The sequence below is a fragment of the Salvelinus fontinalis genome, chromosome 9 (assembly GCF_029448725.1).
Source record: "Salvelinus fontinalis isolate EN_2023a chromosome 9, ASM2944872v1, whole genome shotgun sequence".
NCBI lineage: Eukaryota > Metazoa > Chordata > Actinopteri > Salmoniformes > Salmonidae > Salvelinus > Salvelinus fontinalis.
The window spans coordinates 2,631,892-2,692,667 of NC_074673.1; the positions used below are offsets into that span (position 1 = coordinate 2,631,892).

The 60,776-nt window shown below is 43.3% G+C and overlaps 1 protein-coding gene across 1 annotated transcript; it reads right to left on the reverse strand.

Annotated features, from left to right (window-relative positions):
- Positions 1-250: 250 nt before the first annotated feature.
- Positions 251-60,485, reverse strand: LOC129861896 (calcium and integrin-binding family member 2-like). The gene is made up of 6 exons (XM_055933076.1): positions 59,732-60,485; positions 44,000-44,034; positions 13,593-13,704; positions 6,455-6,602; positions 3,727-3,922; positions 251-2,248 (listed from the first exon to the last, which is right to left on the reverse strand). The coding sequence occupies exons 1-6, from the start codon at positions 59,780-59,782 to the stop codon at positions 2,227-2,229; spliced, it is 564 nt and encodes a 187-aa protein (XP_055789051.1). The 5' UTR covers positions 59,783-60,485; the 3' UTR covers positions 251-2,226.
- Between the last annotated feature and the right edge of the window lie 291 nt (positions 60,486-60,776).

A 60,776-nucleotide genomic window follows, 5' to 3' on the forward strand; every position in this document is an offset into this window, starting at 1 on the left:
TCTGAGGGTATGGTAGAGATAGTAGAGATATCTGAGTGTATGGTAGAGACAGTAGAGATGTCTGAGGGTATGGTAGAGATAGTAGAGATATCTGAGGGTATGGTAGAGATAGTAGAGATGTCTGAGGGTATGGTAGAGACAGTAGAGATGTCTGAGGGTATGGTAGAGATAGTAGAGATGTCTGAGGGTATGGTAGAGATAGTAGAGATGTCTGAGGGTATGGTAGAGATAGTAGAGATGTCTGAGGGTATGGCAGAGACAGTAGAGATGTCTGAGGGTATGGTAGAGACAGTAGAGATGTCTGAGGGTATGGTAGAGATAGTAGAGATGTCTGAGGGTATGGTAGAGACAGTAGAGATGTCTGAGGGTATGGTAGAGATAGTAGAGATGTCTGAGGGTATGGTAGAGATAGTAGAGATGTCTGAGGGTATGGTAGAGACAGTAGAGATGTCTGAGGGTATGGTAGAGACAGTAGAGATGTCTGAGGGTATGGTAGAGATAGTAGAGATGTCTGAGGGTATGGTAGAGATAGTAGAGATGTCTGAGGGTATGGTAGAGATAGTAGAGATGTCTGAGGGTATGGTAGAGATAGTAGAGATGTCTGAGGGTATGTTAGAGATAGTAGAGATGGGTACACGTCTTCATTAGACCTAGAGAACAGTCAGGTGTGATGTCATCATCATTAATTATTGCATTAACAGAACGTAGTAATGTCCAGAGCAATTCATCAAGAGCAGGTTGGGACGGTTTCCAAATGGCACCCTATTCACTAGATAGTTCACTACTGGCCCGGGTCAAAAGTAGTGCACTATCTAGGGACTAGGTTGCCATTTTGGAAAAGTCTTAGAAATGACCCAACAATTCATTAACAGCAGGAGAAACAGAATATTACGTTTTATACGTGTGATGAGTAAATAGTGCATTGCTGTCATAAAACTCTGTCCATCTGTCTGTGTGACCTTGGTGATGCAGCACTGTGCTCACTTTGTCCTCTCTGTCTGTCCTCTCTCTTTGTCCTCTCTCTTTGTCCTCTCTCTTTGTCCTCTCTCTTTGTCCTCTCTCTTTGTCCTCTCCCTTTGTCCTCTCTCTTTGTCCTCTCTCTTTGTCCTCTCTCTTTGTCTTCTCTCTTTGTCCTCTCACTTTGTCCTCTCTCTTTGTCTTCTCTCTTTGTCTTCTCTCTTTGTCCTCTCTCTTTGTCTTCTCGCTTTGTCTTCTCTCTTTGTCCTCTCTCTTTGTCTTCTCGCTTTGTCCTCTCTCTTTGTCCTCTCACTTTGTCCTCTCTCTTTGTCTTCTCTCTTTGTCTTCTCTCTTTGTCCTCTCTCTTTGTCTTCTCGCTTTGTCTTCTCTCTTTGTCCTCTCTCTTTGTCTTCTCGCTTTGTCCTCTCTCTTTGTCCTCTCACTTTGTCCTCTCTCTTTGTCTTCTCGCTTTGTCTTCTCTCTTTATCTTCTCTCTTTGTCCTCTCTCTTTGTCTTCTCTCTTTGTCCTCTGGTCTGGTCTTGTATAATGTACACCAGGCAGGTTTCAACCAGGCATGTTCCAGGTCCTGACCTGACCCCTCTCTGTCTGTCCTCTGGTCTGGTCTGGTATAATGTACACCAGGCATGTTCCAGGTCCTGACCTTACCCTTCTCAGGGCTGTAGATTGTCCCAATCAGTTCATTAAGGAGACCTGAGCGTCCTTCAGTGACAGGAGAGGTCCGTATGGAGGTCTGAGGCACAAGGGGACTGTTTCTGTGTATCTGCTAGTACTCCTGTATTCCTCCAAGGCTGGTCTGGGTTTGAGTGAGGAGCAACAGCTTAAAGGTTCCCATTTCACCTTCCTGTTTCTCTGTCGTTTTAAGAAAACATACAAAGCATCATTGTTCCATCAGTGGTTGTGATAATAATATTACTATGACATATAATAGTCAACAAAAAAACATCTTCAAACCAAACATATGAAAAACAAGTAAGGCTAATGAAGAGGAAACACAGGAGGCCAAAGAGAATGTGGGTGTGTGTAAGAGAGGACAACCAAACTGAAGAGATCCAGGATCATAGTGAGAACAAAGACATTCTGTTCCTGGATCAGCTGCCATCTCTACAGACAGACGTCCAGTGAGAGTTATGTCTGTAGCCGCAGAGAGGCACTGTGCTGTGCTCAGGGTGTGGGCAGGGTGTGGTCATTGATGTGTGGTCAGGATCTCTACCATGAAATCAGAATATAGACCTGTCCTTGGAGCCCTTTCAGATTCTTATGTGGAAGGTACTGCAAAACAGAGACAGAACCAACAGAAAACATGTTAAGGAATAACACACTGACCTACTATCATGACCTCAATAACACACTGACCTACTATCATGACCTCAATAACACACTGACCTACTATCATGACCTCAATAACACACTGACCTACTATCATGACCTCAATAACACACTGACCTACTATCATGACCTCAATAACACACTGACCTACTATCATGACCTCAATAACACACTGACCTACTATCATGACCTCAATAACACACTGACCTACTATCATGACCTCAATAACACACTGACCTACTATCATGACATCGGTAACACACATTAGATTATTCTGGATACAGACAGTACTGTAGGCTAGCATAACACACATTAGATTATTCTGGATACAGACAGACAGTACTGTAGGCCTTTTGGAAAACTCCAAGTGGGCTGCCATGTGCCTTTTACAGAGGAGTGGCTTATGTCTGGCCACTCTACCATAAAGGCCTGATTGGTGGAGTGCTACAGAGATGGTTGTCCTTCTGGAAGGTTCTCCCATCTCCAAAGATTAACTCTGGACCACCAAGGCATTTCTCCCCTGATTGCTCAGTTTGGCTGGGCTGCCAACTCTAAGAAGAGTCTTGGTGGTTCCAAACTTCTTCCATTTAAGAATGATGAAAGCCACTGTGTTCTTGGAGACCTTCAATGCTGCAGACATTTTTTGGTATCCTTCCCCAGATCTGTGCCTTGACACAATCCTGTCTTGGAGCTCTACGGACAATTCCATCGACCACATAGCTTGGTTTTTGCTCTGACATGCACTGTCAACTGTGGGACCTTATATAGACAGGTGTGTGCCTTTCCAAATCATGTCCAATCAATTGAATTTACCACAGGTGGACTCCAATCAAGTTGTAGAAACATCTCAAGGATGATCAATGGAAACAGGATGTTTTGTCATTATGGGGTACTGTGATGTCATTATAGGGTACTGTGATGTCATTATGGGGCACTGTGATGTCACTATGGGGTACTGTGATGTCATTATGGGGCACTGTGATGTCATTATGGGGTACTGTGATGTCATTATGGGGTACTGTGATGTCATTATGGGGCACTGTGATGTCATTATGGGGTACTGTGATGTCATTATGGGGCACTGTGATGTCATTATGGGGTACTGTGATGTCATTATGGGGTACTGTGATGTCATTATGGGGTACTGTGATGTCATTATGGGGTACTGTGATGTCATTATAGGGTACTGTGATGTCATTATGGGGCACTGTGATGTCATTATGGGGTACTGTGATGTCATTATGGGGTACTGTGATGTCATTATGGGGTACTGTGTGTAGATTGATGAGGATTTTCTATTTATTTAATCCATTTTAGAATAACGCTGTAATGTAACAAAATGTGGGAAAAGGGAAGGGGTCTGAATACTTTCCCAATGCACTTCATGTACAGTATTACACTGACTAAAATAATACTGTTACCTTAAAAAGTCAGGAGCCCTGGTGATCATGTTTTCAAAGTCAGCGAAGGACAGTTTGCTATCTCCGTCTAGGTCAGCCTCTACGATGGCCTTCTCACAGACCAGGGTGACCTCTTCAGGACTCAACTCCTCCCTCGTCAGCTTGTTCAACGTCTTCTCCAGATCCTCCTTACACAGGAAGTTATCCACATTGAAATCTACACACACACACGCACACACACACACACACACACACACGCACACGCACACACGCACACGCACACGCACACTCACACACACACACACACACACACACACACACATCAATTTCGGGACATACTGGTCACTTGAATGACGCAATTTATGTTCTACATTTAAATTATAGAACGAGCATGAAATTCAAATAAGAAAAATCCCCCTGTAGTTTTACAAGATGTGAACCTCAGTAACAGTTAAACATTTAATTTGGAGTTATTTCATATGTTACACAAGACTCAAAGTCAGACGCAAACAGATACAGGTGGCTCATAATTACGCACCTCAATTATTGTGTGTGAAATTGCACTAACTAAAAAAAGAATGCAGTGCATTATGGGACACCACTATCTGGTGTACGTGACAATAAAACAAATTCTATTATTTTTGTGCTGGCAACTGACTCGGTTGAAGTGACTATCAAAGTGTCTAATTAGCCCCTACACCCTCCATCATTTGTACTCCCTCAGCTTTGGGACACTTAATGTCATCAGATAGGGTTAACTTTATAACTATAGTTTTTTTCTTCAAAATGTAGAAATGTGCCATTTTCACATACAGTATGTATGCACTGGCATTGTGCTGGGAAATTGAAAATGAAGTTGACAAGTGGTAGATTTACCCTTTTAATAACAGAGATTAATGTAGGATTAAATGTGATTATCATATACAGGGCTTTCAGCAAGAATTCACACCCCTTGACTTTTTCCACATTTTGTTGTGTTACAAAGAGAAATTAAAATGGATTTAATTGTAATGTTTGGTCGACGATCTACACAACACTCCGTCATGTGAACATGGAAGAAAAATTAGAAAAATTTATTTGTATTTTTATGAAAAATAAAACACTAGTATATCTTGATTAGATTAGTATTCACCCCCCTGAGACAATACATATTGTCAAACACATTTGGCAGCAATTACAGCTGTGAGTCTTTTGGGTAAGTCTCTAAGAGTGATTACAGCTGTGAGTCTTTCTGGGTAAGTCTCTAAGAGTGATTACAGCTGTGAGTCTTTCTGGGTAAGTCTCTAAGAGTGATTACAGCTGTGAGTCTTTCTGGGTAAGTCTCTAAGAGTGATTACAGCTGTGAGTCTTTCTGGGTAAGTCTCTAAGAGTGATTACAGCTGTGAGTCTTTCTGGGTAAGTCTCTAAGAGTGATTACAGCTGTGAGTCTTTCTGGGTACGTCTCTAAGAGCTTTGCACACCTGGATTGTACAATATTTATTAATTTGTATTTATTTATTTAACCTTTATTTAACTAGGCAAGTTGCCCATTATTCTTTATAATTCTTTATAATCAAATTGGTTGTTAATCATTGCTAGAATGCCATTTTCAAGTCTTGCCATAGATTTTCATGCCAAGTTAAGTCAAAACTGTAACTAGGCCACTCAGGAACAATCAATATCATCTTGGTAAGCAACTCCAGTGTATATTTGGCCTTGTGTTTTAGGTTATTGAGGTGAATTTGTCTCCCAGTGTCTCTTGTAAAGAAGATTGAACTAAGTGTTCCTCTAGGTTTTGCCTGTGCTCAGCTCTTTCTTTATATCATAAATTCCCTAGTTCTTGCCAATGACAACCATACCCATAACATGATGCAGCCACCACTGTGCTTTAAAAAATATGAAGAGTGGGACTCAATGATGTGTTTCCCCAAGCATAATGCCTTGTATTTAGGACAAAAAGTTAATTTCTTTGCCACATTCTTTGGAGTATTACTTAAGTACCTTGTTCCAAGCAGAAGGCATGTTTTGAAATATTTGTATTCTGTACAGGCTTCCTTCTTTTCCCTCTGTCATTTAGGTTAGTATTGTGGAGTAACTACAATGTTGTTGATCCATCCTCAGTTTTCTCCTATCACAGCCATTAAACTCTGTAACTGTTTTAAAGTCACGATTGGCCTCATGATGAAATCCCTGCGCAGTTTCCTTCCTCTCCGGCAACTGAGTTAGGAAGGACACCTGTATCTTTGTAGTGACTGGGTGTATTGATGCACCATCTAAAGTGTATCTAATAACTTCACCATGCTCAAAGGGATATTCAGCATCGGTACCCTTCTTTGCAAGGCATTGGTTGAATCTGTGCTTGAAATTCACTACTCAATTGAGTTACCTTACATGTACTTGTATGTGTGGGGTACAGAGATGGGGTAGTCATTCAAAATTCATGTTAAACACTATTATTGAACACAGAATGAGTCCATATAACTTATTAAGTGATTTGTTATGCACATTTTTACTCTTAAATTTATGTAGGCTTGCCATAACAAAAGGGTTGAATATTTGTCGATTCAAGACATTTCAGCTTTTCATTTTTTATTAATTTAGAATATGTTCTACAAACAAAATTCCATTTTGAAATGATGTATTGTGTGTAGATCAGAGACACAACATCTCAATGTAATCCATTTTTAATTCAGGCTGGAACACAACAACATTTGGAAAAAGTTCAGGTGTGTGAATACTTTCTGAAGGCCCTGTATATTAGCATACTCACCGTATATTTTGAATGCGTATATGGCCTTGAGCTCCCTGGGGGCCGTCTCACTGAGGACAGAGAACATATCCACAAAGTCGTTGAAGCTCAGATTCCCTGCTCCGTCCTCAGAGAAGGACTCCACGATCCTGTTCCTGAACGGGTTCTCCTATAGGACACACAGTGAGAGGGGGAGACAAGGCAAGGCTGTCATTACTCATACATCACTGTCTATCAAGGCTATCATCAGTGTCACGCCCTTGCCTTAGTATTCTTTGTTTTCTTTATTATTTTAGTTAGGTCAGGGTGTGACATGGGGAATGTTTGTGTTTTGTCGTTTTGGGTGGTTATATGGTAAAGGGGGTGTTGGGTGTAGTGTATGAGTTTGTGTTAAGTGAATGTTTCTAGGTATGTCTATGGTTGAGTGAATGTTTCTAGGTATGTCTATGGTTGAGTGAATGTTTCTAGGTATGTCTATGGTTGCCTGAGTGGTTCTCAATCAGAGACAGATGTCTTTCATTTGTCTCTGATTGGGAGCCATATTTAAGGCAGCCATGGGCATCATGCATTTGTGGGTAATTGTCTATGTCAGTGTGTAGTGGTCAGTGTCAGCACCATTTTGTTTATATAGCTTCACGGTCGTCAGTTTGTTGTTTTGTTTCATTTGTTGCTCTTCTCTAATAAAAAGAGAATGTATTTCTCACACGCTGCGTTTTGGTCCTCTCTTCAAAGTCAAGACGATCGTGACAATCAGTATGTCACTGATACCGAGCAGAAAATACCCGAGCTTTGAAGCAAGCTTCCAGGAAAATGGAACGGAAATGGCGCCACACAAAACTGGAAGTCTTCCGACTAGCTTGGAAAGACAGTACCGTGCAGTACCGAAGAGCCCTCACTGCTGCTCAATCATCCTACTTTTCCAACTTAATCGAGGAAAATAAGAACAATCCAAAATTTCTTTTTGATACTGTTGCAAAGCTAACTAAAAAGCAGCATTCCCCAAGAGAGGATGGCTTTCACTTCAGCAGTAATAAATTCATGAACTTCTTTGAGGAAAAGATCATGACCATTAGAAAGCAAATTACGGACTCCTCTTTGAATCTGCGTATTCCTCCAGGGCTTAGCTGTCCTGGATCTGCACAGCTCTGCGAGGGCCTGGGATCGGGAGAGACACTTAAGTGTTTTAGTACTATATCTCTTGACACAATGATGAAAATAATCATGGCCTCTAAACCTTCAAGCTGCATACTGGATCCTATTCCTACTAAACTGCTGAAGGAGCTGCTTCCTGTGCTTGGCCCTCCTATGTTGAACATAATAAACAGCTCTCTATCCACCGGATGTGTACCAAACTCACTAAAAGTGGCAGTGATAAAGCCTCTCTTGAAAAAGCCAAACCTTGACCCGGAAAATATAAAAAACTATCGGCCTATATCGAATCTTCCATTCCTCTCAAAATTTTTTGAAAAAGCTGTTGCGCAGCAACTCACTGCCTTCCTGAAGACAAACAATGTATACGAAATGCTTCAGTCTGGTTTTAGACCCCATCATAGCACTGAGACTGCACTTGTGAAGGTGGTAAATGACCTTTTAATGGCGTCAGACCGAGGCTCTGCATCTGTCCTCGTGCTACCAGACCTTAGTGCTGCCTTTGACACCATCGATCACCACATTCTTTTGGAGAGACTGGAAACCCAAATTGGTCTACACGGACAAGTTCTGGCCTGGTTTAGATCTTACCTGTCGGAAAGATATCAGTTTGTCTCTGTGAATGGTCTGTCCTCTGACAAATCAACTGTACATTTCGGTGTTCCTCAAGGTTCCGTTTTAGGACCACTATTGTTTTCACTATATATTTTACCTCTTGGGGATGTTATTCGAAAACATAATGTTAACTTTCACTGCTATGCGGATGACACACAGCTGTACATTTCAATGAAACATGGTGAAGCCCCAAAATTGCCCTCGCTAGAAGCCTGTGTTTCAGACATAAGGAAGTGGATGGCTGAAAACTTTCTACTTTTAAACTCGGACAAAACAGAGATGCTTGTTCTAGGTCCCAAGAAACAAAGAGATCTTCTGTTAAATCTGACAATTCATCTTGATGGTTGTAAAGTCGTCTCAAATAAAACTGTGAAGGACCTCGGCGTTACTCTCGACCCTGATCTCTCTTTTGACGAACATATCAAGACTGTTTCAAGGACAGCTTTTTTCCATCTACGTAACATTGCAAAAATCAGAAATTTTCTGTCCAAAAATGATGCAGAAAAATTAATCCATGCATTTGTTACTTCTAGGTTAGACTACTGCAATGCTCTACTTTCCGGCTACCCGGATAAAGCGCTAAATAAACTTCAGTTAGTGCTAAATACGGCTGCTAGAATCCTGACTAGAACCAAGAAATTTGATCATATTACTCCAGTGCTAGCTTCCCTACACTGGCTTCCCGTTAAGGCAAGGGCTGATTTCAAGGTTTTACTGTTAACCTATAAAGCGTTACATGGGCTTGCTCCTACCTATCTTTCCGAGTTGGTCCTGCCGTACATACCTACACGTACGCTACGGTCACAAGACGCAGGCCTCCTAATTGTCCCTAAAATTTCTAAGCAAACAGCTGGAGGCAGGGCTTTCTCCTATAGATCTCCATTTTTATGGAACAGTCTGCCTACCCATGTGAGAGACGCAGACTCGGTCTCAACCTTTAAGTCTTTACTGAAGACTTATCTCTTCAGTAGGTCATATGATTGAGTGTAGTCTGGCCCAGGAGTGTGAAGGTGAACGGAAAGGCTCTGGAGCAACGAACCGCCCTTGCTGTCTCTCCAGGGCCGGTTCCCCTCTCTCCACTGGGATTCTCTGCCTCTAACCCTGTTACTGGGGCTGAGTCACTGGCTTGCTGGTGCTCTTTCATGCCGTCCCTAGGAGGGGTGCGTCACTTGAGTGGGTTGAGTTACTGATGTGAACTTCCTGTCTGGGTTGGCGCCCCCCTTGGTTGTGCTGTGGTGGAGACCTTTGTGGGCTATACTCGGCCTTGTCTCAGGATTGTAAGTTGGTGGTTGAGGATATCCCTCTAGTGGTGTGGGGGCTGTGCTTTGGCAGAGTGGGTGGGGTTATATCCTTCCTGTTTGGCCCTGTCCGGGGGTTTCTTCGGATGGGGCCACAGTGTCTCCTGACCGCTCCTGTCTCAGCCTCGAGTATTTATGCTGCAGTAGTTTATGTGTCGGGGGGCTAGGGTCAGTTGGTTATACCTGGAGTACTTCTCCTGTCTTATCCAGTGTCCTGTGTGAATTTAAGTATGCTCTCTCTAATTCTCTCGTTCTCTCTTTCTCTCTGAGAACCTGAGCCCTAGGACCATACGTCAGGACTACCGGGCATGCTGACACCTTGCTGTCCCCAGTCCGCCCGGCCTTGCTGCTATTCCAGTTTCAACTGTTTCTGCCTGCGGTTACGAAACCCCTACCTGTCCCAGACCTGCTGTTTTCAACTCTTAATGATCGGCTATGAAAAGCCAACTGAGATTTATTCCTGATTATTATTTGACCATGCTTGTCATTTATGAACATTTTGAAAATCTTGGCTCTCTCTAATTTTCTCCTTCTCTTTCTCTCGGAGGACCTGAGCCCTAGGACCATACGTCGGGACTACCGGCCGTGGTGACTCCTTGCTGCCCCCAGTCCGCCTGGCCTTGCTGCTATTCCAGTTTCAACTCTTCTGCCTGCGGTTATGGAACCCCTACCTGTCCCAGACCTGCTGTTTTCAACTCTTAATGATCGGCTATGAAAAGCCAACTGAGATTTATTCCTGATTATTATTTGACCATGCTTGTCATTTATGAACATTTTGAAAATCTTGGCTCTCTCTAATTTTCTCCTTCTCTCTTTCTTTCTCTCGGAGGACCTGGGCCCTAGGACCATGCGTCGGGACTGCCGCCCGTGGTGACTCCTTGCTGTCCCCAGTCCGCCTGGCCTTGCTGCTATTCCAGTTTCAGCTGTTCTGCCTGCGGTTAGGGAACCGCCACCTGTCCCAGACCTGTTGTTTTTCAACTCTTAATGATCAGCTATGAAAAGCCAACTGAAAATTATTCATGATTATTATTTGACCATGCTTGTCACTTATGAACATTTTTGAACATCTTGGCATAGTTCTGTTATAATCTCCACCCGGCACAGCCAGAAGAGGACTGGCCACCCCTCATAGCCTGGTTCCTCTCTAGGTTTCTTCCTAGGTTTTGGCCTTTCTAGGGAGTTTTTCCTAGCCACCGTGCTTCTACACCTGCATTCTAGCTGTTTGGGGTTTTAGGCTGGGTTTCTGTACAGCACTTCGAGATATTATCTGATGTACGAAGGGCTATATAAAATAAAATTGATTGATTGATTGATTGATTGATACAATAAGGGTTATATTCTACAACAAACAGAGAGAGAGACAAGGGGACAAGGCTAACATCACTGATAGAAGACAATGAGTCAGTGGTCAGACAATGACTTATTTACTATGTGTGAATGGAATTTAATGTGGAAAGCAAATAAGTGTCATTATCTGAACCTATTACTATTACTATTATGATTAAACAAAGCCTGTGTGTCTATGTATGCTGATTATTCAACAATATGCGTGTCAGCAACCACAGCTAATGAAGTCACTGAAGCCCTTAAAAGTTATTCGGGATCGGTGTCACTTCCACGGGACGGTTGAGCTAACGTAGGCTAATGTGATTAGCATGAGGTTGTAAGTAACAAGAACATTTCCCAGGACATAGACATATCTGATGTTGGCAGAAAGATTAAATTATTGTTAATCTAACTGCACTATCCAATTTACAGTAGCTATTACAGTGAAATCATGCCATGCCATTGTTTGAGGAGAGAGCACAATTTTGAACATGAAAAATTATTAAAAAACGAATTAGGCACATTTGGGCAGTCTTGATACAACATTTTGAACAGAAATGCAAAGGTTCATTGGATCAGTCTGAAACTTTGCACATACAGGGATGTCATCTAGTGGCCAAAATCTAAATTGCACCTGGGCTGGAATAATACATTATGGCCTTTCTCTTTTGCGTTTCAAAGATGATGGTACAAACAAATACAAAAGAACAGTTGGTTTTTCTTTGTATTGTCTTTTACCATATCTATTGTGTTATATTCTCCTACATTCCTTTCACATTTCCATAAACTTCAAAGTATTTCCTTTCAAATGGTACCAAGAATATGCATATCCTTGCTTCAGGTCCTGAGCTACAGGCAGTTAGATCTGGGTATGTCATTTTAGGCGAAACTTGAAAAAAGGGGCTAATCCTTAACAAGGAGTTCCAGTCAGTTTTGGAAAATGTGGCCAGCAATAAACTGGTCCTGAACATCTCTAAAACTAAGAACATTGTATTTGGTACAAATTGTTCCCTAAATTCTAGAGCTCAGCTGAATCTGGTAATGAATGGTGTGGCTCTTGAACAAGTTGAGGAGACTAAATTACTTGGCTTTACCTTAGATTGTAAACTGTCCTGGTCAAAACATATACTGTACGTAGAAACACAAGCTTTACTCAGAACAAGTGCCAGATCATTAGTAAAGATTGAAAAAAGTAAAAGGGGCCTAGACAGCTGCACTGGGGAATTCCTGATTCTACCTGGATTATGTTCCATTAAAGAACACCCTCTGTGTTCTGTTAGACAGGTAACTCTTTATCCACAAGATAGCAGGGCGTGTAAAGCCATAACATATACGTTTTTACAGCTGCAGACTATGATCGATAATGTCAAAAGATGCACTGACGTCTAACAGACAGCCCCCACAATCATTGTATCATAAATTTCTCTCAGCCAATCATCAGTCATTTGTGTAAGTACCGTACATGTTGAATGCCCTTCCCTATAAAAAAAAGTGCCATAAATCTGTTAATTTGTTTACAGTGAGAGATCTGGGCAAACACACCTGTTCCCCAAAATGTACTAAGGGTTGGGAACAGGCTGATTGGTCTGCTATTTGAGCCAATAAAGAGAGCTTTACTATTCTTAGGTAGCGGAATTACTTTAGCTTCCCTCCAGGCCTGAGGGCACACACTTTCTTGATTACAGTGTGATTACCAGTATGTGTTGATTACCAGTGTGTGTTGATTACCAATGTGTGTTGATTACCAGTGTGTGTAGATTACCAGTGTGATTACCAGTGTGTGTTGATTAGTAGTGTTTGTTGATTACCAGTGTGATTACCAGTGTGTGTTGATTACCAGTGTGATTAGTAGTGTTTGTTGATTACCAGTGGGTATTGATTACCAGTGTGTGTTGATTACAGGGTGATTACCAGTGTGATTACCAATGTGATTACCAGTGTGATTACCAATGTGATTACCAGTGTGTGTTGATTACCAGTGTGATTACCAGTGTGATTACCAGTGTGATTACCAGTGTGATTACCAGTGTGGTTACCAGTGTGTGTTGATTACCAGTGTGATTACCAGTGTGTGTTGATTACCAGTGTGATTACCAGTGTGATTACCAGTGTCTGTTGATTACCAGTGTGATTACCAGTGTGATTACCAGTGTGTATTGATTACCAGTGTGATTACTAGTGTGTGTTGATTACCAGTGTGATTACTAGTGTGTGTTGATTACCAGTGTGTATGGATTACCAGTGTGATTACCAGTGTGTGTTGATTACCAGTGTGTATTGATTACCAGTGTGATTACCAGTGTGTGTTGATTACCAGTGTGATTACCAGTGTGATTACCAGTGTGATTACCAGTGTGATTACCAGTGTGATTACCAGTGTGTGTTGATTACCAGTGTGATTACCAGTGTGTATTGATTACCAGTGTGATTACCAGTGTGTGTTGATTACCAGTGTGATTACCAGTGTGTGTTGATTACCAGTGTGTATTGATTACCAGTGTGATTACCAGTGTGTGTTGATTACCAGTGTGATTACCAGTGTGTGTTGATTACCAGTGTGTATTGATTACCAGTGTGATTACCAGTGTGTGTTGATTACCAGTGTGATTACCAGTGTGTATTGATTACCAGTGTGATTACCAGTGTGTGTTGATTACCAGTGTGATTACTAGTGTGTGTTGATTACCGGTGTGATTACCAGTGTGATTACCAGTGTGATTACCAGTGTGATTACCAGTGTGATTACCAGTGTGATTACCAGTGTTACCTACATTTAGTTCTGGCATGCTGACTATAAGCGCTAGGGGTATTGTAACGTCAGGCTCGTTGGTGTAGTCCATGGGTACTAGGTGTGGAGCCAGCTCATGGTATCGCCCATGTAACCTACAACACAAGACAATGACCACAATTAGTAGTGCTATCAACACATTGGCTTCCACATCTTCTTTCATTCCTACAATATATTGGATGTAAGAAAACAATGTTACTGAACAAAGAAAATGGAGGAGCTGAACACATGCTGTTACCATGGGGATGTGGAGGGGCTGAACACATGCTGTTAACATGGGGCTGAACACATGCTGTTAACATGGGGATGTGGAGGGGCTGAACACATGCTGTTACCATGGGGATGTGGAGGGGCTGAACACATGCTGTTAACATGGGGCTGAACACATGCTGTTAACATGGGGATGTGGAGGAGCTGAACACATGCTGTTAACATGGGGATGTGGAGGAGCTGAACACATGCTGTTAACATGGGGATGTGGAGGGGCTGAACACATGCTGTTACCATGGGGATGTGGAGGGGCTGAACACATGCTGTTAACATGGGGATATGGAGGGGCTGAACACATGCTGTTACCATGGGGATGTGGAGGGGCTGAACACATGCTGTTACCATGGGGATATGGAGGGGCTGAACACATGCTGTTAACATGGGGATGTGGAGGGGCTGAACACATGCTGTTACCATGGGGATGTGGAGGGGCTGAACACATGCTGTTACCATGGGGATATGGAGGAGCTGAACACATGCTGTTACCATGGGGATATGGAGGAGCTGAACACATGCTGTTAACATGGGGATATGGAGGAGCTGAACACATGCTGTTAACATGGGATGTGGAGGGGCTGAACACATGCTGTTAACATGGGGATATGGAGGGGCTGAACACATGCTGTTAACATGGGGATGTGGAGGGGCTGAACACATGCTGTTAACATGGGGATATGGAGGGGCTGAACACATGCTGTTACCATGGGGATGTGGAGGGGCTGAACACATGCTGTTAACATGGGGCTGAACACATGCTGTTACCATGGGGATATGGAGGGGCTGAACACATGCTGTTAACATGGGGCTGAACACATGCTGTTACCATGGGGATATGGAGGAGCTGAACACATGCTGTTAACATGGGGATGTGGAGGGGCTGAACACATGCTGTTAACATGGGGCTGAACACATGCTGTTAACATGGGGATGTGGAGGGGTTGAACACATGCTGTTACCATGGGGATATGGAGGGGCTGAACACATGCTGTTAACATGGGGATGTGGAGGGGCTGAACACATGCTGTTACCATGGGAATATGGAGGGGCTGAACACATGCTGTTAACATGGGGATATGGAGGAGCTGAACACATGCTGTTACCATGGGGATATGGAGGGCCTGAACACATGCTGTTAACATGGGGCTGAACACATGCTGTTACCATGGGGATATGGAGGAGCTGAACACATGCTGTTAACATGGGGATGTGGAGGGGCTGAACACATGCTGTTAACATGGGGATATGGAGGGGCTGAACACATGCTGTTAACATGGGGATGTGGAGGGGCTGAACACATGCTGTTAACATGGGGATATGGAGGGGCTGAACACATGCTGTTACCATGGGGATGTGGAGGAGCTGAACACATGCTGTTACCATGGGGATATGGAGGGGCTGAACACATGCTGTTAACATGGGGATGTGGAGGAGCTGAACACATGCTGTTAACATGGGATGTGGAGGAGCTGAACACATGCTGTTACCATGGGGATATGGAGGGGCTGAACACATGCTGTTACCATGGGGATGTGGAGGGGCTGAACACATGCTGTTAACATGGGGATGTGGAGGGGCTGAACACATGCTGTTAACATGGGGCTGAACACATGCTGTTAACATGGGGATATGGAGGAGCTGAACACATGCTGTTAACATGGGGATGTGGAGGGGCTGAACACATGCTGTTAACATGGGGATATGGAGGGGCTGAACACATGCTGTTAACATGGGGATGTGGAGGGGCTGAACACATGCTGTTAACATGGGGATATGGAGGGGCTGAACACATGCTGTTAACATGGGGATGTGGAGGGGCTGAACACATGCTGTTACCATGGGGATGTGGAGGGGCTGAACACATGCTGTTAACATGGGATGTGGAGGGGCTGAACACATGCTGTTAACATGGGGATGTGGAGGGGCTGAACACATGCTGTTAACATGGGGATATGGAGGGGCTGAACACATGCTGTTAACATGGGATGTGGAGGAGCTGAACACATGCTGTTACCATGGGGATATGGAGGGGCTGAACACATGCTGTTAACATGGGGATATGGAGGGGCTGAACACATGCTGTTACCATGGGGATGTGGAGGGGCTGAACACATGCTGTTAACATGGGGATGTGGAGGGGCTGAACACATGCTGTTAACATGGGGCTGAACACATGCTGTTAACATGGGGATGTGGAGGGGTTGAACACATGCTGTTAACATGGGGATGTGGAGGGGCTGAACACATGTTGTTAACATGGGGCTGAACACATGCTGTTAACATGGGGATGTGGAGGGGTTGAACACATGCTGTTACCATGGGGATATGGAGGGGCTGAACACATGCTGTTAACATGGGGATGTGGAGGGGCTGAACACATGCTGTTACCATGGGAATATGGAGGGGCTGAACACATGCTGTTAACATGGGGATATGGAGGAGCTGAACACATGCTGTTACCATGGGGATATGGAGGGCCTGAACACATGCTGTTAACATGGGGATGTGGAGGGGCTGAACACATGCTGTTACCATGGGGATGTGGAGGAGCTGAACACATGCTGTTAACATGGGGATGTGGAGGGGCTGAACACATGCTGTTACCATGGGGATGTGGAGGGGCTGAACACATGCTGTTAACATGGGATGTGGAGGGGCTGAACACATGCTGTTACCATGGGAATATGGAGGGGCTGAACACATGCTGTTACCATGGGGATGTGGAGGAGCTGAACACATGCTGTTACCATGGGGATATGGAGGGGCTGAACACATGCTGTTACCATGGGGATGTGGAGGAGCTGAACACATGCTGTTAACATGGGAATATGGAGGGGCTGAACACATGCTGTTACCATGGGGATGTGGAGGGGCTGAACACATGCTGTTACCATGGGAATATGGAGGGGCTGAACACATGCTGTTACCATGGGGATGTGGAGGGGCTGAACACATGCTGTTACCATGGGGATGTGGAGGAGCTGAACACATGCTGTTAACATGGGATGTGGAGGGGCTGAACACATGCTGTTACCATGGGAATATGGAGGGGCTGAACACATGCTGTTACCATGGGGATGTGGAGGAGCTGAACACATGCTGTTAACATGGGATGTGGAGGGGCTGAACACATGCTGTTACCATGGGAATATGGAGGGGCTGAACACATGCTGTTACCATGGGGATGTGGAGGAGCTGAACACATGCTGTTAACATGGGATGTGGAGGGGCTGAACACATGCTGTTAACATGGGGATGTGGAGGGGCTGAACACATGCTGTTACCATGGGGATATGGAGGGGCTGAACACATGCTGTTACCATGGGGATATGGAGGGGCTGAACACATGCTGTTAACATGGGGATATGGAGGAGCTGAACACATGCTGTTAACATGGGATGTGGAGGAGCTGAACACATGCTGTTAACATGGGATGTGGAGGAGCTGAACACATGCTGTTAACATGGGGATGTGGAGGGGCTGAACACATGCTGTTACCATGGGGATGTGGAGGGGCTGAACACATGCTGTTACCATGGGGATGTGGAGGGGCTGAACACATGCTGTTACCATGGGATATGGAGGGGCTGAACACATGCTGTTAACATGGGGATATGGAGGGGCTGAACACATGCTGTTAACATGGGGATATGGAGGGGCTGAACACATGCTGTTAACATGGGGATGTGGAGGGGCTGAACACATGCTGTTAACATGGGGATATGGAGGGGCTGAACACATGCTGTTACCATGGGAATATGGAGGGGCTGAACACATGCTGTTAACATGGGATGTGGAGGGGCTGAACACATGCTGTTAACATGGGGATATGGAGGGGCTGAACACATGCTGTTACCATGGGGATATGGAGGGGCTGAACACATGCTGTTAACATGGGATGTGGAGGGGCTGAACACATGCTGTTAACATGGGGATATGGAGGGGCTGAACACATGCTGTTACCATGGGAATATGGAGGGGCTGAACACATGCTGTTAACATGGGGATATGGAGGGGCTGAACACATGCTGTTACCATGGGGATATGGAGGGGCTGAACACATGCTGTTACCATGGGAATATGGAGGGGCTGAACACATGCTGTTAACATGGGGATATGGAGGGGCTGAACACATGCTGTTACCATGGGGATATGGAGGGGCTGAACACATGCTGTTAACATGGGATGTGGAGGGGCTGAACACATGCTGTTACCATGGGGATATGGAGGGGCTGAACACATGCTGTTAACATGGGGCTGAACACATGCTGTTACCATGGGGATGTGGAGGGGCTGAACACATGCTGTTACCATGGGGATATGGAGGGGCTGAACACATGCTGTTAACATGGGATGTGGAGGGGCTGAACACATGCTGTTAACATGGGGATATGGAGGGGCTGAACACATGCTGTTAACATGGGGCTGAACACATGCTGTTAACATGGGGATGTGGAGGGGCTGAACACATGCTGTTACCATGGGGATATGGAGGGGCTGAACACATGCTGTTAACATGGGGATATGGAGGGGCTGAACACATGCTGTTACCATGGGATATGGAGGGGCTGAACACATGCTGTTAACATGGGATGTGGAGGAGCTGAACACATGCTGTTACCATGGGGATGTGGAGGGGCTGAACACATGCTGTTACCATGGGGATGTGGAGGGGCTGAACACATGCTGTTACCATGGGAATATGGAGGGGCTGAACACGTGCTGTTACCATGGGGATGTGGAGGAGCTGAACACATGCTGTTAACATGGGGATGTGGAGGGGCTGAACACATGCTGTTACCATGGGAATATGGAGGGGCTGAACACATGCTGTTACCATGGGGATATGGAGGGGCTGAACACATGCTGTTACCATGGGGATGTGGAGGAGCTGAACACATGCTGTTACCATGGGATATGGAGGAGCTGAACACATGCTGTTAACATGGGATGTGGAGGAGCTGAACACATGCTGTTAACATGGGGATGTGGAGGGGCTGAACACATGCTGTTACCATGGGGATGTGGAGGGGCTGAACACATGCTGTTACCATGGGGATGTGGAGGGGCTGAACACATGCTGTTAACATGGGGATGTGGAGGGGCTGAACACATGCTGTTACCATGGGGATGTGGAGGGGCTGAACACATGCTGTTAACATGGGGATGTGGAGGGGCTGAACACATGCTGTTACCATGGGGATGTGGAGGGGCTGAACACATGCTGTTAACATGGGGATATGGACATGAACAGAGTCATGATGACACTGGCCATTAAAACCAATACCCTCCTGTAAAGAGGTATGTTTATTAGATATAACATAAACAGAGTCATGATGACACTGGCCATTAAAACCAATACCCTCCTGTAAAGAGGTATGTTTATTAGATATAACATAAACAGAGTCATGATGACACTGGCCATTTAAACCAATACCCTCCTGTAAAGAGGTATGTTTATTAGATATAACATAAACAGAGTCATGATGACACTGGCCATTTAAACCCATACCCTCCTGTAAAGAGGTATGTTTATTAGATATAACATAAACAGAGTCATGATGACACTGGCCATTAAAACCAATACCCTCCTGTAAAGAGGTATGTTTATTAGATATAACATAAACAGAGTCATGATGACACTGGCCATTTAAAACAATACCCTCCTGTAAAGAGGTATGTTTATTAGATATAACATGAACAGAGTCATGATGACACTGGCCATTTAAACCCATACCCTCCTGTAAAGAGGTATGTTTATTAGATATAACATAAACAGAGTCATGATGACACTGGCCATTTAAACCAATACCCTCCTGTAAAGAGGTATGTTTATTAGATATAACATAAACAGAGTCATGATGACACTGGACATTAAAACCAATACCCTCCTGTGAAGAGGTATGTTTATTAGATATAACATAAACAGAGTCATGATGACACTGGACATTAAAACCAATACCCTCCTGTAAAGAGGTATGTTTATTAGATATAACATAAACAGAGTCATGATGACACTGGCCATTAAAACCAATACCCTCCTGTGAAGAGGTATGTTTATTAGATATAACATAAACAGAGTCATGATGACACTGGCCATTAAAACCAATACCCTCCTGTAAAGAGGTATGTTTATTAGATATAACATAAACAGAGTCATGATGACACTGGACATTAAAACCAATACCCTCCTGTAAAGAGGTATGGTTATTAGATATCAAATAACATGTGCTCTCAGTGCCATGGTACAAACCCTATGTGTACCGACTGAAAATCAGCAGAGAGGACTGGACCCACAAAGACTGACAATACAGACAACAGATGAGTAGGATACAACAGATATGATGTTAGAATTACTGCAATGAAACAATGATGAGTACGCACACACAAAGAATATAAACGTCATGGACATCGTTTCTCTCTGATCTATCGTAGCTCTCTGATCTATCATAGCTCTCTGATCTATCGTACCTCTCTGATCTATCATAGCGATCTGATCTATCGTTGCTCTCTGATCTATCGTTGCTCTCTGATCCATCGTTATCTATCGTTTCTCTCTGATCTATCGTTGCTCTCTGATCTATCGTTGCTCTCTGATCCATCGTTATCTATCGTTTCTCTCTGATCTATCGTTGCTCTCTGATCTATCGTTGCTCTCTGATCTATCATAGCGATCTGATCTATCGTTGCTCTCTGATCTATCGTTGCGATCTGATCTATCGTTGCGATCTGATCTATCGTTGCGATCTGATCTATCGTTGCGATCTGATCTATCGTTGCGATCTGATCTATCGTTACTCTCTGATCTATCGTTGCTCTCTGATCTATCGTTACTCTCTGATCTATCGTTACTCTCTGATCTATCGTTGCTCTCTGATCTATCGTTGCTCTCTGATCTATCGTTACTCTCTGATCTATCGTTGCTCTCTGATCTATCGTTGCTCTCTGATCTATCGTTACTCTCTGATCTATCTTAGCGATCTGTTCTATCATAGCGATCTGATCTATCGTTACTCTCTGATCTATCTTAGCGATCTGATCTATGTTGTTATACAGAAGAAGAACAGTTGTTATTTGAACAGTCAGAAGTGTTGTTCTGTTCTCTGGACAGGCAGGGAGGTCAGAGCTAAACCTTTGACCCCTGACCCTGGAACAACCCCTTCCAGGTGCCATGGCAGCACTATGCATCTGGAAGGCCATTGGTCTCTGATGATGAGCCCACTGAGGAAGCATAATATAAACCTGTCAGGATAAGCCTGTGTCTGAGATCGTGTTACATACAGGACAGATTAAACACCTCCTGATGACCTTGACCCCTGATTGATTGATCAGATAATACACCTTCTTACCTCCTTCCATTGGCTGACTAGCTCCAACTGTCCTAATGGATGAGATTTCTGTGAAAGACCAAACTGTCTATTCCCTTCTGCTTCCATGACTAACACTGTTCCAAATGTCTTCTGCCTCCTCCAACGGAATCGGTATCAAATACCTTATGATCGGTGATGATAATCCTGTCCCAATATACAGTATGCTGGTAAAGCTGTGTGGAGACAGAACCTGTGGTGTTTTATTGAGGTCATAAAGACCAGGAGTCCAATAGGTTCCAGCTGATTGGAAGAGCTCTGCCGCTGGCCCTGTTATCACTGTGTTGTTACAGCCCATCTCCTTCTCAATGTCATGGTGGATCCATTCATCCACAGCACAGTGCTCCGAGCAGGTTGTCTATTCATCCACAGCACAGTGCTCCGAGCAGGTTATCCATTCATCCACAGCACAGTGCTCAGAGCAGGTTATCCATTCATCCACAGCACAGTGCTCCGAGCAGGTTATCCATTCATCCACAGCACAGTGCTCCGAGCAGGTTATCCATTCATCCACAGCACAGTGCTCCGAGCAGGTTATCCATTCATCCACAGCACAGTGCTCAGAGCAGGTTATCCATTCATCGACAGCACAGTGCTCCGAGCAGGTTATCTATTCATCCACAGCACAGTGCTCCGAGCAGGTTATCTATTCATCCACAGCACAGTTCTCCGAGCAGGTTATCTATTCATCCACAGCACAGTGCTCCGAGCAGGATATCTATTCATCCACAGCACAGTTCTCCGAGCAGGTTATCTATTCATCCACAGCACCGTGCTCCGAGCAGGTTATCCATTCATCCACAGCACAGTGCTCCGAGCAGGTTATCTATTCATCCACAGCACAGTGCTCCGAGCAGGTTATCTATTCATCCACAGCACCGTGCTCCGAGCAGGTTATCCATTCATCCACAGCACAGTGCTCCGAGCAGGTTATCTATTCATCCACAGCACAGTGCTCCGAGCAGGTTATCTATTCATCCACAGCACCGTGCTCCGAGCAGGTTATCTATTAATCCACAGCACAGTGCTCCGAGCAGGTTATCTATTCATCCACAGCACAGTGCTCCGAGCAGGTTATCTATTCACAGTGCTCCGAGCAGGTTATCTATTCGTCCACAGCACAGTGCTCCGAGCAGGTTATCCATTCATCCACAGCACAGTGCTCCGAGCAGGTTATCTATTCATCCACACCACAGTGCTCAGAGCAGGTTATCTCTTCATCCACAGCACAGTGCTCCGAGCAGGTTATCCATTCACAGTGCTCCGAGCAGGTTATCTATTCATCCACAGCACAGTGCTCCGAGCAGGTTATCTATTCATCCACAGCACAGTGCTCCGAGCAGGTTATCTATTCATCCACAGCGCAGTGCTCAGAGCAGGTTATCTATTCATCCACAGCACAGTGCTCCGAGCAGGTTATCTATTCACAGTCCTCTGAGCAGGTTATCTATTCATCCACAGCACAGTGCTCCGAGCAGGTTATCTATTCACAGTGCTCTGAGCAGGTTATCTATTCATCCACAGCACAGTGCTCCGAGCAGGTTATCCATTCATCCACAGCACAGTGCTCTGAGCAGGTTATCCATTCACAGTGCTCTGAGCAGGTTATCTATTCATCCACAGCACAGTGCTCCGAGCAGGTTATCTATTCACAGTGCTCCGAGCAGGTTATCTATTCATCCACAGCACAGTGCTCCGAGCAGGTTATCTATTCATCCCCAGCACAGTGCTCCGAGCAGGATATCTATTCATCCACAGCACAGTGCTCTGAGCAGGATATCTATTCATCCACAGCACAGTGCTCCGAGCAGGTTATCTATTCATCCACAGCACAGTGCTCCGAGCAGGTTATCTATTCATCCACAGCACAGTGCTCCGAGCAGGTTATCTATACATCCACAGCACAGTGCTCCGAGCAGGTTATCTATTCATCCACAGCACAGTGCTCCGAGCTGTTTATCTATTCATCCACAGCACAGTGCTCCGAGCAGGTTATCCATTCATCCACAGCACAGTGCTCCGAGCAGGTTTTCTATTCACAGTGCTCCGAGCAGGTTATCCATTCATCCACAGCACAGTGCTCCGAGCAGGTTATCTATTCCTCCACAGCACAGTGCTCAGAGCAGGTTATCCATTCATCCACAGCACAGTGCTCCGAGCATGTTATCTATTCATCCAAGCACAGTGCTCCGAGCTGGTTATCTATTCATCCACAGCACAGTGCTCAGAGCAGGTTATCCATTCATCCACAGCACAATGCTCCGAGCAGGTTATCAATTCATCCACAGCACAGTGCTCCGAACAGGTTATCTATTCATCCACAGCACAGTGCTCCGAGCAGGTTATCTATTCATCCACAGCACAGTGCTCCGAGCAGGTTATCCATTCATCCACAGCACAGTGCTCCGAGCAGGTTATCCATTCATCCACAGCACAGTGCTCCGAGCAGGTTATCCATTCATCCACAGCACAGTGCTCCGAGCAGGTTATCTATTCATCGACAGCACAGTGCTCCGAGCAGGTTATCTATTCATCCACAGCACAGTGCTCCGAGCAGGTTATCCATTCATCCACAGCACAGTGCTCCGAGCAGGTTATCTATTCACAGTGCTCCGAGCAGGTTATCCATTCATCCACAGCACAATGCTCCTAGCAGGTTATCCATTCATCCACAGCACAGTTCTCCGAGCACATTACCTATTCATCCACAGCACAGTGCTCCGAGCAGGTTATCTATTCACAGTGCTCCGAGCAGGTTATCTATTCATCCACAGCACAGTGCTCCGAGAAGGTTATCCATTCATCCACAGCACAGCGCTCTGAGCAGGTTATCTACTCATCCACAGCACAGTGCTCCGAGCAGGTTATCTATTCATCCACAGCACAGTGCTCTGAACAGGTTATCTATTCATCCACAGCACAGTGTTCCGAGCAGGTTATCCAGTCATCCACAGCACAGTGTTCCGAGCAGGTTATCCATTCATCCACAGCACAGTGCTCCGAGCAGGTTATCCATTCATCCACAGCACAGTGCTTCGAGCAGGTTATCTATTCACAGTGCTCCGAGCAGGTTATCTATTCATCCACAGCACAGTGTTCCTAGCAGGTTATCCATTCATCCACAGCACAGTGCTCCGAGCAGGTTATCTATTCATCCACAGCACAGTGCAGCGAGCAGGTTATCCATTCATCCACAGCACAGTGCTCCGAGCAGGTTATCTATTCATCCACAGCACAGTGCTCCGAGCAGGTTATCTATTCACATTGCTCCGAGCAGGTTATCTATTCATCCACAGCACAGCTCTCCGAGCAGGTTATCTATTCATCCACAGCACAGTGCTCCGAGCAGGTTATCCATTCATCCACAGCACAGTGCTCCGAGCAGGTTATCCATTCATCCACAGCACAGTGCTCCGAGCAGGTTATCCATTCATCCACAGCACAGTGCTCCGAGCAGGTTATCTATTCACAGTGCTCCGAGCAGGTTATCTATTCATCCACAGCACAGTGCTCCGAGCAGGTTATCCATTCATCCACAGCACAGTGCTCCGAGCAGGTTATCCGTTCACAGTGCTCTGAGCAGGTTATCTATTCATCCACAGCACAGTGCTCCGAGCAGGTTATCTATTCATCCACAGCACAGTGCTCCGAGCAGGTTATCTATTCATCCACAGCACTTTGCTCCGACCAGGTTAATACTCATCCACAGCATAGTGCTCCGAGCAGGTTATCCATTCATCCACAGCACAGTGCTCCGAGCAGGTTATCCATTCATCCACAGCACAGTGCTCTGAGCAGGTTATCCATTCATCCACAGCACAGTGCTCCGAGCAGGTTATCTATTCACAGTGCTCCGAGCAGGTTATCTATTCATCCACAGCACAGCGCTCCGAGCAGGTTATCTATTCATCCACAGCACAGTGCTCCGAGCAGGTTATCTATTCATCCACAGTACAGTGCTCCGAGCAGGTTAATATTTTCTACAGCACAGTTCTCTGAGCAGGTTATCTATTCATCCACAGCACAGTGCTCCGAGCAGGTTATCCATTCATCCACAGCACAGTGCTCCGAGCAGGTTATCTATTAATCCACAGCACAGTGCTCCGAGCAGGTTATCTATTCATCCACAGCACAGTGCTCCGAGCAGGTTATCTATTCATCCACAGCACAGTGCTCCGAGCAGGTTATCTATTCATCCACAGCACTGTGCTCCGAGCAGGTTATCCATTCATCCACAGAACAGTGCTCCGAGCAGGTTATCTATTCATCCACAGCACAGTGCTCCGAGCAGGTTATCTATTCATCCACAGCACAGTGCTCCGAGCAGGTTATCCATTCATCCACAGCACAGTGCTCCGAGCAGGTTATCTATTCATCCACAGCACAGTGCTCCGAGCAGGTTATCTATTCATCCACAGCACAGTGCTCCGAGCAGGTTATCTATTCATCCACAGCACAGTGCTCCGAGCAGGTTATCCATTCATCCACAGCACAGTGCTCCGAGCAGGTTATCTATTCATCCACAGCACAGTGCTCCGAGCAGGTTATCTATTCATCCACAGCACAGTGCTCCGAGCAGGTTATCCATTCATCCACAGCACAGTGCTCCGAGCAGGTTATCTATTCATCCACAGCACAGTGCTCCGAGCAGGATATCCATTCATCCACAGCACAGTGCTCCGAGCAGGATATCCATTCATCCACAGCACAGTGCTCCGAGCAGGTTATCTATTCATCCACAGCACAGTGCTCCGACCAGGTTATCTATTCATCCACAGAACAGTGCTCCGAGCAGGTTATCTATTCATCCACAGCACAGTGCTCCTAGCAGGTTATCTATTCATCCACAGCACAGTGCTCCTAGCAGGTTATCTATTCACAGTGTTCAGAGCAGGTTATCCATTCATCCACAGCACAGTGCTCCTAGCAGGTTATCTATTCACAGTGCTCCGAGCAGGTTATCTATTCATCCACAGCACAGTGCTCCTAGCAGGTTATCTATTCACAGTGCTCCGAGCAGGTTATCTATTCATCCACAGCACAGTGCTCCGAGCAGGTTATCTATTCATCCACAGCACAGTGCTCCTAGCAGGTTATCTATTCACAGTGCTCAGAGCATGTTATCCATTCATCCACAGCACAATGCTCAGAGCAGGTTATCCATTCATCCACAGCACAGTTCTCCGAGCACATTACCTATTCATCCACAGCACAGTGCTCCGAGCAGGTTATCTATTCATCCACAGCACAGTGCTCCGAGCAGGTTATCCATTCATCCACAGCACAGTGCTCCGAGCAGGTTATCTATTCATCCACAGCACAGTGCTCCGAGCAGGTTATCTATTCATCCACAGCACAGTGCTCCGAGCAGGTTATCCATTCATCCACAGCACAGTGCTCCGAGCAGGTTATCTATTCATCCACAGCACAGTGCTCCGAGCAGGATATCCATTCATCCACAGCACAGTGCTCCGAGCAGGATATCCATTCATCCACAGCACAGTGCTCCGAGCAGGTTATCTATTCATCCACAGCACAGTGCTCCGACCAGGTTATCTATTCATCCACAGAACAGTGCTCCGAGCAGGTTATCTATTCATCCACAGCACAGTGCTCCTAGCAGGTTATCTATTCATCCACAGCACAGTGCTCCTAGCAGGTTATCTATTCACAGTGTTCAGAGCAGGTTATCCATTCATCCACAGCACAGTGCTCCTAGCAGGTTATCTATTCACAGTGCTCCGAGCAGGTTATCTATTCATCCACAGCACAGTGCTCCTAGCAGGTTATCTATTCACAGTGCTCCGAGCAGGTTATCTATTCATCCACAGCACAGTGCTCCGAGCAGGTTATCTATTCATCCACAGCACAGTGCTCCTAGCAGGTTATCTATTCACAGTGCTCAGAGCATGTTATCCATTCATCCACAGCACAATGCTCAGAGCAGGTTATCCATTCATCCACAGCACAGTTCTCCGAGCACATTACCTATTCATCCACAGCACAGTGCTCCGAGCAGGTTATCTATTCATCCACAGCACAGTGCTCCGAGCAGGTTATCTATTCACAGTGCTCCTAGCAGGTTATCTATTCATCTACAGCACAGTGCTCCTAGCAGGTTATCTATTCACAGTGCTCCGAGCAGGTTATCTATTCATCCACAGCACAGTGCTCCGAGCAGGTTATCCATTCATCCACAGCACAGTGCTCCGAGCAAGTTATCCATTCATCCACAGCACAGTGCTCCGAGCAGGTTATCCATTCATCCACAGCACAGTGCTCTGAGCAAGTTATCTATTCATCCACAGCACAGTGCTCCGAGCAGGTTATCCATTCATCCACAGCACAGTGCTCCGAGCAGGATATCTATTCATCCACAGCACAGTGCTCCGAGCAGGTTATCTATTCACAGTGCTCCTAGCAGGTTATCTATTCATCTACAGCACAGTGCTCCTAGCAGGTTATCTATTCACAGTGCTCCGAGCAGGTTATCTATTCATCCACAGCACAGTGCTCCGAGCAGGTTATCCATTCATCCACAGCACAGTGCTCCGAGCAGGTTATCTATTCATCCACAGCACAGCGCTCCGAGCAGGTTATCTATTCATCCACAGCACAGTGCTCCGAGCAGGTTATCTATTCATCCACAGCACAGTGCTCCGAGCAGGTTATCCATTCATCCACAGCACAGTGCTCCGAGCAGGTTATCCATTCATCCACAGCACAGTGCTCCGAACAGGTTATCAATTCATCCACAGCACAGTGCTCCGAGCAGGTTATCTATTCATCCACAGCACAGTGCTCAGAGCAGGTTATCCATTCATCCACAGCACAATGCTCCGAGCAGGTTATCAATTCATCCACAGCACAGTGCTCCGAACAGGTTATCTATTCATCCACAGCACAGTGCTCCGAGCAGGTTATCCATTCATCCACAGCACAGTTCTCCGAGCAGGTTATCTATTCATCCACAGCACAGTGCTCCGAGCAGGTTATCTATTCATCCACAGCACAGTGCTCCGAACAGGTTATCCATTCATCCACAGCACAGTGCTTCGAGCAGGTTATCTATTCATCCACAGCACAGTTCTCTGAGCAGGTTATCTATTCATCCACAGCACAGTTCTCTGAGCAGGTTATCTATTCATCCACAGCACAGCGCTCCGAGCAGGTTATCTATTCATCCACAGCACAGTGCTCAGAGCAGGTTATCCATTCATCCACAGCACAATGCTCCGAGCAGGTTATCAATTCATCCACAGCACAGTGCTCCGAACAGGTTATCTATTCATCCACAGCACAGTGCTCCGAGCAGGTTATCCATTCATCCACAGCACAGTGCTCCGAGCAGGTTATCTATTCATCCACAGCACAGTGCTCCGAGCAGGTTATCTATTCATCCACAGCACAGTGCTCCGAGCAGGTTATCTATTCTTCCACAGCACAGTGCTCCGAGCAGGTTATCTATTCACAGTGCTCCGAGCAGGTTATCTATTCTTCCACAGCACAGTGCTCCGAGCAGGTTATCTATTCACAGTGCTCCGAGCAGATTATCTATTCATCCACAGCACAGCGCTCCGAGCAGGTTATCCATTCATCCACAGCACAGTGCTCAGAGCAGGTTATCTATTCACAGTGCTCCAAGCAGGATATCTATTACATAAGAGTACGAGGTGAGCCGAGCTGGGCCGTCAACGATCAATAAGGATTCAGACAGCGGAGTAGAAGGAAGAAGTTTATTATCACTGTTTTGAAGGAGTGTATTATCACTGCTTTGAGGGACCGACCTGAATTTGTCCAATGGAAACTCTTGTTTTGCTCGGTTTGCTTCCTTTTGGTTCTTAAACGGTAAACGGTTTCCGTAATGAATAAACCCCAGGTCTTTCACATATTTATATTGACAAGGTAAAACAGTTCACAGATCTGTAAGGTAGTTACCATACAGTGGCTTGCGAAAGTATTCACGCCCTTTGACATTTTTCCTATTTTATTGCCTTACAACCAGGAATTAAAATAGATTTTTGGGGGGTTTGTATTATTTGATTTACACAACATGCCTACTACTTTGAAGATGCAAAATATTTTTTATTGTGAAACAAACAAGAAATAACACAAAAAACTGAAAACTTGAACGTGTGTAACTATTCACCCTCCCAAAGTCAATACTTTGTAGAGCCACCTTTGCAGCAATTACAGCTGCAAGTCTCTTGGGGTATGTCTCTATAAGCTTGGCACATCTAGCCACTGGGATTTTTGCCCATTCTTCAAAGCAAAACTGCTCCAGCTCCTTCAAGTTGGATGGGTCCCGCTGGTGTACAGCAATCTTTAAGTCATACCACAGATTCTCAATTGGATTGAGGTCTGGGCTTTGACTAGGCCATTCCAAGACATTTAAATGTTTCCCCTTAAAACCACAACAGTGTTGCTTTAGCAGTATGCTTAGGGTCATTGTCCTGCTGGAAGGTGAACCTCCATCCCAGTCTCAAATCTCTAGAAGACTGAAACAGGTTTCCCTCAAGAATTTCCATGTATTTAGCGCCATCTATGATTCCTTCAAGTTCCTAGTTCCTGTCGATTAAAAACATCGCCACAGCATGATGATGCCACCACCATGCTTAACTGTGGGGATGGTGTTCTCAGGTGATGAGAGGTGTTGGGTTTGCGCCAGACAGTGTTTTCCTTGTTGGCCAAAAAGCTCAATTTTAGTCTCATTCGAGAACCTTCTTCCATATGTTTGGGGAGTCTCCCACATGCCTTTTGGCGAACACCAAACGTGTTTTCTTATTTCTTTCTTTAAGCAATGGCTCTTTCTGCCCACTCTTCCGTAAAGCCCAGCTCTGTGGAGTGTACGTCTTAAAGTGGTCCTATGGACAGAAACTCCAATCTCCGCTGTGAAGCTTTGCAGCTCCTTCAGTGTTATCTTTGGTCTCTTTGTTGCCTCTCTGATTAATGCCCTGCTTGCCTGGTCCGTGAGTTTTGGTGGACGGCCCTCTCTTGGCAGGTTTGTTGTGGTGCCATATTCTTTAAATTTAATGGTGCGCCGTGGGATGTTCAAAGTTTTGGATATTTTTTTATAACCCAACCTTGATCTGTACTTCTCCACAACTTTGTCCCTGACCTGTTTGGAGAACTCCTTGGTCTTCATGGTGCCGCTTGCTTGGTGGTGCCCCTTGCTTAGTGGTGTTGCAGACTCTGGGGCCTTTCAGAAGAGGTGTATTTTTATTTTATTTTTTTATTTCACCTTTATTTAACCAGGTAGGCTAGTTGAGAACAAGTTCTCATTTGCAACTGCGACCTGGCCAAGATAAAGCATAGCAGTGTGAACAGACAACAACACAGAGTTACACATGGAGTAAACAATAAAGAAGTCAATAACATGGTAGAAAAAAGAGAATCTATAGACAATGTGTGCAAAAGGCATGAGGTAGGCAATAAATCGAGTAATTACAATTTAGCAGATTAACACTGGAGTGATAAATCATCAGATGATCATGTGCAAGAAGAGATACTGGTGTGCAAAGAAGCAGAAAAGTAAATAAATAAAAGCAGTATGGGGGGTGAGGTAGGTAAATTGGGTGGGTAGTTTACAGATGGACTATGTACAGCTGCAGTGATCGGTTAGCTGCTCGGATAGCAGATTTTTAAAGTTGTTGAGGGAGATAAAAGTCTCCAACTTCAGAGATTTTTGCAATTCGTTCCAGTCGCAGGCAGCAGAGAACTGGAAGGAAAGGCGTCCAAATGAGGTTTTGGCTTTAGGGATGGTCAGTGAGATACACCTGCTGGAGCGCGTGCTACGGGTGGGTGTAGCCATCGTGACCAGTGAACTGAGATAAGGCGGCACTTTACCTAGCATAGCCTTGTAGATGACCTGGAGCCAGTGGGTCTGACGACGAACATGTAGCGAGGGCCAGCCGACTAGGGCATACAGGTCGCAGTGGTGGGTCGTATAAGGTGCTTTAGTAACAAAACGGATGGCACTGTGATAGACTGCATCCAGTTTGCTGAGTAGAGTATTGGAAGCTATTTTGTAGATGACATCGCCGAAGTCGAGGATCGGTAGGATAGTCAGTTTTACTAGGGTAAGTTTGGCGGCGTGAGTGAAGGAGGCTTTGTTGCGGAATAGAAAGCCGACTCTAGATTTGATTTTGGATTGGAGATGTTTGATATGAGTCTGGAAGGAGAGTTTACAGTCTAGCCAGACACCTAGGTACTTATAGATGTCCACATATTCTAGGTCGGAACCGTCCAGGGTGGTGATGCTAGTCGGGCGTGCGGGTGCAGGCAGCGAACGGTTGAAAAGCATGCATTTGGTTTTACTAGCGTTTAAGAGCAGTTGGAGGCCACGGAAGGAGTGTTGTATGGCATTGAAGCTTGTTTGGAGGTTAGATAGCACAGTGTCCAAGGAAGGGCCGGAAGTGTACAGAATGGTGTCGTCTGCATAGAGGTGGATCAGGGAATCGCCCGCAGCAAGAGCAACATCATTGATGTATACAGAGAAAAGAGTCGGCCCGAGAATTGAACCCTGTGGTACCCCCATAGAGACTGCCAGAGGACCGGACAACATGCCCTCCGATTTGACACACTGAACTCTGTCTGCAAAGTAGTTGGTGAACCAGGCAAGGCAGTCATTAGAAAAACCGAGGCTACTGAGTCTGCCGATAAGAATATGGTGATTGACAGAGTCGAAAGCCTTGGCCAGGTCGATGAAGACGGCTGCACAGTAATGTCTTTTATCGATGGCGGTTATGACATCGTTTAGTACCTTGAGCGTGGCTGAGGTGCACCCGTGACCGGCTCGGAAACCGGATTGCACAGCGGAGAAGGTACGGTGGGATTCGAGATGGTCAGTGATCTGTTTGTTGACTTGGCTTTCGAAGACCTTAGATAGGCAGGGCAGGATGGATATAGGTGTGTAACAGTTTGGGTCCAGGGTGTCTCCCCCTTTGAAGAGGGGGATGACCGCGGCAGCTTTCCAATCCTTGGGGATCTCAGATGATACGAAGGAGAGGTTGAACAGGCTGGTAATAGGGGGTGCGACAATGGCGGCGGACAGTTTCAGAAATAAGGGGTCCAGATTGTCAAGCCCAGCTGATTTGTATGGGTCCAGGTTTTCCAGCTCTTTCAGAACATCTGCTATCTGGATATGGGTAAAGGAGAAGCTGGGGAGGCTTGGGCGAGTAGCAGCGGGGGGGTAGGGGCTGTTGGCCAAGGTTGGAGTCGCCAGGAGGAAGGCATGGCCAGCCATTGAGAAATGTTTGTTGAAGTTTTCGATTATCATGGACTTATCAGTGGTGACCGTGTTACCTAACCTCAGTGAAGTGGGCAGCTTGGAGGAGGTGCTCTTGTTTTCCATGGACTTTACAGTATCCCAGAACTTTTTGGAGTGAGAGCTACAGGATGCAAATTTCTGCTTGAAAAAGCTGGCCTTTGCTTTCCTGACTGACTGCGTGTATTGGTTCCTGACTTCCCTGAACAGTTGCATATCGCGGGGGCTCTTCGATTCTATTGCAGTTCGCCACAGGATGTTTTTGTGCTGGTCGAGGGCAGTCAGGTCTGGAGTGAACCAAGGGCTATATCTGTTCTTGGTTCTGCATTTTTTGAACGGAGCATGCTTGTCTAATATGGTGAGGAAGTAACTTTTAAAGAATGACCAGGCATCCTCAACTGACGGGATGAGGTCAATATCCTTCCAGGGTACCCGGGCCAGGTCGATTAGAAAGGCCTGCTCGCAGAAGTGTTTTAGGGAGCGTTTGACAGTGATGAGGGGTGGTCGTTTGGCCGCGGACCCGTGGCGGATACAGGCAATGAGGCAGTGATCGCTGACATCTTGATTGAAGACAGCAGAGGTGTATTTGGAGGGCAAGTTGGTCAGGATAATGTCTATTAGGGTGCCCATGTTTACGGATTTAGGGTTGTACCTGGTGAGTTCCTTGATGATTTGTGTGAGATTGAGGGCATCAAGCTTAGATTGTAGGACTGCCGGGGTGTTAACCTCTACAGAGTACCTAACCCGGATCCGGGAGCACCCCCCCCCCCCCACACACTGATTAGCATCGCTAGCATAGCGTCACAATTAAATAGTAGCATCTAAATATCATTAAATCACAAGTCCAAGACACCCAATGAAAGACACAGATCTTGTGAATAAAACCACCATTTCAGATTTTTTAAATGTTTTACAGGGAAGACAAAATATGTAAATCTATTAGCTAAACACGTTAGCAAAAGACACCATTTTCTTACTCCAACAGTTTCTTACTCCATCAGGTGCTATCACCAATTCGGCTAAACTAAGATATTGATAGCCACAAACCAACAAACAAATTTATAAGATGACAGTCTGATAACATATTTATGGTATAGCATAGTTTTTTTTTTTTAAATGTGCATTTTTCAGGTATAAATCACAGTTCTACATTGCAGCTGCAATCTGATATAGTGCTGATGCAGCTAGAACAATTACAGAGACCAACGTTATATAACTAATTACTTGTCTTAAAACATTTCAGAAAAAATACACAGCGTACAGACATTGAAAGCCCAACATCTGGTGAATCCAAACAATATTTCAGATTTTTTAAATGTTTTATAGCGAAAACAAAATGTATCGCTAATTAGCATAACCAGGCCAGCCAAAACCAGCTGGACGCGCGCGACCAGTTCACATGCACGACAGATATATGAAATAACATCGTAAATTGGGTCTTACTATTGCTGGTCTTTCATCAGAATGTTGATCAAGGTGTCCTTAGTCCTGATGAGTCGTTCAATCCATTCACAATGGCAACCTCCCCTCTTCATTCAGCCTGGGTACTGGTCGACTGGCACGGTCAATTCCCAAAGTTAAAAAACTCAAAGAACGGAACACGGCAAAACTCCCGAAAAAATTCTAATAATCTGATTAAACTATATTGAAAAAACATACATTACGGTGATATGGTCACATGTAGCAAACAAACTTCGACACGGAGATAGTTTTCATCCATAACGTCAGCATAACAAAAGACAATGCCACCTCTGAAAACGCGCATCTCAGAAACCGGAAGTTGTCGGTCACGCTAAAGAAATAAGTCTTATTTCACGTCAGTACAAGATAAACAAAAAATTTCTCCTCTGACGTCTTCCAAACACCCATAGGAAGAAGTAGGAAGTGTCATTCGGGTCATAGGTGGCGTGACCATATATAGGCAGAGCTTTGAAGCGAGCATACACATCTTGCAATCTTTTTCAGGCTCAGGGAAAGTGCTGTGAAATGACCTGTGTTTGACTCAGAGACTCAATTGGAACGGTTTTAGAAACCATAGATTGTTTTCTATCCAATGCTATATGGTTATATGCATATAGTAACAGCAATAATTGAATAAGAGGCAGTTTAGTCTGTAGAGGCAATTATGCTAATGCGAAATAGCACCCCCTGTATTCTCAAGAAGTTAAGCATATCCCAGTTTAGGTCACCTAACAGAACAAACTCTGAAGCTAGATGGGGAGCGATCAATTCACAGATGGTGTCCAGGGCACAGCTGGGAGCTGAGGGGGGTCGGTAGCAGGCGGCAACAGTGAGAGACTTATTTCTGGAGAGATTAATTTTTAAAATTAGAAGTTCGAACTGTTTAGGCATAGACCTGGAAAGTATGACAGAACTTTGCAGGCTATCTCTGCAGTAGATTGCAACTCCTCCCCCTTTGGCAGTTCTATCTTGACGGAAAGTGTTATAGTTGGGTATGGAAATCATATATACAGTTGAAGTCAGAAGTTTACATACACCTTAGCCAAATACATTTCAACTCAGTTTTTCACAATTCCTGACATTTAATCCTGGTAAAAATGCCCTGTCTTAGGTCAGTTAGGATCACCACTTTATTTTAAGAATGTGAAATGTCAAATTTCAGATTTTATTTCTTTCATCACATTCCCAGTGGGTCAGAAGTTTACATACACTCAATTAGTATTTGGTAGCATTGCCTTTAAATTGTTTAACCTGGGTCAAATGTTTCGGGTAGCCTTCCATAAGCTTCCCACAATAAGTTGGGTGAATTTTGGCCCATTCCTCCTGACAGAGCTGGTGTAACTGAGTTAGGTTTGTAGGCCTCCTTGCTCGCACATACTTTTTCAGTTCTGCCCACATATTTTCTATGGGATTGAGGTCAGGGCTTTGTGATGGCCACTTCAATATCTTGACTTTGTTGTCCTTAAGCCATTTTGCCACAACTTTGGAAGTATGCTTGGGGTCATTGTCCATTTGGAAGACCCATTTGAGACCAAGCTTTAACTTCCCGACTGATGTCTTGAGATGTTGCGTCAATATATCCACAATTTCCCTTCCTCATGATGCCATCTATTTTGTGAGGTGTACCAGTCCCTCCTCCAGCAAAGCACCCCCACAACATGATGCTGCCACCCCCGTGCTTCACGGTTGGGATGGTGTTCTTCGGCTTGCAAGCATCCCCTTTTACTCCAAACATAACGATGGTCATTATGGCCAAACAGTTCTATTTTTGTTTCATCAGACCAAAGGACATTTCAACAAAAAGTACGATCTTTGTCCACATGTGCATTTGCAAACCGTGGTCTGGCTTTTTTTATGGCGGTTTTGGAGCAGTGGCTTCTTTCTTGCTGTTGAAATAGGACTCGTTTTACTGTGGATATAGATATTTTTGTACCTGTTTCCTCCAGCATCTTCACAAGGTCCTTTGCTGTTGTTCTGGGATTGATTTGCACTTGTCACACCAAAGTACATTAATTTCTAGGAGACAGAACGCATCTCCTCCCTGAGCAATAGGACGGCTGCGTGGTCCCATGGTGTTCATACTTGCGTACTATTCTTTTTACAGATGAACGTGGTACCTTCAGGCATTTGGAAATTGGAGGTCAATAATAATTTTTCTGAGGTCTTGGCTGATTTCTTTTGATTTTCCTATGATGTCAAGCAAAGAGACACTGAGTTCGAAGGTAGGCCTTACATCTACAGGTACACCTCCAATTGACTCAAGTTATATCAATTAGCCTATCAGAAGCTTCTAAAGCCATGACATTTTCTGGAATTTTCCAAGCTGTTTAAATGCACAGTGTATGTATGTGTATGTGAACTGCTGACCCACTGGAATTGTGATACAGTGAATTATAAGTGAAATAGTCTGTCTGTAAATAATTGTTGGAAAAATTACTTGTGTCATGCACAAGTATATGTCCTAACAGACTTGCCAAAACTATAGTTTGTTAGCAAGACATGTGTGGAGTGGTTGAAAAACGAGTTTTAATGACTCCAACCTAAGTGTATGTAAACTTCCGACTTCAACTGTATACTGAGCTCATGTGACAGATCACGTGACACTTAGATTGCACACAGGTGGACTTTATTTAACAAATTATGTGACTTCTGAAGGTAATTGGTTGCACCAGATCTTATTTATGGGCTTCATAGCAAAAGCGGTGAACATATGCACACACCACTTTTTCAATTTTTTTGAAACAACTTATTTTTTCCATTTCACTTCACCAATTTGGACTATTTTGTGTATGTCCATTACATGGAATACAAATAGAAATCAATTTCAATAACAGGTTGTAATGCAACAAATTAGGAAAAACGCCAAGCGGGATGAATACTTTTGCAAGGCACTGTATGAATCTTCTTTAAAAATCAATGGAAATATGGCATTATATTTCACATTCATGGGGAAAAAATACAGGCTATGACTGCTAATTTTAGCAGTAGCACTCCTGCAAATCTTCAGCCCAGGGCTCAACTTCAGCCCCAGGGCTCAACTTCAGCCCCAGGGCTCAACTTCAGCCCCAGGGCTCATCTTCAGCCCCAGGGCTCAACTTTAGCCCCAGGGCTCAACTTTAGCCCCAGGGCTCAACTTTAGCCCCAGGGCTCAACTTTAGCCCCAGGGCTCAACTTTAACCACAGGGCTCATCTTCAGCCCCAGGGCTCATCTTCAACCCCAGGGTTCATCTTCAGCCCCAGGGCTCATCTTCAGCCCCAGGGCTCATCTTCAGCCCCAGGGCTCATCTTCAGCCCCAGGGTTCATCTTCAGCCCCAGGGCTCATCTTCAGCCCCAGGGCTCATCTTCAGCCCCAGGGCTCATCTTCAGCCCCAGGGCTCATCTTCAGCCCCAGGGCTCATCTTCAGCCCCAGGGCTCATCTTCAGCCCCAGGGCTCATCCACCATCCATTGGGCTGCAGTAGCATGCAGTGTGGTAGTCCAGTGCTAGAGCAGGTTAAAATAAGTGGCTATAGTGTAGCATACATCAAACAATAGATGAAGCTCATAAAGTTAGTAGGCTTTCCAGCAGTATCAACTAAAAAGGGCATTTATTTGCCTAAAAAAAGCTTGTTCACGACAGGTGCAAACAATGACATGTTAATTACCAACTACATGTAGCTTCACAAAAAACTGATCAATGAATCAAAATGGCTGTCCAAACTAGTAGCATTAGCGGCTGAAATGCTACACCATGCTACACCATGCTACACCATGCTACACCATGCTACACCATGCTACACCATGCTACACCAAACAAATGTTTTTATTGAGTGAATTTCTTTTCCGTTTCCTTCTTCAATGTGATGATCCCTGCAATAAACCATTCACACACACTTTCAGGGATTGTTTTGGAGAGTTTCATCTGAATGTTAGGTCTCACCTGTCTGGCTTTGTGAAGGATCCAAATACAGGTGCCTGCAAACTTGCCTGTTTTTATACTTGGTTTGCTAGAGAGAACACCTGCCCCTCTCTCCACCTCCATGCCTCAGACTGGGAGCATTCTGAACAGTACGGCAGCACAGTGTTTGAAGTTCACATCTTTATTCTTAACATCTTCTGATACGGGGCCCAGTTCCTCACATGGTACATGACTGTGTGGTTGAGTGGGTCAGATTCCAAATAAATGTTTTACAGGGGTTCAATTCCAGTTTCCACCTGTCCAAATCACTCCTTCTCTGTCTCCTCCTGTTTCTAATGGGTCTTATCTGTCTCAACAAAGCACTGAAAAAATAAAGGTGGAATTTCACACCAAAGATATTCTCCCTTGGTCCCATTCAGACTTAGGTTGATTTAACATGGATATATATATATATATTTTTTTAACTTAAGTCCATATTTTAATAAGTCCATATTAAGTCTACTTATCTCCAGTCTGAATCAGGCCCCATGTGATCAGTGTATCAAGGGGGGGTTCAGCACAAAGGTTCAGTCCTGAAGACTGTCTGAGTGGCCTTAGGCAGTTTTTTGACACGCAGGAGACCTGGGTTCTGTAATTTACTGCCGTAAACATTTGGATTGTAACATTACTTATAATCTCACAATGGGCCTGGCAACTGTAGACTATAATTAGCGCCAAAATCTACCCTAGGAAAAGTATCCAATTTCCAATGTATTTTTCTTGTCTATATTGAATACATAATTTAAACATTGACAGTGTAGGTTGTAAAAAGTATGTGAACCCCTAGGCTAATGAATTCTCCAAAAGCTAATTGGGGCCAGGAGTTAGCTAACCTGGAGTCCAATCAATGAGACGAGATTGGAGATGTTGGTTAGAGCTGCCTTGCCCTATAAAAAACACTCACAAAATGTGAGTTTGCTATTCACAAGAAGCATTGCCTGATGTAAACCATGACGTGAACAAAAGAGATCTCAGAAGACCTAAGATTAAGAATTGTTGACTTGCATAAAGCTGGAAAAAGCCTTTTGAAAGCCTTGATGTTCATCAGTCCACGGTAAGACAAATTGTCTATGAATGGAGAAAGTTCAGCGCTGTTGCTTCTCTCCCTAGGAGTGGCCGTCCTGCAAAGATGACTGCAAGAGCACAGCGCAGAATGCTCAGTGAGGTTAAGAAGAATCCTAGAGTGTCAGCTGAAGACTTACAGAAATCTCTGGAACATGCTAACATCTCTGTTGACGAGTCCACGATACGTAAAACACTAAACAAGAATGGTGTTCGTTGGAGGACACGACGAAAGAAGCCACTGCTGTCAAAAAAAAAACATTTTCTGCATGTCTGAAGTTTGCAAAAGTGCACCTGGACGATCCACAGCGCTATTGGCAAAATATTCTGTGGACCGATGAAACTACAGCTGAGTTGTTTGGAAGGAACACACAACACTGTGTAGAGAAAAAAAGGCACAAAACCTCATCCCAACCGTAAAGTCTGGTGGAGGGAGCATCATGGTTTGGGGCTGCTTTGCTGCCTCAGGGCCTGGACCGCTTGCTATCATCGATGGAAAAATGAATTCCCAAGTTTATCAAGAGAATGTTAGGCTATCTGTCCGCCAATTGAAGCTCAACAGAAGTTGGGTGATGCAACAGGACAACGACCCAAAACACAGAAGTAACAGAACGGCTTCAACAGAAAATATTCCTTCTGGAGTGGCCCAGTTAGAGTCCTGACCTCAACCTTCTGGAGTGGCCCAGTCAGAGTCCTGACCTCAACCTTCTGGAGTGGCCCAGTCAGAGTCCTGACCTCAACCTTCTGGAGTGGCCCAGTCAGAGTCCTGACCTCAACCTTTTGGAGTGGCCCAGTCAGAGTCCTGACCTCAACCTTTTGGAGTGGCCCAGAGTCCTGACCTCAACCTTCTGGAGTGGCCCAGAGTCCTGACCTCAACCTTCTGGAGTGGCCCAGTCAGAGTCCTGACCTCAACCTTCTGGAGTGGCCCAGTCAGAGTCCTGACCTCAACCTTCTGGAGTGGCCCAGTCAGAGTCCTGACCTCAACCTTCTGGAGTGGCCCAGTCAGAGTCCTAACCTCAACCTTCTGGAGTGGCCCAGTCAGAGTCCTAACCTCAACCTTCTGGAGTGGCCCAGTCAGAGTCCTGACCTCAACCTTCTGGAGTGGCCCAGTCAGAGTCCTGACCTCAACCTTCTGGAGTGGCCCAGTCAGAGTCCTGACCTCAACCTTCTGGAGTGGCCCAGTCAGAGTCCTGACCTCAACCTTCTGGAGTGGCCAAGTCAGAGTCCTGACCTCAACCTTCTGGAGTGGCCCAGTCAGAGTCCTGACCTCAACCTACTGGAGTGGCCCAGTCAGAGTCCTGACCTCAACCTTCTGGAGTGGACCAGTCAGAGTCCTGACCTCAACCTTCTGGAGTGGCCCAGTCAGAGTCCTGACCTCAACCTTCTGGAGTGGCCCAGTCAGAGTCCTGACCTCAACCTTCTGGAGTGGCCCAGTCAGAGTCCTGACCTCGACCCGATTGAGATGCTGTGGCATGACCTCAAGAGAGCAGTTCACACCAGACATCCAAGAATATTGCTGAACTGAAACAGTTTTGTAAAGAGGACTGGTCCAAAATTCCTCCTGACCGTTGTGCAGGTCTGATCCGCAACTACAGAAAACGTGTGGTTGAGGTTATTTCTGCCAAAGGAGGGTCAACTAGTTATTAAATCCAAGGGTTCACATACTTCTCCCACCCTGCACTGTGACTGTTTACACGGTGTGTTCAATAAAGACATGAAAATGTATCATTATTTGTGTGTTATTAGTTTAAGCAGACTGTGTCTGTTGTTGTGACTTTGATGAAGATCAGATCAAATTTTATGACCAATTAATGCAGACATCCAGGTATTTCCAAAGGGTTAGCATACTTTTTCTTGTCACCGCAGAAAAATCAAAGAAATAATGACACAGATGATAATAGAAACAATGATAATAGTCAATGAGCAGTAACAATTATCAGGACACTACAGTAATGAACGAGGACAATAATGACATGGTGAGAAAGATACAAGTAGCAATGCTATTGCTCTGATTGGTCGCTCCACTGGCTTCCCTAGGGGTGTGGCAGGAAGCTACTTATTTTGCAGGTAATAGTGTCACACCCTGATCTGTTTCCCCTGTCTTTGTGCTTGTCTCCACCCCCCACCATGTGTCTCCCATCTCCCCTCATTATCCCCTGTGTATTTATACCTGTGTTCTCTGTTTGTCTGATGCCAGTTCGTTATGTTCGTCAAGCCTACCACCGGTTTTCCCATTACTCCTGTTTTCTAGTTTCCTGTTTTCTAGGTTTGACCATTCTGCCTGCCCCAAGACTGCCTGCCGTTCTGCACCTTGTCCAACCACACTGGATTATTGACCTCTGCCTATGCTGACCCCGAGACTGCCTGCCGTTCTGCACCTTGTCCCACCACACTGGATTATTGACCTCTGCCTATGCTGACCCCGAGACTGCCTGCCGTTCTGCACCTTGTCCAACCACACTGGATTATTGACCTCTGCCTATGCTGACCCCGAGACTGCCTGCCGTTCTGCACCTTGTCCCACCACACTGGATTATTGACCTCTGCCTATGCTGACCCCGAGACTGCCTGCTGTTCTGTACCTTTTGGACTCTGATCTTGATTACTGACCTCTGCCTGCCCATGACCTGTCGTTTTGCTTGCCCTCTGTTCTAGTAATAAACTTTTGTTACTTCGACTGGGTCTTCCCTAAAACATGATAGTACGAACTGGCCATGACTGACCCAGCAGACTTAAACCAGCTCCACAATGCAGTCTCCCTGCAAGGAGCCACCATTGGACAACACGAGGAGTTACTGAAATGTCTTACGGGGGGACTCCATACACTGGCAGAATGCCATGACCAGGCATTTGAGACTTTGCTGGTGTCACGCCCTGGCCTTAGTATTCTTTGTTTTCTTTGTGTTTTTTGGTTAGGTCAGGGTGTGACATGGGGAATGTATGTGTTTTGTAGTGTCTATGGGGTGTTGTATGTGTATGGGGCAGAGTGGAGTGTGGTTGTCTAGTTATGTCTATGGCTGCCTGGATTGGTTCTCAATCAGAGACAGCTGTCATTCATTGTCTCTGATTGGGAGCCATATTTGAGGCAGCCATGGGCAGTAGGCTTTTGTGGGTAGTTGTCTATGTTGTACGTTTGTAGCTTGGGTTTGCACTTACGTCTTTAGCTTCACGATCGTTTGTTGTTTTGTTTCGTTTTGTAATTGTGTTCGTTACGTGTTTTTTCCTTCTCTAAAATAAAAGAGATGTATTTTGCACACGCTGCGCCTTGGTCCACTCTCTCTCACGAAGACGATCGTGACAGCTGGAGCAATTCTGGGGATTCCCCACTGGACAGCGGGTCACACCAGTAATCTCCCAGCCTACCCCAGTGTCCCGAGAACCCCGCCTACCTCCTCCGGAGTGCTACACTGGGCAGCGGGTCACACCCGTAATCTCCCAGCCTACCCCAGTGTCCCGAGAACCCCGCCTACCTCCTCCGGAGCGCTATGCTGGAGATTCCGTAACCTGCCAGGCTTTTCTCTTCCAACGCTCCCTCATTGTCGAGCTGCAGCCTTCTTTGTTCCCCTTGGACTGCTCGAGGATAGTGTACATCAGAACGCTCATGTCCGGGAGGGCACTCGCCTGGGCTAAGGCGGTGTAGGAGCAACAGTCCATCGTCTGCCTCAGTCTAGAAGAGTTTGTGGCGGAATTTCGGAAGGTGCCGTTATGTTGTCCCGTACCCTCCGTATACTTCCCACTTTTCAGGTTTCTAAAATCAAACCCATGTCTCAGAGCCCTTTGTCTCCTGTTTCTGGATAACTGACCTCTGCCTGCCCATGACCTGTCGTTTTGCCTGTCCCCTGTTCTAGTATGAAACATTTGTTACTTCGACACTGTCTGCATCTGGGTCATTCCTAAAAGGTGTTAAATACGGCACAAAGAAGGATTTTATGTTTTGGTTTCAAAATCGTTATATTTGTTTTACATTTTGAGGGGGTAAAAATGCCTGTAAATCTGTATAGTTCTGTCAGTGTAGGAGAAAATGCAGCTCTGTCTTCACCTCTCTCTGAGGGCAGAGGGAACACAACCTGTCCTCTCTGGGTAGCCAGACGGTTTCTATGGCCAGGCTGTGCTACCTAATAAATACCTCATATTACTATACCTACCTATCATCTATCTAGATAATAAATACCTCATATTACTATACCTACCTATCATCTATCTAGATAATAAATACCTCATATTACTATACCTACCTATCATCTATCTAGATAATAAATACCTCATATTACTATACCTACCTATCATCTATCTAGATAATAAATACCTCATATTACTATACCTACCTATCATCTATCTAGATAATAAATACCTCATATTACTATACCTACCTATCAGCTATCTATCTAGATAATAAATACCTCATATTACTATACCTACCTATCATCTATCTAGATAATAAATACCTCAGATTACTATACCTACCTATCATCTATCTAGATAATAAATACTTCATATTACTATACCTACCTATCATCTATCTAGATAATAAATACCTACCTATCATCTATCTAGATAATAAATACCTACCTATCATCTATCTAGATAATAAATACCTCATATTACTATACCTACCTATCATCTATCTAGATAATAAATACCTACCTATCATCTATCTAGATAATAAATACCTCATATTACTATACCTACCTATCAGCTATCTATCTAGATAATAAATACCTCATATTACTATACCTACCTATCATCTATCTAGATAATAAATACCTCATATTACTATACCTACCTATCATCTATCTAGATAATAAATACGTCAGATTACTATACCTACCTACCAGCTATCTATCTAGATAAATAATAGCTTCTCTGAACAAGTCTGTCTGACAGCAGTAAGGAACAAGAATGGATAGGGGAGAGAGAGGGAGATATGTGATCTCTGGACAGGTGGTTAATGTGAGGCTGGACTGGAGTAGCTCGTAGAGAGAGGAAGAGCGATAGGACAGCAGCAGCAGAATACCAGAAGCTCCACTTACCGGAGGATCTCTTTCCGTGTGAAGAAGGTACAGTCCTACGAGGAAAAGAAGAAAACATTAGTTTTCATTAGTATACACGACATTGAGGTCAAATATTGTTACGTGCAGCACATATGTGAGAATGTATTTAGAATACGGAACAAATGCATTTATTTGACATAACTCGACCCTAAAGCCCTAGGAGGGTTAGCGCTCCTGAAACATGGTCTACTGGACTCCCTACAGTGTGACCTCAATCACCCTCTGCAGTGACAGGACTCATGTTTCTCTGATGTCACTATAGAGCTATAGGTTGTCAGCTGTCTCTCGCCACACAGAAAGGTGAGTTGAGCCAGCCAGGGGAAGGAATATGATCAGCTGGTGTCTGTGATCATGGCACAAGACAGATCCAGACACACTGTACCATCACCTACTAGTCCAGACACACTGTACCATCACCTACTAGTCCACTGTACCATCACCTACTAGTCCAGACACACTGTACCATCACCTACGTCCAGACATACTGTACCATCACCTACTAGTCCAGACACACTGTACCATCACCTACTAGTCCAGACACACTGTACCATCACCTACTAGTCCAGACACACTGTACCATCACCTACGTCCAGACACACTGTACCATCACCTACTAGTCCAGACACACTGTACCATCACCTACGTCCAGACATACTGTACCATCACCTACTAGTCCAGACACACTGTACCATCACCTACTAGTCCAGACACACTGTACCATCACCTACTAGTCCAGACACACTGTATCATCACCTACTAGTCCAGACACACTGTACCATCACCTACTAGTCCAGACACACTGTACCATCACCTACAAGTCCAGACACACCTACTAGTCCAGACACACTGTACCATCACCTACTAGTCCACTGTACCATCACCTACTAGTCCACTGTACCATCACCTACTAGTCCAGACACACTGTACCATCACCTACTAGTCCAGACACACTGTACCATCACCTACTAGTCCAGACACACTGTACCATCACCTACTAGTCCAGACACACTGTATCATCACCTACTAGTCCAGACACACTGTATCATCACCTACTAGTCCCTACCCCTTCAAACCTGCCACCATCTCTTCTCCTTCAACCCTGCCACCCTCCCTACCCCTTCAACCCTGCCACCCTCCCTACCCCTTCAACCCTGCCACCCTCCCTACCCCTTCAACCCTGCCACCCTCCCTACCCCTTCAACCCTGCCACCCTCCCTACCCCTTCAACCCTGCTATCGTCCCTCACTGCCAGCCTTAATGGCAGCCTCTCAGCACCCTGAATAACACAGTCAGTCGTTCAGCTTCTGTTAAAGTAATTTAAATGTTGAAAGATAATGATGAAATAATTCCCACTCTGAAACCTTATAACTGTATGAAATTGATTAGAATCATAAATTTATTATCTGATGGGTTTGTTTAGGTTTAGTCAGTAAAAGTATAATTAATGAGGTGTGTAGTTTTAGTCAGAATTAGGGTAAAACAATATAAACTGTACAATATGTCTCTAAAGTGTCTTAAACACAGACTGTCTGAGCAAGATTCAGTGCCGACCTTGGCTAGGGGCCACTGAGAGATTAGGGAAAGGACAGGGAGTGATTCTCACGGTCCCTAATCTTTGTCGGCTGGGTAGTGGGACAGTGTGTGCGTAAGATACCTGCTGTTTGTGTGCAAATGTATGTGCTTATGAATTCTGTTTGTGTGCAAGAGTATGTGTGTAAGGAGCTCGTATAAAATGAATGGTTTTTGTACAACTAACCAGCGCTCTCGTAAATACACGTTGTGACTATCGTAGCCGGGCCTACCTCTGATTCATTTTCTGACTATCGTAGCCGGGCCTCCGTCTGATTCATTTTCTGACTATCGTAGCCGGGCCTCCGTCTGATTCATTTTCTGACTATCGTAGCTGGGCCTCCGTCTGATTCATTTTCTGACTATCGTAGCCGGGCCTCCGTCTGATTCATTTTCTGACTGTCGTAGCCGGGCCTCCGTCTGATTCATTTTCTGACTATTGTAGCCGGGCCTCCGTCTGATTCATTTTCTGACTATCGTAGCTGGGCCTCCGTCTGATTCATTTTCTGACTATCGTAGCTGGGCCTCCGTCTGATTCATTTCAACCCGTTTCTTACATATCCTGGGTTTCAGACTGAGTAGTTCATTGAATTGGGTTCATGGGCATTGAGAACATAATTCTCGTAACAGCTTCTGAAGACAGAGACATTTCAAATCTGACCCAGTTCATAGTCTGACCCTGTTTATAGTCTGACCCAGTTTATAGTCTGACCCTGTTTATAGTCTGACCCAGTTTATAGCCTGACCCAGTTTATAGCCTGACCCTGTTTATAGTCTGACCCAGTTTATAGTCTGACCCAGTTTATAGTCTGACCCAGTTTATAGTCTGACCCAGTTTATAGTCTGACCCTGTTTATAGTCTGACCCAGTTTATAGTCTGACCCAGTTTATAGTCTGACCCAGTTTATAGTCTGACCCTGTTTATAGTCTGACCCAGTTTATAGTCTGACCCAGTTTATAGTCTGACCCTGTTTATAGTCTGACCCAGTTTATAGTCTGACCCTGTTTATAGTCTGACCCAGTTTATAGTCTGACCCAGTTAATAGGCTGAACCTGTTCACCCTTTCCTTTTCTCTCTCTGTCACATGGTGCCAGCTCTGCCAACAAAGCTCTGCCAACACAGCTCTGCCAACACAGCTCTGCCAGGCCAACACATCTCTACCAGCCTAACACAGCTCTGCCAACACAGCTCTGCCAAGCCAACACAGCTTCGCCAACAAAGCTCTACCACTGGCTTTATCAATAAGTGCATTGAGGACGTCGTACCCACAGTGAATGTACGTACAAAGCCCAAGCAGAAGCCATGGATTACAGGCAACATTGACACTGAGCTAAAGGGTAGAGGTGCTGCTTTCAAGGTGCGGGACTCTAACCCGGAAGCTTACAAGAAATCCTGCCATGCCCTGCGACGAACCATCAAACAGGCAAAGCGTCAATACAGGGCTAAGATTGAATCATACTACACCGGCTCTGACGCTCGTCGGATATGGCAGGGCTTGAAAACTATTACAGACAACAAGGGGAAGCACAGCCGCGAGCTGCCCATTGACACGAGCCTAATAGACGAGCTAAATCACTTCTATGCTCGCATTGTGGCAAGCAACACGGAGGCATGAGAGCATCAGCTGTTCCAGACGACTGTGTGATCACGCTCTCTGTAGCCGACGTGAGTAAGACCTTTAAACAAGTCAACATACACAAGGCTGCGGGGCCAGATGGATTACCAGGACGTGTGCTCCGGGCATGTGCTGCCAACTGGCAAGTGTCTTCACTGATATATTCAACATGTCCCTGATTGAGTCTGTAATACCAACATGCTTCAAGCAGACCACCATAGTCCCTGTGCCCAAGAACACAAAGGAAACCTGCCTAAATGACTACAGACCTGTAGCACTCACGTCCGTAGCCATGAAGTGCTTTGAAAGGCTGGTAATGGCTCACATCACTGCCTGGTCCGGCAGTTGTTTGGCCTCCGACCTGAAGTCACTACAGAGGGTAGTGCGTACGGCCCAGTACATCACTGGGGCTAAGCTGCCTGCCATCCAGGACCTCTACACCAGGCGGTGTCAGAGGAAGGCCCTAAATATTGTCAAAGACCCCAGCCACAGACTGTTCTCTCTACTACCGCATGGCAAGCGGTACCGGAGTGCCAAGTCTAGGACAAAAAGGCTTCTCAACAGTTTTTACCCCCAAGCCGTAAGACTCCTGAACAGGTAATCAAATGGCTACCTGGACTATTTGCATTGTGTGTCCCCCCCCAACCCCTCTTTTACGCTGCTGCTACTCTCTGTTCATCATATATGCATAATCACTTTAACCATACCTACATGTACATACTACCTACATAAGCCTGACTAACCGGTGTCTGTATATAGCCTTGCTACTCTTATTTTCAAATGTCTTTTTACTGTTGTTTTATTTCTTTACTTACCTACAAACACACACACACACATACATACCTTTTTTTTCGCACTATTGGTTAGAGCCTGTAAGTAAGCTTTTCACTGTAAGGTCTACACCTGTTGTATTCGGCGCGCGTGAAAAATAAACTTTGATTCGATTTGGAAAGAACAGGTCTAGAGAGATAGGAAGGGAACAGGACAGAGAGATAGGAAGGGAACAGGACAGAGAGATGGGAAGGGAACAGGACAGAGAGATGGGAAGGGAACAGGACAGAGAGATAGGAAGGGAACAGGACAGAGAGATAGGAAGGGAACAGGACAGAGAGATGGGAAGGGAATGGGACAGAGAGATAGGAAGGGAACGGGACAGAGAGGTGGGAAGGGAACAGGACAGAGAGATGGGAAGGGAACAGGACAGAGAGATGGGAAGGGAACAGGACAGAGAGATAGGAAGGGAACAGGACAGAGAGATGGGAAGGGAACAGGACAGAGAGATGGGAAGGGAACAGGACAGAGAGATGGGAAGGGAACAGGACAGAGAGATGGGAAGGGAACAGGACAGAGAGATGGGAAGGGAACAGGACAGTGAGATGGGAAGGGAACAGGACAGAGAGATAGGAAGGGAACAGGACAGAGAGATGGGAAGGGAACAGGACAGAGAGATAGGAAGGGAACAGGACAGAGAGATGGGAAGGGAACAGGACAGAGAGATAGGAAGGTAACAGGACAGAGAGATAGGAAGGGAACAGGACAGAGAGATGGGAAGGGAACAGGACAGAGAGATAGGAAGGTAACAGGACAGAGAGATAGGAAGGGAACAGGACAGAGAGATAGGAAGGGAACAGGACAGAGAGATAGGAAGGGAACAGGACATATAGATGGGAAGGGAACAGGACAGAGAGATGGGAAGGTAACAGGACAGAGAGATGGGAAGGGAACAGGACAGAGAGATGGGAAGGGAACAGGACAGAGAGATAGGAAGGGAACAGGACAGAGAGATGGGAAGGGAACGGGACAGGGAGATAGGAAGGGAACAGGACAGAGAGATGGGAAGGGAACGGGACAGAGAGATTGGAAGGTAACGGGACAGAGAGATAGGAAGGTAACAGGACAGAGAGATAGGAAGGGAACAGAACAGAGAGATAGGAAGGGAACAGGACAGAGAGATGGGAAGGGAACAGGACAGAGAGATAGGAAGGGAACAGGACAGAGAGATGGGAAGGGAACAGGACAGAGAGATGGGAAGGGAACAGGACAGAAAGATGATAAGGGAGCAGGTCTACCACAGAGACGCACACATATCATACCCCCAAGACATACTAACCTCTCACCATTACAATAACAGGGGATGTTAGCATACCCCCAAGACATGCTAACCTCTCACCATTACAATAACAGGGGATGTTAGCATACCCCCAAGACATACTAACCTCTCACCATTACAATAACAGGGGATGTTAGCATACCCCCAAGACATGCTAACCTCTCACCATTACAATAACAGGGGATGTTAGCATATCCCCAAGACATACTAACCTCTCACCATTACAATAACAGGGGATGTTAGCATACCCCCAAGACATACTAACCTCTCACCATTACAATAACAGGGGATGTTAGCATACCCCCAAGACATACTAACCTCTCACCATTACAATAACAGGGGATGTTAGCATACCCCCAAGACATGCTAACCTCTCACCATTACAATAACAGGGGATGTTAGCATACCCCCAAGACATGCTAACGTCTCACCATTACAATAACAAGTGGGTTAGCATTTTATATCATACCCCCAAGACATGCTAACCTCTCACCATTACAATAACAGGGGATGTTAGCATACCCCCAAGACATGCTAACGTCTCACCATTACAATAACAAGTGGGTTAGCATTTTTGGGGGTATGATATTTGTGAATCTGTAACTTTCTCACTCATCATTATTCAAGATTCATTCAGGATTATCCGTAATCATGGTACCATCCACATTAATGTAGAAGTGTTAAGAAACATATTCTATTCTTATTGACAGTAAAAATTACTCCAAAATAACACAATACTTTATCTACCATTAATTTCTATTGGGCACAAAATGATCTGAAACACAACCAAAACAAACAGCGAATGCATCTAACAAGTTTAGAGTCACAAGCTTGAAATAGACGTTGTGTACTAATAATATGGGACCAAATACTACACTTCTTACTACTTTAAAACGCATTGAAGTGGATTTGTCCCAATACTCTTGGTGCCCTACAATAGACCACGTAGAAAAAGTGCTGTAATTTCTACATGGCTATGGATGAACAAACCCTCAGTTTAAAACATGACAGTCTGCACTTTAACCTCGTAGTTAAGATATCGTTTCAGTTCCACCGTGTTGGAATACAGAACCGGAACACCAACACTGTCCCAATAATGAACTCACTGTATTTCAAGGACATCAGAACTGACTGGTGAAATGCTAAGGTAACAGTTCAGAACAGCAGCTAAGAGAAGCTTCCAGAGAAGTAACCGGAGTAGCTCTTGGTTAGTGTAACCTAAGGTATCTGACGTTAGGATTAGGGTTAATGTTGAGGTATGTATGAGGTATCTTCTGAGGAGGGTAAGGTTTCCAGCCATGCTGCTATCAGAATCCTCTGGCATCCATTATTAAACAGGCCAGAATCGCCAGGTAAACCTGTGCAGAATAAGACCGCTTAGGGTTAATGGACAACACAGGCACCCCAGCAAACCACAATTGGTTTTGTGAAAGTTCCCAGAACATTTGTTGAGTTGCGGCAAATGTTCTCATAAAACAAATACGGTCCAGACTACATACAGTATGATTTAGGCTACATACAGTATGATATAGGCTACATACAGTATGATATAGACTACATATAGTATGATATAGACTACAAACAGTATGATATAGAGTACACACAGTATGATATAGACTACACACAGTATGATATAGACTACACACAGTATGATATAGACTACACACAGTATGATATAGACTACATATGGTATGATATAGACTACACACAGTATGATATACTCTACGTATAGTATGATATACTCTACATATAGTATGATATACTCTACATATAGTATGATATACTCTACATGTAGTATGATATACTCTACATGTAGTATGATATACTCTACATATGGTATGATATACTCTACATATAGTATGATATACTCTACGTATAGTATGATATACTCTACGTATAGTATGATATACTCTACATACAGTATGATATACTCTACATGTAGTATGATATACTCTACATACAGTATGATATACTCTACATGTATTATGATATACTCTACAAACAGTATGATATACTCTACATATAGTATGATATACTCTACATACAGTATGATATACTCTACATGTATAATGATATACTCTACATGTAGTATGATATACTCTACATGTAGTATGATATACTCTACATGTAGTATGATATACTCTACATGTATAATGATATACTCTACATATAGTATGATATATTCTACGTATAGTATGATATACTCTACATACAGTATGATATACTCTACATGTAGTATGATATACTCTACATGTACAATGATATACTCTAGATGTAGTATGATATAATTTACATACAGTTTGATATACTCTACATGTAATATGATATAATTTACATACAGTATGATATACTCTACATGTAGTATGATATAATTTACATACAGTATGATATACTCTACATGTAGTATGATATAATTTACATACAGTATGATATACTCTACATGTAGTATGATATACTCTACATATAGTATGATATAGACTACATACAGTATGATATAGAGTACATACAGTATGATATAGACTACATATAGTATGATATAGGCTACATACAGTATGATATAGACTACAAACAGTATGATATAGACTACACACAGTATGATATACTCTACATGTAGTATGATATACTCTACATGTAGTATGATATACTCTACATGTAGTATGATATACTCTACATGTATAATGATATACTCTACATGTAGTATGATATACTCTACATGTAGTATGATATACTCTACATGTAGTATGATATAATTTACATACAGTATGATATACTCTACATGTAGTATGATATAATTTACATACAGTATGATATACTCTACATGTAGTATGATATAATTTACATACAGTATGATATACTCTACATGTAGTATGATATAATTTACATACAGTATGATATACTCTACATGTAGTATGATATACTCTACATGTAGTATGATATAATTTACATACAGTATGATATACTCTACATGTATTATGATATAATTTACATACAGTATGATATACTCTACATGTAGTATGATATAATTTACATACAGTATGATATACTCTACATGTATTATGATATAATTTACATACAGTATGATATACTCTACATGTAGTATGATATACTCTACATGTAGTATGATATACTCTACATATAGTATGATATACTCTACATGTAGTATGATATACTCTACATGTATAATGATATACTCTACATGTAGTATGATATAATTTACATACAGTATGATATACTCTACATGTAGTATGATATACTCTACATGTAGTATGATATACTCTACATGTAGTATGATATACTCTACATGTAGTATGATATACTCTACATACAGTATGATATACTCTACATGTAGTATGATATACTCTACATGTAGTATGTAATAGACTACATATAGTATGATATAGGCTACATACAGTATGATATAGAGTACATATAGTATGATATAGGCTACATATAGTATAATATAGGCTACATACAGTATGATATAGACTACATAAAGTATGATATAGGCTACAAACAGTATGATATACTCTACATGTAGTATGATATACTCTACATGTAGTATGATATACTCTACATACAGTATGATATACTCTACATGTAGTATGATATACTCTACATGTAGTATGATATACTCTACATACAGTATGATATACTCTACATGTAGTATGATACACTCTACAAACAGTATGATATACTCTACATGTAGTATGATATACTCTACATACAGTATGATATACTCTACATGTAGTATGATATACTCTACATACAGTATGATATACTCTACATGTAGTATGACATACTCTACAAACAGTATGATATACTCTACATGTATAATGATATACTCTACATACAGTATGATATACTCTACATGTAGTATGATATACTCTACATACAGTATGATATACTCTACATGTAGTATGATATAATTTACATACAGTATGATATACTCTACATGTAGTATGATATACTCTACATGTAGTATGACATACTCTACAAACAGTATGATATACTCTACATGTAGTATGATATACTCTACATACACTATGATATACTCTACATGTAGTATGATATACTCTACATACAGTATGATATACTCTACATGTAGTATGATATACTCTACATACAGTATGATATACTCTACATGTATAATGATATACTCTACATGTAGTATGATATACTCTACATGTAGTATGATATACTCTACATGTAGTATGATATACTCTACATGTAGTATGACATACTCTACAAACAGTATGATATACTCTACATGTAGTATGATATACTCTACATACAGTATGATATACTCTACATGTAGTATGATATACTCTACATACAGTATGATATACTCTACATGTAGTATGATATACTCTACATACAGTATGATATACTCTACATGTAGTATGACATACTCTACAAACAGTATGATATACTCTACATGTATAATGATATACTCTACATACAGTATGATATACTCTACATGTAGTATGATATACTCTACATACAGTATGATATACTCTACATGTAGTTGGATATACTCTACATACAGTATGATATACTCTACATGTAGTATGACATACTCTACAAACAGTATGATATACTCTACATGTAGTATGATATACTCTACATGTAGTATGATATAATTTACATACAGTATGATATACTCTACATGTAGTATGATATACTCTACATGTAGTATGATATAATTTACATACAGTATGATATACTCTACATGTAGTATGATATACTCTACATGTAGTATGATATACTCTACATGTAGTATGATATACTCTACATGTAGTATGATATACTCTACATGTAGTATGATATACTCTACATGTAGTATGATATAATTTACATACAGTATGATATACTCTACATGTAGTATGATATACTCTACATGTAGTATGACATACTCTACAAACAGTATGATATACTCTACATGTAGTACGATATACTCTACATACAGTATGATATACTCTACATGTAGTATGATATACTCTACATACAGTATGATATACTCTACATGTAGTATGATATACTCTACATACAGTATGATATACTCTACATGTAGTATGACATACTCTACAAACAGTATGATATACTCTACATGTATAATGATATACTCTACATACAGTATGATATACTCTACATGTAGTATGATATACTCTACATACAGTATGATATACTCTACATGTAGTTGGATATACTCTACATACAGTATGATATACTCTACATGAAGTATGACATACTCTACAAACAGTATGATATACTCTACATGTAGTATGATATACTCTACATGTAGTATGATATAATTTACATACAGTATGATATACTCTACATGTAGTATGATATACTCTACATGTAGTATGATATACTCTACATGTAGTATGATATACTCTACATGTAGTATGACATACTCTACAAACAGTATGATATACTCTACATGTATAATGATATACTCTACATACAGTATGATATACTCTACATGTAGTATGATATACTCTACATACAGTATGATATAATTTACATACAGTATGATATACTCTACATGTAGTATGATATACTCTACATGTAGTATGATATACTCTACATGTAGTATGATATACTCTACATACAGTATGATATACTCTACATGTAGTATGATATACTCTACATGTAGTATGATATAGACTACATATGGTATGATATACTCTACATACAGTATGATATACTCTACATGTAGTATGACATACTCTACATACAGCATGATATACTCTACATGTAGTATGATATACTCTACATACAGTATGATATACTCTACATGTAGTATGATATACTCTACATACAGTATGATATACTCTACATGTAGTATCACATACTCTACAAACAGTATGATATACTCTACATGTATAATGATATACTCTACATACAGTATGATATACTCTACATGTAGTATGATATACTCTACATACAGTATGATATACTCTACATGTAGTTGGATATACTCTACATACAGTATGATATACTCTACATGAAGTATGACATACTCTACAAACAGTATGATATACTCTACATGTAGTATGATATACTCTACATGTAGTATGATATAATTTACATACAGTATGATATACTCTACATGTAGTATGATATACTCTACATGTAGTATGATATAATTTACATACAGTATGATATACTCTACATGTAGTATGATATACTCTACATGTAGTATGATATACTCTACATGTAGTATGACATACTCTACAAACAGTATGATATACTCTACATGTATAATGATATACTCTACATACAGTATGATATACTCTACATGTAGTATGATATACTCTACATACAGTATGATATAATTTACATACAGTATGATATACTCTACATGTAGTATGATATACTCTACATGTAGTATGATATACTCTACATGTAGTATGATATACTCTACATACAGTATGATATACTCTACATGTAGTATGATATACTCTACATGTAGTATGATATAGACTACATATGGTATGATATACTCTACATACAGTATGATATACTCTACATGTAGTATGACATACTCTACAAACAGTATGATATACTCTACATGTAGTATGATATACTCTACATACAGTATGATATACTCTACATGTAGTATGATATACTCTACATACAGTATGATATACTCTACATGTAGTATGATATACTCTACATACAGTATGATATACTCTACATGTAGTATGACATACTCTACAAACAGTATGATATACTCTACATGTATAATGATATACTCTACATACAGTATGATATACTCTACATGTAGTATGATATACTCTACATACAGTATGATATACTCTACATGTAGTATGATATACTCTACATACAGTATGATATACTCTACATGTAGTATGACATACTCTACAAACAGTATGATATACTCTACATGTATAATGATATACTCTACATGTAGTATGATATAATTTACATACAGTATGATATACTCTACATGTAGTATGATATACTCTACATGTAGTATGATATAATTTACAGACAGTATGATATACTCTACATGTAGTATGATATACTCTACATGTAGTATGATATACTCTACATGTAGTATGATATACTCTACATACAGTATGATATACTCTACATGTAGTATGATATACTCTACATGTAGTATGATATAGACTACATACAGTATGATATACTCTACATGTAGTATGATATACTCTACATGTAGTATGATATAGAGTACATACAGTATGATATACTCTACATGTAGTATGATATACTCTACATGTAGTATGCTATACTCTACATGTAGTATGATATACTCTACATACAGTATGATATACTCTACATGTAGTATGACATACTCTACAAACAGTATGATATACTCTACATGTAGTATGATATACTCTACATGTAGTATGATATACTCTACATGTAGTATGATATACTCTACATGTAGTATGATATAGACTACATACAGTATGATATACTCTACATATAGTATGCTATACTCTACATGTAGTATGATAGTATGAGTCAATACATCTTAGAATCACCTTTGGCAGCAATTACAGCTGTAAGTCTTTCTCTTTCTGGGTAAGTCCCTAAGAGCTTTACACATCTGGAATGTACAATACTTTTACTTTATTGATTAAATAATTCTTCAAGGTCTGTCAACTTGGTTGTTGATCATTGCTAGACAGCCATGTTTAACTCTTGCCATAGATTTTCAAGCTAGGCCACTCAGGAACATTCAATGTCTTCTTGGTAAGCAACTCCAGTGTATATTTGGCCTTGTGTTTTAGGTTATTGTCCTCCTGAAAGGTGAATTTGTCTCCCAGTGTCTGTTGGAAGTTTTCCTCTAGGATTTTGCCTGTGCTTATCTCTATTCCGTTTCTTTTTATCCTAAAAAACTCCCTAGCTCTTGCCGATAAGAAGCATACCCATAACATGACACAGCCACCACCATGCTTGAAAATATGAGGAGTGGTACTCAGTGATGTGTTGTGTTGGATTTGCCCCAAACATAACGCTTTGTATTCAGGACATTAAGTTAATTTCTTTCCCATATTTTTAGCAGTTTTACTTTAGTGCATGTTTTGGAATATTTGTGTTCTGTACAGGCATCCTTCTTTTCACTCTGTCCTTTAGGTTAATACTGTGGAGTCACTAAAATGTTGTTGATCCATCCTCAGTTGTCTCCTATCACAGCCATTAAACTCTGTAACTGTTTTAAAGTCACCATTGGCCTCATGGTGAAATCCCTGAACGGTTTCCTTCCTCTCCGGAAACTGAGTTAGGAAGGACACCTGTATCTTTGTAGTGACTGGGTGTATTGATACACCATCCAAAGTGTAATTTAATAACTTCACCATGCTCAAAAGTATATTTAATGTCTGCTTTTTTTTTTACCCATCTACCAATTGCTGCCCTTCCTTGCGAACCATTTGAAAACCTCCCTGGTCTTTGGGGATGAAGAAAACATGTGCCAACGCTACAGAAGAGTTTATCATTCCGCTGGTACAGGACTAGTAAAGGCCCAGTGCACTACTTTATCATTCCGCTGGTACAGGACTAGTAAAGGCCCAGTGCACTACTTTATCATTCCGCTGGTACAGGACTAGTAAAGGCCCAGTGCACTACTTTATCATTAAGCTGGTACAGGACTAGTAAAGGCCCAGTGCACTACTTTATCATTCCGCTGGTACAGGACTAGTAAAGGCCCAGTGCACTACTTTATCATTCCGCTGGTACAGGACTAGTAAAGGCCCAGTGCACTACTTTATCATTCCGCTGGTACAGGACTAGTAAAGGCCCAGTGCATTATCATTCCGCTGGTACAGGACCAGTAAAGGCCCAGTGCACTACTTTATCATTCCGCTGGTACAGGACCAGTAAAGGCCCAGTGCACTACTTTATCATTCCGCTGGTACGGGACTAGTAAAGGCCCAGTGCACTACTTTATCATTCCGCTGGTACAGGACTAGTAAAGGCCCAGTGCACTACTTTATCATTCCGCTGGTACAGGACTAGTAAAGGCCCAGTGCACTACTTTATCATTCCGCTGGTACAGGACTAGTAAAGGCCCAGTGCACTACTTTATCATTCCGCTGGTACAGGACTAGTAAAGGCCCAGTGCACTACTTTATCATTCCGCTGGTACAGGACTAGTAAAAGCCCAGTGCACTACTTTATCATTAAGCTGGTACAGGACTAGTAAAGGCCCAGTGCACTACTTTATCATTCCGCTGGTACAGGACTAGTAAAGGCCCAGTGCACTACTTTATCATTCCGCTGGTACAGGACTAGTAAAGGCCCAGTGCACTACTTTATCATTCCGCTGGTACAGGACTAGTAAAAGCCCAGTGCACTACTTTATCATTAAGCTGGTACAGGACTAGTAAAGGCCCTGAGCACTACTTTATCATTCTGCTGGAACAGGACTAGTAAAGGCCCAGTGCATTATCATTCTGCTGGAACAGGACTAGTAAAGGCCCAGTGCATTATCATTCCGCTGGTACAGGACTAGTAAAGGCCCAGTGCACTACTTTATCATTCCGCTGGTACAGGACTAGTAAAGGCCCAGTGCACTACTTTATCATTCCGCTGGTACAGGACTATTAAAGGCCCTGAGCACTACTTTATCATTCTGCTGGAACAGGACTAGTAAAGGCCCAGTGCATTATCATTCTGCTGGTACAGGACTAGTAAAGGCCCACTACTTTTGTGAGAATGTCTTTTATATATATATATATATTTATTCCGATGTTTCATGGGGGTTCTGCAGTACCCTATGCACCACTTCTTCCCGTGGATATTGTTCTAGCAGACAGTTATCTTAGTGCTGTGTGCTCTTTATTAAAGAGATGGACATAGCAAAACAACCATTTACCTGACATGAACTTGGTAAATGTAACCACTGTACCATTATAAGATGGACTTTTCTTTTTAGCGTGGTGGACAGAGAGAGAGAGTTATCTAGCCTTGCAGTAGACCTAGAGATCTAAAATATATCCTGGGTTGGAAAAACTGGCAGGAAGCTTTTCCCTATGCATTACAAATGAGCTAAATGGTATAATATATTTGAATATGACGCAAACTGTCAATCTGAGCAGTGTCAACACAATCTATGTATTTGAAGCTGACCTACGTGTCTATATTTTTTTCAAAATATTTTTGTAATTTTTGTAAATACTTTCTTCTCTTTTGTGTAAAATAAGCAATAAGCAAGTCAATGCATTTCTGTGTTACGAGGAATTTTCATAAATTTGTTAAATCTTTTTTTTATTACATCATTCACTGATCTACAATCATTCTGGAGCGACAACAACAGTTTGCTAATGTCACCGTTGATCACAGCGGAGTTTCTGAACGTAAAGATGCATTGCAATGATCAAACTACAATAAATGTTCGCACGTACGCGCTCTTACCTGGTAAGCATCTAGCTGTTCATCAGTAAATATCGTTTGCTTATTACCCATCTTAGCCTAGTAATTTTCCTCTTGTACAGATTCATCACATTGGAACTTCGATGCGTTTTCTCAAGTCTAGTCATTTAGGGCATTTAAACGACGTGGTCAAACAAGAATTATGACTCCGCGTAGATGTTCAGTGTCCAAAGAATGACACGCTCTGAAACAGTTGGTGGTGTATTCCAATGAGATGTTGTAAAAGTATTGAAACGCAGAGGAAGAAGAACAATTAGCACAATTCTCAGTGCAGACAGTTGTTGAAGCAGCAGAAGTTGCCCACAGACAGTTGTTGAAGCAGCAGAAGTTGCCTACAGACAGACAAAAGTCCGAATAGGTCTGAAGCGCAGAAGCTGCTGGCGCCTTGTGCGGTTTCAGTTTCAGCACCGGCGGCTGTCCACATCTGATGAGAGAATCGTACCGATAATAACCTGTAGTTACCACCAGGGGGCGTCTGCATCACACACACGTAAGCATTGGAATTCAGAGAACACCTTTCTTTCTCAGACGTAAATATGGCTCCTGTTTCATCTGCAGAAAAGCTCAATCGTATTTTCCTCATGTATTAGTAGAATTCTAATTCGTAGCCTCCGTTTTCTAGTTCCAGAATACAAGTGGCCGTGAATTGACAGCTTGTGTTGAAAAAACATTTTACGATTTGCGTGAAATATCTGTGTAAACTCTTTGGAATTGTAATCTGTGGGTGTCACTGAAAAGGCTGATATCCCATTTCAATATAAAAGTCCAATACACACAATAGACTGACTGATGAGGTGATTTGCCACCGTCGAAATCCTGCAATAAGAGTTATGACGCTATTTGTGTAAACTCATTGACATTTCTAATCTGTGTCACTGAGTAGGCTGATACCCCATTTCATACTTACACTCCGTAAGTAAGGCTCTACAGTGCAGTTATGCATTCCCCAAATGCTATTATGCAGTCTCATACATCCACAATCCATGGAGGGATTTGACTTTTTGTGATGTTTATTGTCACATGTATT

Excerpts from the sequence above, each read along its gene's own strand:
- LOC129861896 (XM_055933076.1), bottom strand. The coding sequence starts at position 59,782 with ATGGGTAATAAGCAAACGATATTTACTGATGAACAGCTAGATGCTTAC. Across the intron at positions 44,035-59,731 it reads AACAGCTAGATGCTTACCAG|GACTGTACCTTCTTCACACG; the intron begins GTAAGAGCGCGT and ends TTTTCCTCGTAG. Across the intron at positions 3,923-6,454 it reads ATACGCATTCAAAATATACG|ATTTCAATGTGGATAACTTC; the intron begins GTGAGTATGCTA and ends GTGTGTGTGTAG.